General features: G+C 56.2%; 2 protein-coding genes across 4 annotated transcripts; both read left to right on the top strand.

Annotated features, from left to right (window-relative positions):
- The first annotated feature begins 6,865 nt into the window (after nucleotides 1-6,865).
- Nucleotides 6,866-41,157, top strand: LOC144740592 (uncharacterized). 3 transcript variants are annotated; one of them, XM_078623408.1, is made up of 5 exons: nucleotides 6,866-6,978; nucleotides 23,998-24,106; nucleotides 25,708-25,806; nucleotides 31,812-31,868; nucleotides 37,894-41,157. In XM_078623408.1, exons 2-5 carry the CDS (start codon nucleotides 24,077-24,079, stop codon nucleotides 38,374-38,376), a joined length of 669 nt encoding a protein of 222 aa, XP_078479534.1. In that variant the 5' UTR covers nucleotides 6,866-6,978; nucleotides 23,998-24,076; the 3' UTR covers nucleotides 38,377-41,157. The 3 variants fall into 3 exon arrangements, with proteins under 3 accessions (XP_078479534.1, XP_078479536.1, XP_078479535.1); XM_078623409.1 differs by lacking the exon at nucleotides 6,866-6,978 and adding an exon at nucleotides 21,762-21,953; XM_078623410.1 differs by lacking the exon at nucleotides 25,708-25,806.
- Nucleotides 38,372-41,157, top strand: LOC144740591 (uncharacterized). The gene is given in 2 exon segments (XM_078623407.1): nucleotides 38,372-38,755; nucleotides 38,757-41,157. Coding segments are annotated over 2 exon segments (975 nt in total). The 5' UTR covers nucleotides 38,372-38,689; the 3' UTR covers nucleotides 39,666-41,157.
- Nucleotides 41,158-67,940: the final 26,783 nt, after the last annotated feature.

Raw genomic sequence — 67,940 nt, forward strand, 5'->3', positions numbered from 1 at the left:
CCCCCCCCACTCATCCCCCCCCCACTCACCCCCCCCCACTCACCCCCCCACTCACCCTCCCTACTCACCCCCCCCACTCACCCCCCCCCTCTACTCACCCCCCCACTCTACTCACCCCCCCACTCTACTCACCCCCCCTACTCACCCACCCCCCTCTCCCCACTCACCCCTCTCCCCACTCACCCCCCCCCGCTACTCACTCCTCCACTCACAAACGACACAACATTCACATTGGACGAGATGTAGCTCCGGATCTTAACTCCCCCCACCACCCCTCCCCCTATTCCCCCCTGCCCCTCCCCCTCCCCCTCCCCCCCCCCTCCCACCACCACCACCTCCCCCCCCCCCCCGCTAGACGCGGCACCGCGGCGCGAACACTGCCTGGGCTGCGCGGTGCCCGTCGGTTCGCACCACCCCCGAGTGGTGGCCGCCGTGGGAGTGGCGCTGCGCAAGTTCAACAACCAGAGCCGCGTGGGGGGGGCCGGGGGGGGAGCGGTGGGAGCGGTGGGAGCGATGGCGAGGAGAGTCCCCTTCGTGCTGTATATCGTGAACCGTGCTAGCGAACAGGTGGGGCAACACGGGTGGTGGTGTGGTGGTGGTGCGGTGGTGGTGGTGCGGTGGTGGTGGTGTGGTGGTGGTGCGGGTGGTGGGTGGTGCGGTGGTAGTGGGTGGTGCGGTGGTGGTGGTGCGGTGGTGGTGCGGTGGTGGTGGTGGTGCGGTGGTGGTGGTGGGTGGTGGTGCAGTGGTGGTGGTGGTGCAGTGGTGGTGCGGTGGTGGTGGTGCGGTGGTGGTGGTGGTGGTGGTGCGGTAGTGGTGCGGTAGTGGTGGTGCGGTGGTGGTGCGGTGGTGGTGGTGTGGTGGTGGTGGTGGTGGTGTGGTGGTGGTGGTGCGTTGGTGGTGCAGTGGTGGTGGTGGTGGTGCGGGTGGTGGTGGTGCGGTGGTGGTGGTGGTGCGTTGGTGGTGCAGTGGTGGTGGTGGTGGTGGTGGTGCGGGTGGTGGTGCGGTGGTGGTGTGGCGGTGGTAGTGGTGGTGGTGGGGGTGGTGCGGTGGTGCGGTGGTGGTGGTGCGAGGGGCCGGTGACCCCCTCCACCTACAACTAATTACCAACAAACCACGGCTGAAAATGTAATTAATAAGCTTGTGCCGGAGGCCCCGGGGGGGCGGGTGTCTATGACGTCTCCTGGCCAAACCCCATTTGGCGGAGCCAGGAGACTGAATCTTCACCCTCTGGGCTCCTCCAGAAACAACTAAAAAGCCACTACGTGTGGCCACGTGGAATGTTCGAACGCTCACTGCGGAGGAGAGGCTGCCATTCCTCTGTCGGGAGCTGGACCGGTACCGCCTGGATCTCTGTGGCATTCAGGAGGTCCGGTGGAATAGTTTAGGCTCCTGCCAGTATTAGGGGTGGACAGTAGTCTACTCGGGGCAGGAAACTGCCAAACAACAGGGAGTGGCTCTTCTTGTGAACAAAAGAATGAAGGGAGCGTGGCGGTGAGGTGTGGGAAGCTGTAAGCCCCAGTCTACTTTGGACTCGCCTTCCCATCAACCAGAGGCGAGGAGTGGTGGTCGTGGTTACTTATGCCTCCACCGAAGACGAACATCTGTGGAGGGACGCAGGTAAGGCCGATGAGTCAGATGTCTTCTGTGACCTCTGTTGGCTAAAGTGGCCCCTCGGGATAGAGTCATCCTGTTGTGTGACTTTAATGCCCGAGTTGGTCATGATGCTGGCACCTGGTCTGGAGTGTTTGGAAGGCATGGGCCAGATGAGCTCAATAACAACAGTAGGAGGCTGCTAGACTTGTGTGCAGCTTATGGGCTTGTAATTACCAACATGCTGTTCTGGAATCGGCGCATCCACACAACATCATGGATGCACGCCGGGTCCAAGCAAGAACATCTGTTGGACTACAGAGTGACGGACCAGCGGATGCGGGCCCATGTCCTTGACACCAGGACCTACCGTGGGCTGATCTACCAACTGATCATAGAATTGTCATCTTTCAAATGCGCCTGCCATTCTTCCACTCCGTTGGTCAAACCCACAGTGGCCTGGTCTCAGCTTATGCAAGTTTCAAGTGAGAATTTCATCATCGCTTGCAGCTTGGGTTGGCATCGTCCCCCACTCCTCCTGATGTTGAGGGTAAATGGGCGAGGTTTAGGACTGTGGCTCATGCAGCTGCTTTGGGTACACGGTCCAAACCTCCCCAGATACCCTGGCTGACAGAGGAGGTGTTCAGGCTGGCTTAGAAAAAGCGACAGGCCCCACTCTCACCATCTCCAGCATCCCATGTCAGAGAATGAGGAGGCTTACCGCAGCCTTCGCTCAGTGGTTTGGAGAGCTGTGAGGCGCTGCAAGGATGGGTGGTGGTCGTGGGTTGCTGATGAGATAGAATCTGCCTCAGTGACCCGCGATCACAAATCACTGTTAAACTCCACCAAAGAAGTAATTTGCAATGCCAAACCTATCACCATCATTCAGGGAAAGAGCGGTGATCCAATCTTCGACCCCTAGGAACAGGTTTGCAGATTTGATGAACATTTTTGTAAGGTCTTGGGCGAGGGGAAATCTCTCAGCCTGGAAACATCATAAACATCATGGGGCAAATTGGCGATGACTCTGCTGAGGCTGCGGTGCCTCAAATATTGGAACTCACCCCCCGTGAGTGGCTGGCTGAGGTGCCATCTGCTGAGGAAGTAATGAGGGCGATCCAGAGTCTGAGACCAGGAAAGGTACCGGGCAGAGATGATCTCCCAAACGAAATGCTGACGGAGGGTGGCGTTTGTGCACAGACTGCCCTACATGACATCATAACAACAGTCTGGGCCACTGGACGGGGTACCGCATGATTGGAAGGATGCCCTGGTGGTCCCCCCTCTTTAAGAATGGGGACTGCACAGACTGTAACAACTACAGGGGCATCTCACTCCTCAGTGTGCCGGGAAAGGTCCTGGCAAGGATTATTCAACATCGCCTTGCCAGGCACGCTGAGGAGAGGCTTGCGGAGCCCCAATGTGGTTTCACAAAAGGGCGGACCTGCATAGATGCCATATTTTCTGTCCGTCTGCTACAGCAGAAGTGTAGGAAATTCCAAGAAGACCTACATCTCTGATTTAATGACGTGGTCAAGGCCTATGATACCATCAATAGGCCTTGGCTTTGGGTTGTTCTTCGTGCTTTCAGAATCCCTGACCCTCTGCTCACGCACATTAAGGACCTTCATGATGGTGAGTGGGCCCTGGTAAAACTACGTTGCCGGGAGTCAGTTCCATTCCCTGTTCACCTTGGGGTGCGACAGGGATGTCCTCTGGCTCCCACATTCTTTAACATCTATTTCGACAACGTAATTCATGAAGCCATCAATGGCTGTACTGGAGGAATTCCCTCTGGTACAGATACAATGGGAGGTTGGTCGATGCCCGGTTGCGGTCAAGGGATGGCTCCCTATTGGTCAACCACGTTATGGTATGCCGATTATCTGGTAATTTCTGCTCACTCAGAGGAGGAGTTGGAGACGCTGCTGCTGAAACTGGAGCGTGCCACTAAGAGTTGGAGCCTTACCATCAGCCGCACCAAAACTAAGCACCTGCCTGGGTATTTTGTACCAATTGACACTCCACCCCCACAACTTCCAATTTGTGATGGGGGCACTTGTGTAGAGAGAGGGAGAGTTTCCCCATATCTGGGGCAATGTGCTCATGACCGGCTCCAGTTTGACAGCAGAGGTCTCACTCCGAATCAGTCGGGCGGCATTATTTTTTCATCGGTTGCATAACGCTGTGTGGAAGCTACCTGGTCTATTGCTCCACACAAAGCCTCAGGTGTTCTCGGCCACAGTCATGCCCTCCCTTTTCTACACTTGCGAAACGTGGACCCCACTAATGGCACATCTTAGCAGGTTTTAAACATTTAGGCTGGCCTTCCTAATATCCATCCTGGGTTTAACCAGGCTGGATTGTGTGAGGAGCTCACAAATCCTTGAAAGATGTAGACAAAGTCCCATCGGTGAGCTCCTCCGGCAGGCAAGGCTGCGTTGGCTAGGTCATGTAGCCCGCATGCCCAGCCACCGCATACCTAAACAGCTTTTGTTCGGCCCGGATCGATAGGGCTAAACGGGGCGCAGCACGGGCTAGAGAAGAGATGGAGTGATGTGGTACAGGAGGACGTGGAACTGAGTGGACTTGCCGATGACTGGTACCAGCGGTGACAAGATCGGCCTCTGTGGAGGAGGCTCGTGAAGGCCGCTACTGGGCAGTTGGAGGCAGTCGCCCTCCAACAACAACGGAGGGCGGAGGAGCGACGCTCACAACAACGAGCGGAGCGCCGGGGTGCCTAAAGCACAACAAGTTGGCACAGTAGGGGGGCACAGGTGGTGCATCAGCCAGTCGTCACAGTCAGTCGACCTGTGGCATCTGGGTCTTCTCCGTGACCTCCTGCCAGCGGGCGTTCGACACTTTACGTGGCCTCAAGGTGCACATAGCCTGCACAAGCGTCGTGGTGATGTCACCGCCATTTCGTGGTGAATGGCGGTAGTTGTGGGTGGTTGGCGGTAGTTGTGGGTGTTTGGGTGTGTGGGTGGGTGAGTGAGTGGATGTGTGGGTGGGTAAGTGCGTGGCTAAGTGAGTGTGTGGGTGAATGAGTGGGGAAGTTAAAGGCTGAATGGGTGGGTGAGTAGGTGGCTGAGAGTGTGGATGGGTTAGTGGGGTGGTTGGCTGGGTGAATGTAGTGGGTGAGTGGGTGGGGAGATGGGTGGGTGGGTGGATGATTGGGTGAGTGGGTGATTGAATGGTGGCTTTAGTGGGTGGGGAGTGGGTGGGTGAGTGGGTGGGGAGATGGGTGGGTAAGTGGGTGAGTGGGTAGGTGAGTGGATGGGAAAATGGGTGGGTGAGTGGGTGAGTCGGTGAGTGGGTGGGCGAGATGGTGAGTGAGTGGGTGAGTGGGTGAACCGGTTGTTGAGTGTGTTATTGAGTGGGCCAGTGGGTGGGTGAGTGGGTGGGTAAGTGGGTGAGTGGGTAGGTGAGTGGGTGAGTGGGTAGGTGAGTGGATGGGAAAATGGGTGGGTGAGTGGGTGAGTCGGTGAGTGGGTGGGCGAGATGGTGAGTGAGTGGGTGAGTGGGTGAACCGGTTGTTGAGTGTGTTATTGAGTGGGCCAGTGGGTGCGTGAGTGGGTTTAGTGGGTGGCGAATGGGTGAGTGGGTGGGTGAGTGAGTGGGTGAGTGAGTGGGTGAGTGAGTGGGGTGAGCGGGTGGGTGGGTGATTAAATGAGTGGGTGAGTGGGTGAGTGAGTGAATGAATGGGTGGGTGAGTGGGTAGGTGAGTGGGTGGGTGAGTGGGTAGGTGGGTGAGTGGGTGGTGAGTGGGTGGGTGGACCAGTAGATGAGTAGATGAGTGGGTGTGTGAATGAGTGGGTGGTTGAGTGAGTGAGTGGGAAGGTGAGTTGGTGAGTGAGTGAGTGAGCGAGTTCGTGGGTGAGTGGGTGGGTGAGTGAGTAAATGGGCGATTGGGTGGGTGAGTGGGTCAGTGAGTGGGTGGATGGGTGGATGGGTGGGGTGGGTGAGTGGGGTGGGTGGGTGGGTGGGGTGGGTGAGTGGGTGGGTGGGTGAGTGGGTGAGTGAGTGGGTGAGTGGGTGGGTGGGTGGTGGGTGAGTGGGTGAGTGGGTGGGTGAGTGGGTGAGTGGGTTAGTGGGTGGGTGAGTGGGTGGGTGAGTGGGTGGGTGAGTGGATCAGTGAGTTGGTGGAGTGGGTGGGTGGGTGAGTGGGTGGGTGGGGTGAGTGGGTGGGTGAGTGGGGGTGGGTGAGTGGGTGGGTGAGTGGGTGAGTGGGTGGGTGAGTGGGTGGGTGAGTGAGTGGGTGGTGAGTGGTGGGTGGGTGAGTGGGTGAGTTGGTGGGTGAGTGGGTGGAGTGGGTGGGTGAGTGGGTGGGTGGGTGGGGTGAGTGGGTGAGGTGGGTGAGTGGGTGAGTGGGTGGGTAGGTGGGGTGGGTCAGTGAGTGGGTGAGTGGGGTGGGTGAGTGGTCAGGAGTGGTGGTGGGTGGGTGGTGGGTGAGTGGGTGAGTGGGTGGGTGAGTAGGTGGAGTGAGTGGGTGGGGGTGGGTGAGCGGGTGAGTGGGCGGGTGAGTGGGTGGGTGGGTGGGTGAGTGGGTGAGTGGGTGGGGTGAGTGGGTGGGTGAGTGGATGGTGGGTGGGTGAGTGGTGGGTGAGTGGGTGGGGTGAGGTGGGTGAGTGGGGTGGTGGAGTGGGTGAGTGGGTGGGTGAGTGGGTGAGTGGGTGGGGTGAGTGGGTGGGTGAGTGGGTGAGTGGTGGGTGAGTGGGTGGGGGTGAGTGGGTGGGTGAGTGGGTGAGTGGGTGGGTGAGTGGAGTGGGGTGTGTGGTGGTGGGTTGGTGGGTGAGGTGGGGAGTGGGTGTGTGAGTGGGTGGGTGGGTGAGTGGGTGAGTGGGTGAGAGTGGATGCCCCTCGGTGTCTCTCCAGGAGTTTGATGCATTCGGTTCAACAGTGGGGGGCTCGCGTTGATAAATACAAAATAAAGACATCGTAATAAGTAGGTCATCTCATTGTTGTTTGCTGTGAGCAAATATCTATACAACACCACAAGGAATGTATTTTGGGAAACACTGAAGTTTAACTCCCTCCCCTCCCTCCCCTCCCTCCCTCTCCCTTCCACTCCCTCCCCCTCCCTCGCCTCCCCCCCACCCCTCTCCTCCCCCTCCACTGTCCCCCCCCCTCCCTCTCCCTCGCCTCCTCACCCCACCCCTCCCCCCTCTCCTCTCCTCCCCCTCCACTCTCCTCCCCTCCCTCTCCCCCCCTCTCCCTCCCTCTCCCTCCCCCCTCCCTCTCCCTCGCCTCCTCCCCCCACCCCTCCTGAGTTTAGGGTGGTCGCTGGACTCAAATACGACCTGGAGTTCTCAGTGCTGGAGTCCAACTGCTCCTACGAGGGACATGGAGGCCAACCCCGCGTCTTGCGGCCCCACGGCCTACCCCAGCGTAAGTAGAGAGGGGAAAAGATGACGGGGAGCTCTGCATGCTGATATGAGCTACCCGTCGGAGGCCGTCGGACTGCGAGGGGGGGCTGCGTGCAGAACGAGAGAGAGCGAGCGAGGGGAGCAAGCGAGAGAGCGAGCGAGCGAGAGAGCGAGAGAGTGAGCGAGCGAGGGATCGAGAGAGCGAGCGAGCGAGCGAAGGATCGGGAGAGCGAGCGGAGCGAGGGATCGAGAAAGAGAGCGAGGGATCGAGAGAGCGAGCGAGCGAGGGATCGAGAGAGCGAGCGAGCGAGCGAGGGGATCGAGAGAGAGAGCGAGGGGATCGAGACAGCGAGCGAGGGATCGAGAGAGCGAGCGAGCGAGGGGATCGAGAGAGCGAGCGAGCGAGCGAGTGAGGGATCGAGAGAGAGAGCGAGCGAGGGATTGAGAAAGCGAGCGGGGGATCGAGAGAGCGAGCGAGGGATCGAGAGAGCGAGCGAGGGATCGAGAGAGGCGAGCGAGCGAGGGATCGAGGAGAGCGAGCGAGCAAGCGAGGGATCGAGAGAGCGAGCGAGCGAGCGAGGGATCGAGAGAGCGAGCGAGCAAGGGATCGAGAGAGCGAGCGAGCGAGCGAGGGGATCGAGAGAGCGAGCGAGCGAGCGAGGGATTGAGGAGAGCGAGCGAGCGAGCGAGGGATTGAGAGAGCGAGCGAGCGAGGGATTTGAGAGAGCGAGCGAGCGAGGGGATCGAGAGAGCGAGCGAGCAAGCGAGGGATCGAGAGAGCGAGCGAGGCGAGCGAGGGATTGAGAGAGCGAGGCGAGCGAGGGATCGAGAGAGCGAGCGAGCAAGGGATCGAGGAGAGCGAGGCGAGCGAGGGGATTCGAGCGAGCGAGCGAGGGATCGAGCGAGCGAGCGAGGGATCGAGAGAGCGAGCGAGGGATCGAGCGAGCGAGCGAGGGGATCGAGAGAGCGAGCGAGCGAGCGAGGGATCGAGAGAGCGAGCGAGCGAGGGATCGAGAGAGCGAGCGAGCGAGGGATCGAGAGAGCGAGCGAGCGAGGGATCGAGAGAGCGAAGGCGAGCGAGGGATCGAGGCGAGCGACGAGCGAGCGGGGATCGAGAGAGCGAGGCGAACGAGGGATCGAGAGAGCGAGCGAATGAGGGATCGAGAGAGCGAGCGAGGGATCGAGAAAGAGAGCGAGGGATCGAGCGAGCGAGCGAGGGATCGAGAGAGTGAGCGAGCGAGCGAGGGATCGAGAGAGTTAGCGAGCGAGGGATCGAGAGAGGCGAGCGAGGGATCGAGAAAGAGAGCGAGGGATCGAGCGAGCGAGCGAGGGATCGAGAGAGTGAGCGAGCGAGCGAGGGATCGAGGAGAGCGAGCGAGCGAGGGATCGAGAGAGTGAGCGAGCGAGCGAGGGATCGAGAGAGCGAGCGAGCGAGGGACGAGAGAGCGAGCGAGGGATCGATGAGAGAGCGAATGAGGGATCGAGAGAGCGAGCGAGGGATCGAGAAAGAGAGCGAGGGATTGAGAGAGCGAGCGAGGAGGGATCGAGAGAGCGAGCGAGCGAGCGAGGGATCGAGAGAGCGAGCGAGCGAGGGATCAGAGAGAGCGAGCGAGGGGATCGAGAGAGAGAGCGAGGGATCGAGAGAGCGAGCCAGCGAGGGATCGAGAGAGCGAGCGAGGGATCGAGAGAGCGAGCGAGCAAGCGAGGGATCGAGAGAGCGAGCGAGGATCGAGAGAGCGAGCGAGCAAGCGAGGATCGAGAGAGCGAGCGAGGGATCGAGAGAGCAAGCGAGGGATCGAGAGAGCGAGCGAGGATCGAGAGAGCGAGCGAGCGATCGAGAGAGCGAAGCGAGGGGATCGAGAGGAGAGCGAGCGAGGGGATCGAGAGAGCGAGCGAGGGATCGAGAGAGCGAGGGGCGAGCGAGCAAGCGAGGGATTGAGAGAGAGAGCGAGGGATCGAGAGAGCGAGCGAGCAAGCGAGGGATCGAGAGAGCGAGCGAGGGATCGAGAGAGCGAGCGAGGGATCGAGGAGAGCGAGCGAGGGATCGAGAGAGCGAGCGAGGGATCGAGGAGAGCGAGCGAGCGAGGGATCGAGAGAGCGAGCGAGCGAGGGATCGAGAGAGAGAGCGAGGGATCGAGAGAGCGAGCGAGGGATCGAGAGAGTGAGCGAGCAAGCGAGGGATCGAGGAGAACGAGCGAGCGAACGAGGGATCGAGAGAGAGCGAGCGAGACGAGGGATCGAGAGAGCGAGCGAGGGATCGAGAGAGCGAGCGAGGGATCGAGAGAGCGAGCGAACGAGGGATCGAGAGGAGCGAGCGAGGGATCGAGAGAGCGAGCGCCGAGCGAACGAGGGATCGAGAGAGCGAGCGAGCGAACGAGAGATCGAGAGAGCGAGGCGAGGGATCGAGAGAGCGAGCGAGGCGAACGAGGGATCGAGAGGAGCGAGCGAGCGAGGGATCGAGAGAGAGAGCGAGGGATCGAGAGAGCGAGCGAGGGGATCGAGAAAGAGAGCGAGGGATCGAGAAAGCGAAGCGAGCGAGGGATCGAGAGAGTGAGCGAGCGAGCGAGGGATCGAGAGAGCGAGGCGAGCGAGGGATCGAGAGAGCGAGCGAGGGATCGAGAGAGCGAGCGAGCGAGGGATGGAGAGAGCGAGCGAGCGAGGGATGGAGAGAGCGAGCGAGCGAGGGATTGAGAGAGCGAGCGAGTGAGGGATCGAGCGAGCGAGCGAGCGAGGGATCGAGAGAGCGAGCGAGCGAGGGATCAAGAGAGCGAGCGAGTGAGGGATCGAGAGAGAGAGCGAGGGATCGAGAGAGCGAGCGAGCGAGGGATCGAGAGAGCGAGCGAGGGATCGAGAGAGCGAGCGAGGGATCGAGAGAGCGAGCGAGGGATCGAGAGAGCGAGCGAGCAAGCAAGGGATCGAGAGAGCAAGCGAGGGATCGAGAGAGCGAGCGAAAGATCGAGAGAGCGAGCGAGGGATCGAGAGAGCGAGCGAGGGATCGAGAGAGCGAGCGAGCAAGCGAGGGATTGAGAGAGAGAGCGAGGGATCGAGAGAGTGAGCGAGCAAGCGAGGGATCGAGAGAGCGAGCGAGGGATCGAGAGAGAGCGAGCGAGGGATCGAAAGAGCGAGCGAGGGATCGAGAGAGCGAGCGAGGGATCGAGAAGAGCGAGCGAGGGATCGAGAGAGGTGAGCGAGCAAGCGAGGGATCGAGAGAGCGAGCGAGGGATCGAAAGAGCGAGCGAGGGATCGAGAGAGCGAGCGAGGGATCGAGAGAGCGAGTGAGGGATCGAGAGAGTGAGCGAGCAAGCGAGGGATCGAGAGAGCGAGCGAGGGATCGAGGAGAGCGAGCGAGGGATCGAGAGAGCGAGCGAGGGATCGAGAGAGCGAGCGAGGGATCGAGAGAGCGAGCAAGCGAGGGATCGAGAGAGAGAGCGAGCGAGGGATCAAGAGAGCGAGCGAGTGAGGGATCGAGAGAGAGAGCGAGGGATCGAGAGAGCGAGCGAGCGAGGGATCGAGAGAGCGAGCGAGGGATCGAGAGAGCGAGCGAGGGATCGAGAGAGCGAGCGAGGGATCGAGAGAGCGAGCGAGGGATCGAGAGAGAGCGAGCGAGGGATCGAGAGAGCGAGCGAGGGATCGAGAGAGCGAGCGAGGGATCGAGAGAGCGAGCGAGGGATCGAGAGAGCGAGCGAGCAAGCGAGGGATCGAGAGAGCAAGCGAGGGATCGAGAGAGCGAGCGAGGGATCGAGAGAGTGAGCGAAAGATCGAGAGAGCGAGCGAGGGATCGAGAGAGCGAGCGAGGGATCGAGAGAGCGAGCGAGCAAGCGAGGGATTGAGAGAGAGAGCGAGGGATCGAGAGAGCGAGCGAGGGATCGAGAGAGCGAGCGAGGGATCGAGAGAGCGAGCGAGGGATCGAGAGAGTGAGCGAGCAAGCGAGGGATTGAGAGAGCGAGCGAGGGATCGAAAGAGCGAGCGAGGGATCGAGAGAGCGAGCGAGGGATCGAGAGAGCGAGCGAGGGATCGAGAGAGCGAGCGAGCAAGCGAGGGATTGAGAGAGCGAGCGAGGGATCGAAAGAGCGAGCGAGGGATCGAGAGAGCGAGCGAGGGATCGAGAGAGCGAGCGAGGGATCGAGAGAGTGAGCGAGCAAGCGAGGGATCGAGAGAGCGAGCGAAAGATCGAGAGAGCGAGCGAGGGATCGAGAGAGCGAGCGAGGGGATCGAGAGAGCGAGCGAGCAAGCGAGGGATCGAGAGAGCGAGCGAGGGATCGAGAGAGCGAGCGAGGGATCGAGAGAGCGAGCGAGGGATCGAGAGAGCGAGCGAGGGATCGAAAGAGCGAGCGAGGGATCGAGAGAGCGAGCGAGGGATCGAGAGAGCGAGCGAGGGATCGAGAGAGTGAGCGAGCAAGCGAGGGATCGAGAGAGCGAGCGAGGGATTAAAAGAGCGAGCGAGGGATCGAGAGAGCGAGCGAGGGATCGAGAGAGCGAGCGAGGGATCGAGAGAGTGAGCGAGCAAGCGAGGGATCGAGAGAGCGAGCGAGGGATCGAGAGAGCGAGCGAGGGATCGAGAGAGCGAGCGAGGGATCGAGAGAGCGAGCGAGGGATCGAGAGAGCGAGCGAGGGATCGAGAGAGCGAGCGAGCAAGCGAGGGATTGAGAGAGAGAGCGAGGGATCGAGAGAGTGAGCGAGGGATCGAGAGAGCGAGCGAGGGATCGAGAGAGCGAGCGAGCAAGCGAGGGATTGAGAGAGAGAGCGAGGGATCGAGAGAGTGAGCGAGCAAGCGAGGGATCGAGAGAGCGAGCGAGGGATCGAGAGAGCGAGCGAGGGATCGAGAGAGCGAGCGAGCAAGCGAGGGATTGAGAGAGAGAGCGAGGGATCGAGAGAGTGAGCGAGCAAGCGAGGGATCGAGAGAGCGAGCGAGGGATCGAGAGAGCGAGCGAGGGATCGAGAGAGCGAGCGAGCAAGCGAGGGATTGAGAGAGAGAGCGAGGGATCGAGAGAGTGAGCGAGGGATCGAGAGAGCGAGCGAGGGATCGAGAGAGCGAGCGAGGGATCGAGAGAGCGAGCGAGGGATCGAGAGAGCGAGCGAGGGATCGAGAGAGGGAGCGAGCGAGGGATCGAAAGAGCGAGCGAGCGAACGAGGGATCGAGAGAGCGAGCGAACGAGGGATCGAGAGAGCGAGCGAACGAGGGATCGAGAGAGCGAGCGAGCGAACGAGGGATCGAGAGAGCGAGCGAGCGAACGAGGGATCGAGAGAGCGAGCGAGCGAGGGATCGAGAGAGCGAGCGAGGGATCGAGAGAGCGAGCGAGGGATCGAGAGAGCGAGCGAGGGATCGAGAGAGCGAGCGAGGGATCGAGAGAGCGAGCGAGGGATCGAGAGAGCGAGCGAGCCAACGAGGGATCGAGAGAGCGAGCGAGCGAACGAGGGATCGAGAGAGCGAGCGAGGGATCGAGAGAGCGAGCGAGGGATCGAGAGAGCGAGCGAGGGATCGAGAGAGCGAGCGAACGAGGGATCGAGAGAGCGAGCGAGCGAGGGATCTAGAGAGCGAGCGAGCGAGCAAGCGAGGGATCGAGAGAGCGAGCGAGCGAGGGATCGAGGGATCGAGAGAGCGAGCGAGGGATCGAGAGAGCGAGCGAGGGATCGAGAGAGCGAGCGAGGGATCGAGAGAGCGAGCGAGGGATCGAGAGAGCGAGCGAGCGAGGGATCGAGAGAGCGAGCGAGCGAGGGGAACGAGAGAGAGAGCGAGCGATCAAGAGAGCGAGCGAGCGAGGGATCGAGAGAGCGAGCGAGCGAGGGATCGAGGAGAGCGAGCGAGCGAGGGATCGAGAGAGCGAGCGAGCGAGGGATCGAGAGAGCGAGCGAGCGAGGGATCGAGAGAGCGAGCGAGCGAGGGATCGAGAGAGCGAGCGAGCGAGGGATCGAGAGAGCGAGCGAGCGAGGGATGGATCAAGAGAGCGAGCGAGCGAGGGATCGAGAGATCGAGAGAGCGATCGAGAGATCGAGAGAGCGAGCGAGGGATCGAGAGAGCGAGCGAGCGAGGGATCGAGAGATCGAAAGAGCGAGCGAGCGAGGGATCGAGAGAGCGAGCGAGCGAGGGATCGAGAGAGCGAGCGAGCTAGGGATCGAGGGAGCGAGGAGAGCGAGCGAGCGAGGGATCGAGAGAGCGAGCGAGGGATCGAGAGAGCGAGCGAGCGAGGGATCGAGAGAGCGAGCGAGGGATCGAGAGAGCGAGCGAGCGAGGGATCGAGAGAGCGAGCGAGCGAGGGATTGAGGGATCGAGAGAGCGAGCGAGCGAGCGAGGGATCGAGGGATCGAGAGAGCGAGCGAGCGAGGGATCGAGGGATCGAGAGAGCGAGCGAGCGAGGGATCGAGAGAGCGAGCGAGCGAGGGATCGAGAGAGCGAGCGAGTGAGGGATCGAGGAATCAAGAGAGCGAGCGATCGAGGGATCGAGAGAGCGAGCGACCGAGGGATCGAGAGAGCGAGCGAGCGAGGGATCGAGAGAGCGAGCGAGCGAGCGATGGATCAAGAGAGCGAGCGAGCGAGGGATCGAGAGATCGAGAGAGCGATCGAGAGATCGAGAGAGCGAGCGAGGGATCGAGAGAGCGAGCGAGCGAGGGATCGAGAGATCGAAAGAGCGAGCGAGCGAGCGAGGGATCGAGAGAGCGAGCGAGCGAGGGAGCGAGAGAGCGAGCGAGCGAGGGATCGAGAGAGCGAGCGAGCGAGGGAGCGAGAGAGCGAGGGATTGAGAGAGCGAGCGAGGGATCGAGAGAGCGAGCGAGCGAGCGATCGAGAGAGTGAGCGAGCGAGGGATCGAGAGAGCGAGCGAGCGAGGGATCGAGAGAGCGAGCGAGGGATCGAGAGAGCGAGCGAGCAAGCGAGGGATTGAGAGAGCGAGCGAGGGATCGAAAGAGCGAGCGAGGGATCGAGAGAGCGAGCGAGGGATCGAGAGAGCGAGCGAGGGATCGAGAGAGTGAGCGAGCAAGCGAGGGATCGAGAGAGCGAGCGAAAGATCGAGAGAGCGAGCGAGGGATCGAGAGAGGCGAGCGAGGGATCGAGAGAGCGAGCGAGCAAGCGAGGGATCGAGAGAGCGAGCGAGGGATCGAGAGAGCGAGCGAGGGATCGAAAGAGCGAGCGAGGGATCGAGAGAGCGAGCGAGGGATCGAGAGAGCGAGCGAGGGATCGAGAGAGTGAGCGAGCAAGCGAGGGATCGAGAGAGCGAGCGAGGGATCGAAAGAGCGAGCGAGGGATCGAGAGAGCGAGCGAGGGATCGAGAGAGCGAGCGAGGGATCGAGAGAGTGAGCGAGCAAGCGAGGGATCGAGAGAGCGAGCGAGGGGATCGAGAGAGCGAGCGAGGGATCGAGAGAGCGAGCGAGGGATCGAGAGAGCGAGCGAGGGATCGAGAGAGCGAGCGAGGGATCGAGAGAGCGAGCGAGCAAGCGAGGGATTGAGAGAGAGAGCGAGGGATCGAGAGAGTGAGCGAGGGATCGAGAGAGCGAGCGAGGGATCGAGAGAGCGAGCAAGCGAGGGATTGAGAGAGAGAGCGAGGGATCGAGAGAGTGAGCGAGCAAGCGAGGGATCGAGAGAGCGAGCGAGGGATCGAGAGAGCGAGCGAGGGATCGAGAGAGCGAGCGAGCAAGCGAGGGATTGAGAGAGAGAGCGAGGGATCGAGAGAGTGAGCGAGCAAGCGAGGGATCGAGAGAGCGAGCGAGGGATCGAGAGAGCGAGCGAGGGATCGAGAGAGCGAGCGAGCAAGCGAGGGATTGAGAGAGAGAGCGAGGGATCGAGAGAGTGAGCGAGGGATCGAGAGAGCGAGCGAGGGATCGAGAGAGCGAGCGAGGGATCGAGAGAGCGAGCGAGGGATCGAGAGAGGGAGCGAGCGAGGGATCGAAAGAGCGAGCGAGCGAACGAGGGATCGAGAGAGCGAGCGAACGAGGGATCGAGAGAGCGAGCGAACGAGGGATCGAGAGAGCGAGCGAGCGAACGAGGGATCGAGAGAGCGAGCGAGCGAACGAGGGATCGAGAGAGCGAGCGAGCGAGCGAGGGATCGAGAGAGCGAGCGAGGGATCGAGAGAGCGAGCGAGCCAACGAGGGATCGAGAGAGCGAGCGAGCCAACGAGGGATCGAGAGAGCGAGCGAGTGAACGAGGGATCGAGAGAGCGAGCGAGGGATCGAGAGAGCGAGCGAGGGATCGAGAGAGCGAGCGAACGAGGGATCGAGAGAGCGAGCGAGCGAGGGATCTAGAGAGCGAGCGAGCGAGCAAGCGAGGGATCGAGAGAGCGAGCGAGCGAGGGATCGAGGGATCGAGAGAGCGAGCGAGGGATCGAGAGAGCGAGCGAGGGATCGAGAGAGCGAGCGAGGGATCGAGAGAGCGAGCGAGGGATCGAGAGAGCGAGCGAGCGAGGGATCGAGAGAGCGAGCGAGCGAGGGAACGAGAGAGAGAGCGAGCGATCAAGAGAGCGAGCGAGCGAGGGATCGAGAGAGCGAGCGAGCGAGGGATCGAGAGAGCGAGCGAGCGAGGGATCGAGAGAGCGAGCGAGGGATCGAGAGAGCGAGCGAGCGATGGATCGAGAGAGCGAGCGAGCGAGGGATCGAGAGAGCGAGCGAGCGAGGGATGGATCAAGAGAGCGAGCGAGCGAGGGATGGATCAAGAGATCGAGAGAGCGATCGAGAGATCGAGAGAGCGAGCGAGGGATCGAGAGAGCGAGCGAGCGAGGGATCGAGAGATCGAAAGAGCGAGCGAGCGAGGGATCGAGAGAGCGAGCGAGCGAGGGATCGAGAGAGCGAGCGAGCAAGGGATCGAGGGGAGCGAGGAGAGCGAGCGAGCGAGGGATCGAGAGAGCGAGCGAGGGATCGAGAGAGCGAGCGAGCGAGGGATCGAGAGAGCGAGCGAGGGATCGAGAGAGCGAGCGAGCGAGGGATCGAGAGAGCGAGCGAGCGAGGGATTGAGGGATCGAGAGAGCGAGCGAGCGAGCGAGGGATCGAGGGATCGAGAGAGCGAGCGAGCGAGGGATCGAGAGAGCGAGCGAGGGATCGAGGGATCGAGAGAGCGAGGGATCGAGGGATCGAGAGAGCGAGCGAGCGAGGGATCGAGAGAGCGAGCGAGCGAGGGATCGAGGGATCAAGAGAGCGAGCGATCGAGGGATCGAGAGAGCGAGCGACCGAGGGATCGAGAGAGCGAGCGAGCGAGGGATCGAGAGAGCGAGCGAGGCGAGCGATGGATCAAGAGAGCGAGCGAGCGAGGGATCGAGAGATCGAGAGAGCGATCGAGAGATCGAGAGAGCGAGCGAGGGATCGAGAGAGCGAGCGAGCGAGGGATCGAGAGATCGAAAGAGCGAGCGAGCGAGCGAGGGATCGAGAGAGCGAGCGAGCGAGGGAGCGAGAGAGCGAGCGAGCGAGGGATCGAGAGAGCGAGCGAGCGAGGGAGCGAGAGAGCGAGGGATTGAGAGAGCGAGCGAGGGATTGAGAGAGCGAGCGAGGGATCGAGAGAGCGAGCGAGCGATCGAGAGAGTGAGCGAGCGAGGGATCGAGAGAGCGAGCGAGCGAGGGATCGAGAGAGCGAGCGAGCGAGGGATCGAGAGAGCGAGCGAGCGAGGGATCGAGGGATCGAGAGAGCGAGCGAGCGAGGGATCGAGGGATCGAGAGAGCGAGCGAGGGATCGAGAGAGCGAGCGAGGGATCGAGGGATCGAGAGAGCGAGCGAGGGATCGAGAGAGCGAGCGAGCGAGGGATCGAGGGATCGAGAGAGCGAGCGAGCGAGGGATCGAGAGAGCGAGCGAGCGAGGGATCGAGAGAGCGAGCGAGCGAGGGATCGAGAGAGCGAGCGAGCGAGGGATCGAGAGAGCGAGCGAGCGAGGGATCGAGAGAGCGAGCGAGCGAGGGATCGAGAGAGCGAGCGAGCGAGGGATCGAGAGAGCGAGCGAGCGAGGGATCGAGAGAGCGAGCAAGGGATCGAGAGAGCGAGCGAGCGTGGGATCGAGAGAGCGAGCGAGCGAGGGATCGAGAGAGCGAGCGAGCGAGGGATCGAGAGAGCGAGGGATCGAGGGATCGAGAGAGCGAGGGATCGAGAGAGCGAGAGAGCGAGCGAGCGAGGGATCGAGAGAGCGAGCGAGCGAGGGATCGAGAGAGCGAGCGAGCGAGGGATCGAGAGAGCGAGCGAGCGAGGGATCGATAGAGCGAGCGAGCGAGGGATCGAGAGAGCGAGGGATCGAGAGAGTGAGGGATCGAGGGATCGAGAGAGGCGAGCGAGCGAGGGATCGAGAGAGCGAGCGAGCGAGGGATCGAGAGAGCGAGCGAGCGAGGGATTGAGAGAGCGAGCGAGCGAGGGATTGAGAGAGCGAGGGATCGAGAGAGCGAGCGAGCGAGAGAGCGAGAGAGCGAGGGATCGAGAGAGCGAGCGACGGATCGAGGGATCGAGAGAGCGAGGGATCGAGAGAGCGAGGGATCGAGTTAGCGAGGGATCGAGAGAGTGAGCGAGCGAGGGATCGAGAGAGCGAGGGATCGAGCGAGCGAGGAATCGAGAGAGTGAGCGAGCGAGGGATCGAGAGAGCGAGGGATCGAGCGAGCGAGGGATCGAGAGAGCGAGCGAGCGAGCGAGAGATCGAGAGAGCGAGCGAGCGAGCAAGGGATCGAGAGAGCGAGGCGAGCGAGCGAGAGATCGAGAGAGTGAGCGAGCGAGCGAGGGATCGAGAGAGTGAGCGAGCGAGCGAGGGATCGAGCGAGCGAGCGAGGGATCGAGAGAGCGAGCGAGGGATCGAGAGATCGAGAGAGCGAGCGAGCGAGCGTGCGAGGGATCGAGAGATCGAGAGAGCGAGCGAGCGAGGGATCGAGCGAGTGATCGAGAGAGCGAGCGAGCGAGGGATCGAGAGAGCGAGCGAGGGATCGAGAGAGCGAGCGAGGGATCGAGAGAGCGAGCGAGGGATCGAGAGAGCGAGCGAGCGAGGGATCGAGAAAGCGAGGGATCGAGGGATCGAGAGAGCGAGGGATCGAGAGAGCGAGAGAGCGAGCGAGCGAGGGATCGAGAGAGCGAGCGAGCGAGGGATCGAGAGAGCGAGCGAGCGAGGGATCGAGAGAGCGAGCGAGCGAGGGATCGAGAGAGCGAGCGAGCGAGGGATCGAGAGAGCGAGCGAGCGAGGGATCGAGAGAGCGAGCGAGCGAGGGATCGAGAGAGCGAGCGAGCGAGGGATCGAGAGAGCGAGGGATCGAGAGAGTGAGGGATCGAGGGATCGAGCGAGCGAGCGAGGGATCGAGAGAGCGAGCGAGCGAGGGATCGAGAGAGCTAGCGAGCGAGGGATCGAGAGAGCGAGCGAGGGATTGAGAGAGCGAGGGATCGAGAGAGCGAGCGAGCGAGGAGAGCGAGAGAGCGAGGGATCGAGAGAGCGAGCGACGGATCGAGGGATCGAGAGAGCGAGGGATCGAGAGAGCGAGGGATCGAGTGAGCGAGGGATCGAGAGAGTGAGCGAGCGAGGGATCGAGAGAGCGAGGGATCGAGCGAGCGAGGGATCGAGAGAGTGAGCGAGCGAGGGATCGAGAGAGCGAGGGATCGAGCGAGCGAGGGATCGAGAGAGCGAGCGAGCGAGCGAGGGATCGAGAGAGCGAGCGAGCAAGGGATCGAGAGAGCGAGCGAGAGATCGAGAGAGTGAGCGAGCGAGCGAGGGATCGAGAGAGTGAGCGAGCGAGCGAGGGATCGAGCGAGCGAGGGATCGAGAGAGCGAGCGAGGGATCGAGAGATCGAGAGAGCGAGCGAGCGAGCGTGCGAGGGATCGAGAGATCGAGAGAGCGAGCGAGCGAGGGATCGAGAGAGCGAGGCGAGCGAGGAATCGAGAGAGCGAGCGAGCGAGGAATCGAGAGATCGAGCGAGCGAGGGATCGAGAGAGCGAGCGAGCGAGGGATCGAGAGAGCGAGGGATCGAGAGAGTGAAGGATCGAGGGATCGAGAGAGCGAGCGAGCGAGGGATCGAGAGAGCGAGCGAGCGAGGGATCGAGAGAGCGAGCGAGCGAGAGAGCGAGAGAGCGAGGGATCGAGAGAGCGAGGGATCGAGAGAGTGAGGGATCGAGGGATCGAGAGAGCGAGCGAGCGAGCGAGGGATCGAGAGAGCGAGCGAGCGAGGGATCGAGAGAGCGAGCGAGCGAGGGATCGAGAGAGCGAGGGATCGAGAGAGTGAGGGATCGAGGGATCGAGAGAGCGAGCGAGCGAGCGAGGGATCGAGAGAGCGAGCGAGCGAGGGATCGAGAGAGCGAGCGAGCGAGGGATCGAGAGAGCGAGCGAGGGATTGAGAGAGCGAGGGATCGAGAGAGCGAGCGAGCGAGAGAGCGAGAGAGCGAGGGATCGAGAGAGCGAGCGACGGATCGAGGGATCGAGAGAGCGAGGGATCGAGAGAGCGAGGGATCGAGTGAGCGAGGGATCGAGAGAGTGAGCGAGCGAGGGATCGAGAGAGCGAGGGATCGAGCGAGCGAGGGATCGAGAGAGTGAGCGAGCGAGGGATCGAGAGAGCGAGGGATCGAGCGAGCGAGGGATCGAGAGAGCGAGCGAGCGAGGGATCGAGAGAGCGAGCGAGCAAGGGATCGAGAGAGCGAGCGAGAGATCGAGAGAGTGAGCGAGCGAGCGAGGGATCGAGAGAGTGAGCGAGCGAGCGAGGGATCGAGCGAGCGAGCGAGGGATCGAGAGAGCGAGCGAGGGATCGAGAGATCGAGAGAGCGAGCGAGCGAGCGTGCGAGGGATCGAGAGATCGAGAGAGCGAGCGAGCGAGGGATCGAGAGAGCGAGCGAGCGAGGAATCGAGAGAGCGAGCGAGCGAGGAATCGAGAGATCGAGCGAGCGAGGGATCGAGAGAGCGAGCGAGCGAGGGATCGAGAGAGCGAGGGATCGAGAGAGTGAGGGATCGAGGGATCGAGAGAGCGAGCGAGCGAGGGATCGAGAGAGCGAGCGAGCGAGGGATCGAGAGAGCGAGCGAGCGAGGGATCGAGAGAGCGAGCGAGCGAGAGAGCGAGAGAGCGAGGGATCGAGGGATCGAGAGAGCGAGGGATCAAGTGAGCGAGGGATCGAGAGAGCGAGGGATCGAGCGAGCGAGGGATCGAGAGAGCGAGCGAGCGAGGGATCGAGAGAGCGAGCGAGGGATCGAGAGAGCGAGCGAGGGATCGAGAGAGCGAGCGAGGGATCGAGAGAGCGAGCGAGCGAGGGATCCAGAGAGCGAGCGAGCGAGGGATCGAGAGAGCGAGCGAGCGAGGGAACGAGAGAGAGAGCGAGCGATCGAGAGAGCGAGCGAGCGAGGGATCGAGAGAGCGAGCGAGCGAGGGATCGAGAGAGCGAGCGAGCGAGAGAGCGAGAGAGCGAGGGATCGAGAGAGCGAGCGACGGATCGAGGGATCGAGAGAGCGAGGGATCGAGAGAGCGAGGGATCGAGTGAGCGAGGGATCGAGAGAGCGAGGGATCGAGCGAGCGAGGGATCGAGGAGAGCGAGCGAGCGAGGGATCGAGAGAGCGAGGGATCGAGCGAGCGAGGGATCGAGAGAGCGAGCGAGGGATCGAGAGAGCGAGCGAGGGATCGAGAGAGCGAGCGAGCGAGCGAGAGATCGAGAGAGTGAGCGAGCGAGCGAGGGATCGAGAGAGTGAGCGAGCGAGCGAGGGATCGAGCGAGCGAGGGATCGAGAGAGCGAGCGAGGGATCGAGAGATCGAGAGAGCGAGCGAGCGAGCGTGCGAGGGATCGAGAGATCGAGAGAGCGAGCGAGCGAGGGATCGAGAGAGCGAGCGAGCGAGGGATCGAGAGAGCGAGCGAGCGAGGAATCGAGAGATCGAGCGAGCGAGGGATCGAGCGAGCGAGGGATCGAGCGAGCGAGGGATCGAGCGAGCGAGGGATCGAGCGAGCGAGGGATCGAGCGAGCGAGGGATCGAGCGAGCGAGCGAGCGAGGGATCGAGCGAGCGAGGGATCGAGCGAGCGAGCGAGCGAGGGATCGAGCGAGCGAGGGATCGAGGGATCGAGAGAGCGAGGGATCGAGAGAGCGAGCGAGGGATCGAGAGAGCGAGCGAGAGATCGAGAGAGCGAGCGAGCGAGCGAGGGATCGAGAGAGCGAGCGAGCGAGCGAGCGAGGGATCGAGAGAGCGAGCGAGAGAGCGAGCGAGCGAGGGATCGAGAGAGCGAGTGAGGGATCGAGGGATCGAGAGAGCGAGGGATCGAGAGAGCGAGCGAGCGAGAGAGCGAGCGAGCGAGGGATCGAGAGAGCGAGCGAGGGAGAGAGCGAGCGAGCGAGGGATCGAGCGAGCGAGCGAGGGAGCGAGCGAGGGATCGAGAGAGCGAGCGAGCGAGCGAGAGGTGGGGGTTTACATAAAGCAAAGAGAGGACACGCAAAGGCAAAAGTGCCCCCGTGTAGCCCACGCGGAATGTCGGGGCAAGTGCTGTTAGCGAGTTATGGCTGTGCCTGTGAATGCCGGCAGGGCACACGAGGGGCTGGGTGCGTGGCCGGCACCACGCACACCCGGCCGCCTTTGTCTCCCCAGTCGCGATGTTTACTATACTACCGCACCGGGAACTCATTTCAGGCTGAGTCGACCCTGACGCCACCCTGCCCAGGTGGTAACGAGATCGTTACCGGCTCACCCACTCACCCACTCACTCACTCACCCACTCACTCACCCACTCATTCACTCACTCACCCACTCACTCACTCACCCACTCATTCACTCAATCACTCACCCACTCACCCACTCAATCACTCACCCACTCATCCACCCACTCATCCACCCACTCACCCACCCACCTACCCACCCACCCACCCACTCACCCACTCACCCACCCACCTACCCACCCACTCACCCACCCACTCACCCAATAATCACCTTTGTAGATGAGTCAGGTCACCACTATCACCTTTGTGAGTGAGTGAGGTCACCACGCTCACCTTTGTGGGTGGTTGAGCCAGGTACACAAACTCACCTTTGGACCAGCGGGAGGTAAATCTCAGTGCAGCGCCGCTTGCAAAGCACGCAGGACCGTGAGTGCCTTCCGTATCGTACTGTGAGTACCTTATACATCGTATTCATATACATATAGATACGTACACAAAGACATACAAAGACAAAGATCCCCCGTGTAGCCTTAACAGACCGTTGGGGCAAGTGCTGTTAGCACACATACACAGACAGAGACAGATACGCACACACAGACACACATATACATACAGAGACACACACACAGACACGCACACACATGCACAGACAGACACATGCACAGACAGACACACACAAACAGACAAAGATACATACACACAGACACACACAAGACAAAGATACACACAGACACGCACACACATACACAGACAGATACAAGAGACACACACACAGACAGACACACATACACATACAGATACAGACACACACAGACAGACACACACATACACATACAGATACAGGCACACACAGACATACACATACACAGACAGAGACACACACACAGACACGCACACACATACACAGACACACACACACAGACAGACACAAACAGACAAGGATATATACAAACAGACACACACACACAAGACAAAGATACACACAGACACGCACACACACACACAGACATACACATACACAGACAGAGACACACACACAGACACACACAAACAGACAAAGATACATACACACAGACACACACAAGACAAAGATACACACACAGACACGCACACACGTACACAGACAGACACACACACACAGACACACGAAGGTCCCCAGTGTAGCCTTAACAGACTGTTGGGGGCAAGTGCTGTTAGCGAGCACCTATGAAGGCTACCGGCACTGTGGCACACGAGGGGGTGGTTGGCCAGCACCACGCCCGGCCGCCTTTGTCTCCCCAGTGACGATGTTTACTACAAACCGCACCAGGTACTCATTTGAGGCTGAGTCGACCTAGGGGAGGCCCAGCAGGGTCGATAAACGTCGCTGGCGTTGTTGATGGAACTCGACTTGATGGGGTCGCAGCGTAGTGTAGGACTGACCGCTACAAACCCCGTCTGCTAAGGCTACACGGGGGACCTTTGTCTTTGTGTGTGTGTCTGTGTGTGTGTATGTGTGTGTGCGGAGTGTGTATGTCTGTGTGTGTGACTGTGTGTGTGTGTGTGTCTGTGCGTGTGTGTGTCTGTGTGTGTGTATGTGTGCGTGTCTGTGTGTGTGTGTGTCTGTGTGTGTGTATGTGTGTGTGTCTGTGTGTGTGTGTGTGTCTGTGTATGTGTGTGTCTGTGTGTGTGTGTATGTGTGTGTGCGGTGTGTATATGTCTGTGTGTGTGTCTGTGTATGTGTCTGTGTATGTGTGTGTGTGACTGTGTATGTATGTCTGTATATGTGTGTGTGTCTGTGTGTATATGTCTGTGTGTGTGACTGTGTGTGTGTCTGTGTGTATATGTCTGTGGAGTGTGTATGTCTGTGTGTGTGTGTGTCTGTGTGTATATGTCTGTGTGTGTGCGGTGTGGTGTATGTCTGTGTCTGTGTATGTGTGTGTGTCTGTGTGTATATGTCTGTGTGTGTGTGTGTCTGTGTGTATATGTCTGTGTGTGTGCGGTGTGTGTATGTCTGTGTCTGTGTATGTGTGTGTGTCTGTGTGTATATGTCTGTGTGTGTGTGACTGTGTATGTGTGTGTGTGTGTCTGTGTATGTGTGTGTGTCTGTGTGTATATGTCTGTGTGTGTGACTGTGTATATGCGTGTTTCGTGTGTATATGTCTGTGTGTGTGTGTCTGTCTGTGTGTGTGTGTGTGTGCGGTGTGTATATGTATGTGTGTGTATGTGTGTGTGTGACTATGTATGGTGTGTGACTGTGTATGTGTGTGTGCGGTGTGTATATGTCTGTGTGTGTGTGTCTGTGTATGTCTGTATATGTGTGTGTGTCTGTGTGTATATGTATGTGTGTGTGACTGTGTATGTCTGTGTGTGTGACTGTGTCCTGGTTGTGTGCGGTGTGTATATGTCTGTGTGTCTCTGTGTCTGTGTGTGTGTGTCTCTGTGTCTGTGTGTGTCTCTGTGTGTGTGTCTCTGTGTCTGTGTGTGTGTCTGTGTGTGTGTCTGTGTGTGCAGGTGAGTGGCACCTGCTTCGCCTCTGTCTACTTTGTAACCCTGGCTGAAGAGAGTCGAGTCTGCTGTGTGCTGTAACCTGATGGAGGTGCCGCGCCAGGTTGGCGCTATGGTCAGAACCTTCACCCTGACCCCACCCTGACCCTACCCTGACACCAAACAGCCCACCCTGACCCCACCCTGACCCCCACCCTGACCCCAGCCTGACCCCACCCTGACCCCACCCTGACCCTACCCTGACCCCAGCCTGACCCCCAACACCCCACCCTGACCCCACCCTGACCCCAACACACCACCCCTGACCCCAACACCCCACACGGACCCCACCCGGACCCCACCCTGACCCCACCTTGACCTCACCCTGACCCCAACACACCAACCTGACCCCACCCTGACCCTACATTGACCCAACCCTGACTCCACTGACCCCACTCTGACCCCACCCTAACCCCAAGCTGACCCCAAGCTGACCCCACCACCACTCGACTTGAACACAGTTGCCACCAACGTAGCAGCAGCAGCAGCAGCAGAATAGTTGGGCAGCATTGCATTGAACGTCGCAGGAACGTGCTTGTTGGACCAAAGGGGGGGGGGGGGGTTGGGTGTGGGGTGTAAGGGGTGGGGGTGATGAGGCTCAGAGTCTCCTGGCATTGATGGTGGGGACAAAACGACGGACCTTGGACGGCGATAACGACAAGCGAGGGCTGATGGGGCAGTCCCCGGGGCGGTTGTAGATGCCTCGTGGTGACCTCCTCCGACTCCTCTTTATCTTATTGTAGGGGTGTTAGAGAGAGAGCCGTTATGCATGGCAGCTTATGGGAAACAAACACAGTGGGCGGGGCTACGTGAGTGCACGGGGGGGGGGGGTGCTCTCAACGACGTCCGCGCCAGGCAGCCCGGGGCCCCACCCCTCAGCGGGGGGTTGAGTATAAAGGGGGATGTGTCAGAGGGCTCGGGGCAGAATGTTAAAGCTAAACCAGTGAAGAGCGAAGATCGTCTAGCTAGAGCCCTGGACTCCCCTGGGACGCCGCCCTTGTCAGGGCCGCGCACGACCGAGCCAGCGGCGTGGTCCCGAGAACCAGAGCTAGTGCTCTGGGACTCCGGGTACCGTAGCCCGACTTACCAGTGTCGGGCCAGACAGCCTCCCCTAGCCCGTTAGTGGAGGACTAGGAGGTAGGTCAGAGATAGCTAGCAGTGTATTCCCAGCTAGCCGGGTGAGGGGGCCGATACCCCCTCCAGTGTTGTATGTCCGCGGTTGTGACAACTGTTGCGGAATAAATACGTGTGCCTCGACCCCGGCGTCCAAGAGTCCTCAACGGTATTACATTATCAGAAGAAACAGAAAGATGCTCGGTCTTTCGGCACTTTGCTTCGTTCATCATGTCGGGTTTTTTGCTTACACTGGTCAACACACTTTTTCTGGCATAAGGTATTCCCACGGTTTTAAGGTAATTTTGCGGGGTGCTGATTCCAAATCTGGCATTACCTCCCCTCCCTCTCCCCCCTCCCCCTCCCCTCGCTCCGCTCCCTCCCCTCCCTCCGTGTCTACCACCCCCGCGGGTCTCTCCATGACCCCCGTGGCACCCACCCCCACTCGCCCCCACTACCACCCCGTGCCCCCCCCCCCCGTGCCCCCCCCCCCGCGGCGTGCCCCTCCCCCGTGCCCCCCCCCCGGTGCCCCCCCCCCCCCCCCCCCGCGTGCCCCTTGTGTAGCCAATGAAGTGGCTATCAGGAATGGGGCCTTTAAATGACAGCCCTGATATCCCGCCTGGGAACGATTCCGTGGAACCTTCCCTGGTACAGGCTCCAGAGGTGGGGGTACTCACCACTCACTCACCACTCACTCACTACCCCAACTCACCACTCACTCACCACCCCAACTCACTCACCACTCACCACCACTCACTCACTCACCACTCACTCACTACCCCAACTCACCACTCACTCACCACCCCAACTCAACACTCACCACTCACTCACCACCCCAACTCACCACTCACTCACTACCCCAACTCACCACTCACTCACCACCCCAACTCACCACTCTCTCACCACCCCAACTCACCACTCACTCACTACCCCAACTCACCACTCACTCACCACCCCAACTCACCACTCACTCACCACTCACTCACCACCCCAACTCACCACTCACTCACTACCCCAACTCATCACTCACTCACCACCCCAACTCACCACTCACCACTCACTCACCACCCCAACTCACCACTCACTCACTCACTACTCACTCACTACCCGCCAACTTACCACTCACCACTCACACGATTAGCAAATACGCACTCACAGTCACGCAGAACCTTCCCTACTCAAGCACACTCAATCACCACCAGCAACCTCCAAACAACGAACTATACACATCACCTCACCCCAACTCACCACTCACTCGACTCACCACTCACTCACCTCACTCCCAACTCACCACTCACTCACCACCCCAACTCACTCACCACTCACCACCACTCACTCACCACTCACTCACTACCCCAACTCACCACTCACTCACCACCCCAACTCAACACTCACCACTCACTCACCACCCCAACTCACCACTCACTCACTACCCCAACTCACCACTCACTCACCACCCCAACTCACCACTCTCTCACCACCCCAACTCACCACTCACTCACTACCCCAACTCACCACTCACTCACCACCCCAACTCACCACTCACTCACCACTCACTCACCACCCCAACTCACCACTCACTCACTACCCCAACTCATCACTCACTCACCACCCCAACTCACCACTCACCACTCACTCACCACCCCAACTCACCACTCACTCACTCACTCACCACTCACTCACCACTCACTCACCACCCCAACTCACCACTTACTCACCACCCCAACTCACCACTCACTCACCACCCCAACTCACCACTTACTCACCACCCCAACTCACCACTCACTCACTACCCCAACTTACCACTCACCACTCACTCACCACCCCAACTCACCACTCACTCACCACTCACTCACCCCAACTCACCACTCACTCACCACCACAACTCACCACTCACTCACCACTCACTCACCACTCACTCACCACCCCAACTCACCACTCACTCACCACTCACTCACCACCCCAACTCACCACTCACTCACCACCCCAACTCACCACCCCAACTCACCACTCACTCACCACTCACTCACCACTCACTCACCACCCCAACTCACCACTCACTCACCACCCCAACTCACACTCACTCACCACTCACTCACCCCAACTCACCACTCACTCACCACCCCAACTCAACACTCACTCACCACTCACTCACCACTCACCACCCCAACTCACCACTCACTCACCACTCACTCACCACTCACCACTCACTCACCACCCCAACTCACTGCTCACCACTCACTCACTCACTCACCACTCACTCACCACCCCAACTCACCACTCACTCACCACCACAACTCACCACTCACTCACCACTCACTCACTCACCACCCACTCACCACCACTAACCACACCACTCACCACCACCACTCACTCACCACCCCCACTCACCACTCACTCACCACTCACTCACCACCACTCACCATCTACTCACCACCCACTCACCACCACTCACCACTCATCACTCACCACCCCCACTCACCACTCACTCACCACTCACCACCACTAACCACCCACTCACCACCCCCACTCACCACCACTCACCACCACTCACTCACAACCACTCACCACTCACTCACCACTCACTCACTACCCCCACTCACGATCACTCACCATCCACTCACCACCCACTCACCACCACTCACCACCCATACTCACCAATCACTCACCACCACTCACCACCCCAAGTCACCACTCACCCGAACTCAATACCCCCACTCACCATGACTCACCACCCCCACTCACCACTCGTCACCACTCCTCACCACTCATCAGAACTCCACACCACTCACCACCACTCCTCACCACTCACCACCATCCTCACCACCCCACTCACCACTCCCCACTCCTCACAAAGCCTCCCTACTCCTCACCACTCCTCACCATTCACCACTCCTTACCACCACTCATTCCTCACCCCTCACCACTACTCACCACCCCACTTAACACTCCTCACCACTCCTCACTACTCCTCACCACGACTCACCACTCCGCGGCTGTTACAAACACCGACGCCCCGAGTTCGATTCCCGCGCACGGACAACTTTTGTAACGATTAACCGAGACCCGGTCCTTGGCCTCCCTTAGGTCGACTCGGCCTCAAATGCGTACAAGGACTTCTTTACTTACGAACGCTCGACTAAACGAATATTCAGAGATACGAACAAACCTGGCACCGTACATCCAGTTGCCCGTTCGGACCGAGAGTCATAAGTTCAATAGATGCCGGTGGTGACATCTACATCTGCAGAACGTGAAGAACCCGTGGCAACTACATCTGCAGAACGTGAAGAACCAGTGGCATCTACATCTGAGGGCGTATAGAACCAGTGGCGTCTACATCTACAGAACGTGAAGAACCAGCGGCATCTACATCTGCAGAACATGAAGAACCAGTGACATCTACATCTGAGGGCGTATAGAACCAGTGGCGTCTACATCTACAGAACGTGAAGAACCAGCGGCATCTACATCTGCAGAACGTGAAGAACCAGTGGCATCTACATCTGCAGAACGTGAAGAACCAGTGGCATCTACATCTGCAGAACGTGAAGAACCAGTGGCATCTACATCTACAGAACGTGAAGAACCAGTGGCGTCTACATCTACAGAACGTGAATAACCAGTGGCATCTACATCTGAAGAACGTGAAGAACCAGCGGCATCTACATCTGCAGAACGTGAAGAACCAGTGGCATCTACATCTGCAGAACGTGAGGAACCAGTGGCATCTACATCTGTAGAACGTGAAGAACCAGTGGCATCTACATCTGCAGAACGTGAAGAACCAGTGGCATCTACATCTGTAGAACGTGAAGAACCAGTGGCATCTACATCTGCAGAACGTGAAGAACCAGTGGCATCTACATCTGCAGAACGTGAAGAACCAGTGGCATCTACATCTGCAGAACGTGAAGAACCAGTGGCATCTACATCTGCAGAACGTGAAGAACCAGTGGCATCTACATCTGCAGAACGTGAAGAACCAGTGGCATCTACATCTGTAGAACGTGAAGAACCAGTGGCATCTACATCTGCAGAACGTGAAGAACCAGTGGCATCTACATCTGCAGAACGTGAAGAACCAGTGGCATCTACATCTGCAGAACGTGAAGAACCAGTGGCATCTACATCTGCAGAACGTGAAGAACCAGTGGCATCTACATCTGCAGAACGTGAAGAACCAGTGGCATCTATATCTGCAGAACATAAAGAACCAGCGGCATCTACATGTTCAGAACATGAAGAACCAGTGGCATCTACATCTGCAGAACATGAAGAACCAGTGGCATCTACATCTGCAGAACGTGAAGAACCAGTGGCATCTACATCTGCAGAACATGAAGAACCAGTGGCATCTATATCTGCAGAACGTGAAGAACCAGTGGCATCTACATCTGCAGAACGTGAAGAACCAGTGGCATCTACATCTCTAAAACGTGAAGAACCAGTGGTATCTACATCTGCAGAACATGAAGAACCAGTGGCATCTACATCTGCAGAACGTGAAGAACGAGTGACATCTACATCTGCAGAACGTGAAGAACCAGTGGCATCTACATCTGCAGAACGTGAAGAACCAGTGGCATCTACATCTCTAGAACGTGAAGAACCAGTGGCATCTACATCTGCAGAACGTGATGAACCGGTGGCATCTATATCTGTAAAACATGAAGAACCAGTGGCATCTACATCTGTAGAAGGTGAAGAACCAGTGGCATCTACATCTGCAGAACGTGAAGAACCGGTGGTATCTACATCTGCAGAACGTGAAGAACCGGGGGCATCTACATCTGTAGAACATGAAGAACCAGTGGCATCTACATCTGTAGAAGGTGAAGAACCAGTGGCATCTACATCTGAATAACATGAAGAACCAGTGACATCTACATCTGCAGAACGTGAGGAACCAGCGGCATCTACATCTGCAGAACGTGAAGAACCAGTGGCATCTACATCTGCAGAACGCGAAGAACCAGCGGCATCTACATCTGCAGAACGTGAAGAACCAGTGGCATCTACATCTGCAGAACGTGAAGAACCAGTGACATCTACATATGCAGAACATGAAGAACCAGTGGCATCTACATCTCTAGAACCTGAAGAACCAGTGGCATCTACATCTGCAGACCGTGAAGAACCCGTGGCAACTACATCTGCAGAACGTGAAGAACCAGTGACATCTACATCTGCAGAACGTGAAGAAGCAATGGCAACTACATCTGCAGAACGTGAAGAACCAGTGACATCTACATGTGAGGGCGTGTAGAACCAGTGGCGTCTACATCTACAGAACGTGAAGAACCCGTGGCATCTACATCTGAAGAACGTTAAGAACCAGCGGCGTCTACATCTGCAGAACGTGAATAACCAGTGGCATCTATATCTGAAGAACGTGAAGAACCAGTAGCATCTACATCTGCAGAACGTGAAGAACCAGTGGCATCTACATCTGCAGAACATGAAGAACCAGTAACATCTACATCTGCAGAACGTGAATAACCAGTGGCATCTACATCTGAAGAACAAAAAGAAAGAGTGACATCTACATCTGCAGAACGTGAAGAACCAGTGGCATCTACATCTGCAGAACATGAAGAACCAGTGACATCTACATCTGAGGGCGTGTAGAACCAGTTGCATCTACATCTGAAGAACGTTAAGAACCAGCGGCATCTACATCTGCAGAACGTGAATAACCAGTGGCATCTACATCTGCAGAACGTGAAGAACCAGTAACATCTACATCTGCAGAACGTGAAGAACCAGTGGCATCTACATCTGCAGAACGTGAAGAACCAGTGGCATCTACATCTGCAGAACGTGAATAACCAGTGGCATCTATATCTGAAGAACGTGAAGAACCAGTGGCATCTACATCTGCAGAACGTGAAGAACCAGTGGCATCTACATCTGCAGAACGTGAAGAACCAGTGGTATCTACATCTGCAGAACGGGAAGAACCAGTGGCATCTACATCTGCAGAACGTGAAGAACCAGTGGCATCTACATCTGCAGAACGTGAATAACCAGTGGCATCTACATCTGCAGAACGTGAATAACCAGTGGCATCTACATCTGCAGAACGTTAAGAACCAGCGGCATCTACATCTGCAGAACGTTAAGAACCAGCGGCATCTACATCTGAAGAACATGAAGAACCAGTAGCATCTACATCTGCAGAACATGAAGAACCAGTGACATCTGCAGAACGTGAAGAACCAATGGCATCTTCATCTGAAGAATGTGAAGATCCAGTGGCATCTACATCTGAATAATATGAATAACCAGTGTCATCTACATCTGAAGAATATGAAGAACCGGTGGCATCTACATCACCAAGAGATGATAATACGTTTGAATCCATTCCACGTGTTTAGTGTACACACCGTACAACGTGTTCGTAATCGAGAGGAGTAAAGTTGGACTTCACAACAAATCGACTCAGGAACAGAACCTCTAGAAGGCCCGGAACTATGTGCAGTTGAGTGTAGTAATCAGCCATTAGGAGACAAAGGTGACCGGGCGTGGTGCTGGCCACCCACCCCCTCGTGTGCCACAGTGTCGGTAGCCTTCATAGGCGCTGCTGCTACTAGCTAACAGCACTTGCCCCTACAGTGTGTTATAAGCTAGCTGGGGATCTTTGTCTTTGTCATGTGTGTGTGTAGCTGCAGCTCAGGCGTCCGCCAGGATTTGGGCCTTTGCGCATGGAAAGGACCAATGAGGTGAGATGATCCACCTCACCCCACACTCACACTTACTCACTCACACTCACCCACTCTCACCCACTTACCCACTCACTCTCACCCACTCACCCACCCACTCACTCACTCACCCACCCACCAACTCACCCACCCAACCACTAACACTCACTCACTCACAATCACCCGCACTCACTCACACTCACCCGCACTCACTCACACTTACCCACTCACTCACCGACCCACTCACTCACTCACCCACCCACCCACCCACTCACTCACCCACCCACCCACTCACTCACCCACTAACACTCACTCACAATCACCCGCACTCACTCACACTCACCCACACTCACTCACAACAACAACCGCCATTTACCACTAAGTGGCGGTGACGTCACCACGACGCTTGTGCCAGGCTATGTGCACATTGAGGCCACGCGAAGTGTCGAACGCCCGCTGGCAGGAGGTCACGGGGCAGACCCAGGTGCCACGGGTCGACTGACTGAGATGACTGGCTGATGCACCACCTGTGCCCCTTACTATGCCAACTTGCTGTGCTTTAGCCACCCGGCACTCTTTTCATTGTTGTGAGCGTTGCTCCTCGACCCTCCGTTGTTGTTGGAGGGCGACTGCCTCCAACTGCCCAGTAGCGTTCTTCACGAGCCTCCTCCACAGAGGCCGATCTTGACACCGCTGGCACCAGTCATCGGCAAGTCCACTCAGCTCCACGCCCTTCTGTACCACATCACTCCATCTCTTCTCTAGCCCGTGCCGCGCCAGTTTAGCCCCCTCGATCCGGCCGAACAAAAGCTGTTTAGGCATGCGGTGGCTGGGCATGCGGGCTACATGACTCAGCCAACGCAGCCTTGCCTGCCGGAGGAGCTCACCGATGGGACTTTGCCCAGATCTTTCAAGGATTTGTGAGCTCCTCACACAATCCATCCTGGTTAAACCCAGGATTGATCATAGGCAGGCCAACCTAAATGTTTCCAACCGGCGAAGATGTTGCATTAGGGGGGTCCACGTTTCGCAAGCGTAGAGAAGGGAGGGAATGACCGTGGCCAAGAAGACCCGAAGTTTCGTGTGGAGCAACAGACCAGGTAGCTTCCACACAGCGTTATGCAACCGATGAAATGATATTGCCGCTCGACTGATTCGGAATGAGACCTCTGCTGTAAAACCAGAGCTGGTCATGAGCACACTGCCCAGGTGTGGGAAACTCTCCACTCTCTCCATGGTGGGGCTGATGGTAAGGCCCCAACTCCTCCTCTGAGTGAGCCACAATTACCAGGTACATAACGGGGTTGACCAATAGGGAGCCATCCCTTGACCGCACGCGGGCATTGATCAGCCTCCCATTGTATCTGTACCAGATGGAAATTCCTCCGGTACAGCTACTGAAGGCTTCACGAACTACGTGGTCGAAATAGATGTGAAATAATGTTTGAGGCAGAGGACATCCCTGTCGCACCCCAAGGTGAACAGGGAATGGCTCCGACTCCCGGCCACGTAGTTTTACCCAGGCCCGCTCACCATCATGAAGGTCCTTAATGATCGTGAGCAGCGGGTCAGGGACTCCGCAAGCACGAAGAACAACCCAGAGCCCAGGCCTACTGATGGTATCATAGGCATTGACCAGGTCAATAAAGCAGAGATGTAGGTCTTGTTGGAATTCCGTACACCTCTGCTGTAGCAGACGGACAGAAAATATGGCATCTGTGCAGGACCACCATTTCTTGAAACCACATTGGGGCTCCGCAAGCCTCTCCTCAGCGTTCCTGGCAAGGCGGTGTTGAATAATCCTTGCGAGAACCTTTCCCGGCACACTGAGGAGTGAGAAGCCCCTGTAGTTGTTACAGTCAGTGCGGTCTCCCTTCTTAAAGATGGGGACCACCAGGGCATCCTTCCAGTCCTGCGGAACCCGTCCAGTGGTCCAGACTGTTGATATGATGCCATGTAGGGTAGTCTGTGCACAAACGCCACCCTCCCTCAGCAGTTCGCTTGGGAGATCATCTCTGCCCGGTGCCTTTCCTGGTCCCAGACTCTGTATAGCCTTCAGTACTTCCTCAACAGCTGTCACCTCAGACAGCAACTCACAAGGGGTGACTTCCTCTTCCAGCCTCAGCAGGGTCATCCCCACTTTGTCTCACGATGTTTTCCATGTGGAGGGATTTCCCCTCCCCCAGGACTTCACAGAAATGCTCAGCAAATCTGCAAACCTGTTCCTGGGGGTCGGAGATTGGATCACCGTTTTTCCCCTAATGATGGTAATAGGTGTGGCGCTGCAGGTTACTTTTTTGATGGAATTAAATAGGGATTTGTGATCGTGGGCCATTGAGGCAGACTCCATCTCTTCAGCAACCCGCGACCACCACCCATCCTTGCAGCGCCTCACGGCTCTCCGAACCTCCGAGCGAAGGCTGCAGTAAGCCTCCTCATTCTCCGACAAGGGATGCTGTAGCCGATGAGAGTTGGCCTAGCGCTTTTTCTCAGCCAGCGTGAACACCTCCTTTGTCAGCCAGGGTCTCTGGGGGGGTTTGGAACGTGTACCCAATACAGCCATTGTAGCTGCATGAGCCACAGTCCTAAACCTCGACCATTTCTCCTCGACATCAGGAGAAGTCGGGAACGATGCCACCCCAGCTGCAAGCAATGATGAAATTCTCGCTTACAGCTTTCATCAGCTAGCTGAGCCCAGGTCACTATGGGTTTGAATGGGGTCCTGGGTGTGCACCCACCACCGGAGTGGAAGAATGGCAGGTACATCTTACAGATGACAAGCCATTGGTCAGTAGGCAGATCAACTCCACGGTAGGTTCTGGTGTCAAGGACATGGGCCTGCATCTGCTGTTCTGTCACTATGTAGTCCAGCAGATGTTTTTGCTTGGACCAGGCATGCATCCATGATGTTGTGTGGATTTTCCGATGCCGGAACAGCGTGTTGGTAATTACAAGCCCATTGGCTGCACAAAACTCTAGAAGACTCCTACTGTTGTTATTGAGCTTATTTGGCCCATGCCTTCCAATCACTCCAGACCAGGTGCCAGCATCATGACCAACTCCGGCATTAAAGTCACCCAACAAGATGACTCTATCCTGAGGGGCCATTTTAGCTAGCACCTGTGACAGGAGGTCATATAAGGCATCTGACTCATCGGCCTTGCCTGCATCCCTCCACGGATGTTCATCTTCGGTGGTGGCATAAGTAACCACGACCACCACTCCTGGTTGATGGAAAGCTGAGCCAAAGAAGCCTGGGGCTTACAGCTTCCCACACCTCACAGCCACGCTCCCACACCCTCTTCATTCTTTTGTTCAGAAGAAGAGCCACTCCCTGTTGTTTGGCAGTCTCCTGCCCCGAGTATAGGACTGTCCACCCCTCATGGTGGCAGGAGCCAGAGCCGGTCTACTCACTCACACTTAATTACTCACTCACACCCATCCACAATCACCCACTCTCACTCACTCACACTCACTCACTGACTCACCTACTCACACTCACTCCTTCCCCCCACACCTCTGATTAGCACGGTTAGCTACGTACGGTGCGAAAGAAGTTACAAATCCGTACAACAACACTGCGCCATAGACTCAACACTGCAACATAGACTCAACACTGCACCATAGACTCAACACTGCACCATAGACTCAACACTGCACCATAGACTCAACACTGCACCATAGACTCAACACTGCACCATAGACTCAACACTGCACCATAGACTCCACACTGCACCATAGACTCGACACTGCACCATAGACTCAACACTGCACCATAGACTCAACACTGCTCCATAGACTCAACACTGCACCATAGACTTAACACTACCCATAGACTCAAAACTGCACCATAGACTTAGCACTGCACCATAGACTCAGCACTGCACCATAGACTCAACACTGCACAATAGACTTAACACTATCCATAGACTCGACACTGCACCATAGACTCAACACTGCACCATAGACTCAACACTGCACCATAGACTCAACACTGCACCGTAGACTCAACACTGCACCATAGACTTAACACTGCACCATAAACTCAACACTGCACCATAGACTCAACACTGCACCATAGACTCAACACTGCACCATAGACTCAGCACCGCACCATAGACTCAACACTACCCATAGACTCAACACTGCACCATAAACTCAACACTGCCCCATAGACTCAACACTGCACCATAGACTCAACACTGCCCATAGACTCAAAACTGCACCATAGACTCAACACTGCCCCATAGACTCAACACTGCACCATTGACTCAACACTGCACCATAGACTCAACCCTGCACCATAGACTCAGCACTGCACCATAGACTCAACACTGCCTGTAGACTCAACACTGCCTGTAGACTCAACACTGCACCATAGACTCAACCCTGCACCGTAGACTCAGCACTGCACCATAGACTTAACACTACCCATAGACTCGACACTGCACCATAGACTCAACACTACCCAAAGAATCAACACTGCACCATAGACTCAATACTGCACCATAGACTCAACACTGCACCATAGACTCAACACTGCACCATAGACTCAACACTGCACCATAGACTCAACACTGCACCATAGACTTAACACTACCCATAGACTCAACACTGCACCATAGACTCAACACTGCACCATAGACTCAACCCTGCACCATAGACTCAGCACTGCACCATAGACTCAACACTGCCTGTAGGCTCAACACTGCACCATAGACTCAACACCGCACCATAGACTCAACACTGCACCATAGACTCAACACTACCGATAGACTCAACACTGCACCCTAGACTCAACACTGCCCCATAGACTCAGCACTGCACCATAGACTTAACACTACCCATAGACTCAACACTGCACCATAGACTCAACACTGCAACATAGGCTCAACACTGCACCATAGACTCAGCACCGCACCATAGACTCAACACTACCCATAGACTCACCACTGCACCATAGACTCAACACTGCAACATAGACTCAACACTACCCATAGACTCAACACTGCACCATAAACTCAACACTACCCATAGACTCAACCCTGCACCATAGACTCAACACTGCACCATAGACTCAACACTGCACCATAGACTCAACACTGCACCATAGACCAAGCACTGCACCATAGACTCAACACTGCACCATAGACTCAACACTACCCATAGACTCAACACTGCACCATAGACTCAACACTGCACCATAGACTCACCACTGCACCATAGACTCAACACTGCACCATAGACTCAACACTGCACCATAGACTCAACACTACCCATAGACTCAACACTGCACCATAGACTCAACACTGCACCAAAGACTCACCACTGCACCATAGACTCAACACTGCACCATAGACTCACCACTGCACCAAAGACTCAACACTGCACCATAGACTCACCACTGCACCATAGACTCAACATTACACCATAGACTCAATACTCCGCACATCCGATTAGCACCGTTGGGGACATACTTTGCGAAAGAAGTTTGACGGACACACATCCACACAAAGACCACGTGGAGGGAGGAATCGTCGTCAGTGTGCATCGTGCTGGCCACCCACACCCACCCACGTGATCCGCCTTCATATTTGCAGCTCGCCAACAGCACTTGCCCCAACCGTCTGTTACAGTAAAACATAATAAAATAATTCTATTATTTTATTATGCTTGCGTTGTGGCCAAAACGTCGTGAGATTTGTATATCATTATGTTTTATTTTTATTATTTTATTATTTCCATTCTACGTGACTTTACCGAAAAAACCAAGAAGTTGAATCCCTGCAGTCACGAAAGCTTTAGATCGAAATAAAATACAATTCTCACAATTGTATTTTATTATGTTTGAGAATTGTATTTTATCATGTTTCATTTTTGTATTTTATGATGTTTTATTATTTTATTATTTCCCTTCCACGTGACTTTACCGAAAGAACCAAGAAGATGAATCCCTGCAGTCACGAAAGCTTTAAATCGAAAAGTCTGTTACAGGCTTCACTGAGGAATCTATGTCTTTGTGCATCGTGTGTGTGTGTGTGCGTAGGGCCCACCTGACCCCACGGACGTCCCCGTTGACATCCCCGGTGACTCCCCTGCGGTGCCCACGGCCACCGCTCGCCCCCCGTGCCTGCGGCCCGCGTCCCTGGAGGGCCAGTGGCCGGTGAACGTGGACGGCCCGACGGAGGATCGTCCTGTCGGGAAGCCTTCGCACGAGCCCTCTCACAACAACCACCACCACCAACACCCCCACCACCACCACCCGCACGCCGGCAAACAACCTCACCACGGCCGCCACCACCACCACCACGGCCACGGCGGTCACGGCAAGAAGCCGCGTTTGCACGACGGAGAGGGCCTCCTTGGGGCGGGGGGCGCACCGGTGAAGGCCCCCCCCGCCGTGAAGCCCCCGGTGAAGGCTCCCATGAAGGCCACCGTGGGCCCCGGTGAGAAGCCGCCCGCGCCGAAAGAGTCGGGGGGCGACGGCGATGGCGGCGGATTCTCCGACCTCGACCTCCTGAAGAAATAGCGGCACCGCCGCGACCGCTATCAGCACCGCAGCCACCATCAACGCCACCAACACCACTGCCGCCACCACCTCCTTCATCGCCACCGCCACCATCAACGCCACCACCACCACTGCAGCCACCACCTCCTTCATCGCCACCGCCACCACTGCCGCCACCACCTCCTTCATTGCCACCGCCACCATCAATGCCACCACCACCACTGCAGCCACCACCACCATCAACGCCACCGCCACCACCACCAACACCGCCAACCACCACCATCAACGCCACCACTGCCGCCACCACCACCAACACCGCCAACCACCACCATCAATGCCACCACCACCACTGCAGCCACCACCACCATCAACGCCACCGCCACCACCACCAACACCGCCAACCACCACCATCAACGCCACCACCACCACTGCCGCCACCACCACCATCAACGCCACCACCACCACTGCAGCCACCACCACCATCAACGCCACCGCCACCACCACCACCAACACCGCCAACCACCACCATCAACGCCACCACCACCACTGCCGCCACCACCACCATCAACGCCACCACCACCACTGCCGCCACCACCACCATCATCGCCACCTCCACCATTAATGCCACCACCACCACTGCCGCCACCACCTCCATCATCGCCACCTCCACCATCAATGCCACCACCACCACTGCCGCCACCACCACTATCAACGCCACCGCCACCACCACCAACACCGCCAACCACCACCATCAACGCCACCACCACCACTGCCGCCACCACCACCATCAACGCCACCACCACCACTGCCGCCACCACCACCATCATCGCCACCTCCACCATCAATGCCACCACAACCACTGCCGCCACCACCTCCATCATCGCCACCTCCACCATCAATGCCACCACCACCACTGCCGCCACCACCACTATCAACGCCACCGCCACCACCACCAACACCGCCAACCACCACCATCAACGCCACCACCACCACCGCCGCCATCAGCTCCAATGTCACCGTCACCAATGCCGCCACCACCTCCATCATCGCCACCCGCCACCATCAGCGCCACCACCAGCACCGCCACCGCCACCATCGCGACCACCGCGACCACTGCTACCACCACCATGATCGCCAGCACCACCACCACCACCGCCGTCACCACCACCACTATCGGCACTGCCGGGGAGGCGGGTAGCCGTCGGAGTTCCCCTTACGGTGTCGATCGCCCTCCCCCAACGGCCGCCCCACCGATACCATTCCTGTACAAGCGGAGTAACTCCGCGTCCTCCGGTTTATTGTTACCTTGACGTGCATGTTATCGATTTAGACAATATACGTATATATATATCAAATAAGAATTAAAATTAAAACAAATCTTAAGAAGCACGGTCGTCGTTCTCACCTCCCCTTAGTTCCCGATCCCGATTCACCGTTACCACCCACACCCCATCGGGCACCCCTTGGGGTGACTGCCCCGGGCCCCACGCTTTGGGGGTTTTGGGAGAAGGGGGTCCCCCGTCTCGACAATTATCGAACGAACGGGGGGGAGACTCATGGGGGTTCAATCCGGTGGCCCTGGCTGGCGATGCCTGCTGTCGTACATGACGGAGTCTGCGTGATATCTCTCCTCTCGGGGTAACGGCGAATCGGGGTGACTGCCCCGGGCCCTGCCATTTGGGGGGGGGGGGGGTCTCCCGTCTCGATAATTATCAAACGAACGGGGGGGAGACTCATGGGAGTTCAATCCGGTGGCCCTGGCTGGCGATGCCTGCTGTCGTACATGACGGAGTCTGCGTGATATCTCTCCTCTCTCTCTCTATCGCTGTGCGTGTGTCTCTTCCACTTGGTTACTCCCCCCCCCCCCCCGTGTTTGCCTGTGATAAGACTGTTGGGGGGCAAGTACCTGTTGGAGAGTAGCAGCACTCACCTTCACACTCACCTTCACACTCACCTTCACACTCACACTCACCTTCACTCACGCTCACCCTCTAACACTCATCTTCACTCACCTTCACTCACCTTCACACTCACCTTCACACTCACACACTCACCTTCAGGCACCTTAACTCACGCTCACCCTCTCACGCTCACCTTCACACTCACCTTCACACTCACCTTCACTCACCTTCACCCTCACACTCACCTTCACACTCACACACTCACCTTCAGGCACCTTAACTCACGCTCACCCTCTCACGCTCACCTTCACACTCACCTTCACACTCACCTTCACACTCACCTTCACTCACACTCACCTTCACACTTACCTTCACACTCACCTTCACACTCACACTCACCTTCACACTCACCTTCAGGCACCTTTACTCACACTCACCCTCTCACGCTCACCTTCACACTCACCTTCACACTCACCTTCACTCACGCTCACCCTCTCACACTCACCTTCACACTCACCTTCAACATATGCTACAGGCCCCGTACTAGCTTCATCCGGCACTTGCTCTATTACTATAGTACTATACTGCCTTCAACTTTTATGAACGACTGGGTGTTTAAGGTTAGCGATTCGTCATTATCTAGCTGTATAGCCAATGAAAAAAATACAATTACTTTACTATGCAAGTTAAAAATGTGTGTTTTCATATTTACGTGTTTTTTAAAAAAAATTTTAGGGCCCCTTTATAACAACATATGCTATGGGTCCTGCACTAGCTTAATCCGGCACTTTCTCTATTACTATAGTACTATACCGCCTTCAATGTTTATGAATGACTGGGTGTTTAAGGTTAGCGATCTGTCGTATTATCCGGCTATGCAGCAAATAAAAAAATACAATCACTTTACTGTGCAAGTTCATTTTTTTGTTCAATATTCATGTTATTTGTTCATTTAGAGCCCCTTTGTAACAACACGTGCAACAGGCCCCGCACTAGCTTCATCCGGCAGTGCTCTGACCGGCAAGCCAATGAACACGCGGCGATTCCTCGTTCGCCGCGCTCCGGTGGAGTCAGAGTGTCGGCAACGGCCAACGTCCAACTGCCAACTGTCAACTGCCAACTGCCAACGTCCAACGGCGAACCAACGGCCAACTGCCAACTGTCAACTGCCAACGTCCAACTGTGAACCAACGGCCAACTGCCAATGGCCAACGTCCAACGGTGAACCAACGGCCAACTGCCAACGTCAAACGGTGAACCAACGGCCAACTGCCAACTGTCAACTGCCAACGGCCAACGGTGAACCAACGGCCAACTGCCAACTGCCAACTGTCAACTGCCAACGGTGAACCAACGGCCAAATGTCAACTGCCAACGGCCAACGTCCAACGGCAAACCAACTGCCAACGTCCAACGGTCAACCAACGGCCAACTGCCAACGGCCAACGTCCAACGGTGAATCAACGGCCAACTGCCAACTGCCAACGGTCAACGGTGAACCAACGGCCAACTGCCAACTGTCAACTGCCAACGGTGAACCAACGGCCAACTGCCAACTGCCAACGTCCAACGGTGAACCAACGGCCAACTGCCAATGGCCAACGTCCAACGGTGAACCAACGGCCAACTGCCAACTGCCAATGGCCAACGGCGAACCAACTCTCAACTGCCAACGGCCAATGTCCAACGGCAAACCAACTGCCAACGGCCAACGGTGAACCAACGGCCAACTGTCAACTGCCAATGGCCAACGTCCAACGGCGAACCATCGGCCAACTGCCAACTGTCAACTGCCAACATCCAACGGTGAACCAACGGCCAACTGCCAACTGCCAACGGCCAACGTCCAACGGTGAACCAACGGCCAACGGCCAACTGCCAACTGCCAACGGTGAAAGGGTCCACCATGCAGAAGTAGCAGTTGCTTGAGTGGTCAGTGGGTTCCCGCCAAATTCTAGGGCTAGCGAACTTCATGGCTCTCTTTTCCTCTCTGTACCATCCTACAAAAATATATTTATTTCACCCATGACTAATGTGGAAGAAGTTCTCGCAAACAGTTTTCATATATGATGTGTTTTTTCAATAACATTGCAAATTGTAAAACATTTGAAAATTAGAAACTTTTCCAATTTTTTTTATTTTGACAGATTTCATAACATAAAATTCCGAGCAACAATTGTCCATCCTACCTTCCAGAGTTTTTTGCATTGCTCGTAGGTGAAATGAGGTGCCCAGAGTTTGTCTTGATCCCCAACAGGCATGCCGACATATGCCTTGTAGGTCTCCATTACTTTTTTATTTTTTAAAAAGTCCGACGTGCAAACCTGCGCTTGTGAATCGAACCGCGAAACTATTTTGTTCAACGGAGTGATTCACCCCCAGCATCCCTGATGGCAGTGTTTACAAGTGTGTTTGTGTGTGTGTCAATGTGTGTCTGTGTATGGGGAGCGGTGGTGATACCGGTTAGCGCGCTGCATTACGAACCTGGCAACCCGCGTTCGATTCTCGCTAACGGCAAACACCACCAGTGACGATTATCTGAACCGGTCCTGGGCCTCCCCTAGCTCGACTCAGCCTCAAATGAGTACCTGGTGCGATGTGTAAACATCGCCGCTGGGGAATCAAAGGCGGCCGGGCGTGGTGTTGGCCACCCACCCCCTTGCGTGCCGTGCCGGCCTTTATAGGTGCTCGCTAACAGCACTTGCCCCTACAGTCTGTGAAGGCTATATGGGGGATCTTTGTCTGTGTGTGGGGGGAGCGGTGGTGGTATCGGTTAGCGCTACGAAAACCCAGCGACCCGAGTTCGATTCCCGCTCGCGGCCAATACCACCAGTGAAGATTATCTGAACCGGTCCTGGGCTTCCCCTAGTGCGGTGTGTAAACATTGCCACTGGGGAGACAAAGGCGGCCGGGCGTGGTGTTGGCCACCCACCCCCTTGCGTGCTGTGTCGGCCTCCATAGGTGCTCGCTAACAGCACTCGCCCCAACAGTCTGTTACAGGCTACACGGGGGATCTTTGTTTGTGTGCACAAGCCGAGGGTGGCACAGTCGGGTTTTTTTACAATCGGGTTTTATTGTCTTTTTATATTAAACCCGATCATCTTGCAATTGGGAGAAATCCGGTTTAATTGGTTCTAATTGCAGAACCGCACTTCGCCAACTTCTCAACGATGGGGCTTCATCCATTCCAAGCTAAGGAACTCACTGGCGCCCACGATTGTGGAGGAGAAGCTCCTCGTGTTCATCAAGACCAACCTGCCCGCCGCATTCTACGACTACCCCGTGCCCGACGGCCCAACCGAGTACGATAGCAGCACCGACGAGGAAACAGCCTAAGCCTTGGATCAGAGTTTCGTATTCATTAAACCAGGTTTTAATTCCCCGAAATCGGGTTTAATTGTATTAAAGAAAAAACCCGATGCCTGCCGCTGGAAAAATCGGGTTTTTTCCCTCCCATGGCACAAGCTGCTTCCGTTTGGCCGGATAGAGGGGGCTATATGGGCACGACACGGGCTGGAGAAGAGATGGAGCGATGTGGTACAGGAGGATGTGGAGCTGAGTGGACTTTCCGATGACCGGTACCAGCTGTGTCAAGATCGGCCTCTATGGAGGAGGAGGAGGCTCGTGAATGACGCTGCTACTGGGCAGTGCCAGGCTAGGTGCACATTGAGGCTACTGGGCAGTTGGAGGCGGTCGCCCTCCAGCAACAACGGAGGGCAGAGGAGCGATGCTCACAACAACGAGCGGAGCGCCGGGTGCCTAAAGCACAGCGAGTTGGCACAGTAGGCGGATACAGCTGGTGGCGCATCTACCGGTCATCTCAGTCAGCCAACCCGTGGCACCTGCTGTGTCTGTCCCGTGACCTCCTCCTGCACCTAGCCTGGCACAGTAGGGGGTACAGCTGGTGGTGCATCTACCGGTCATCTCAGTCAGCCAACCCACGGCACCTGCTGGGTCTGTCCCGTGACCTCCGCGTGCACCTAGCCTGGCACAGTAGGGGGGTTACAGTTGGTGGTGCATCTACCGGTCATCTCAGTCTGCCATCCCATGGCACCTGCTGTGTCTGTCCCGTGACCTCCTCGTGGACCTAGCCTGGCACAGTAGGGGGGTTACAGCTGGTGGTGCATCTACAGGTCATCTCAGTCAGCCAACCCGTGGCACCTGCTGTGTCTGTCCCGTGACCTCCTCCTACACCTAGCCTGGCACAGTAGGGGGGTAGAGCTGGTGGTGCATCTACAGGTCATCTCAGTCAGCCAACTCACGGTACCTGCTGGGTCTGTCCCGTGACCTCCGCGTGCACCTAGCCTGGCACAGTAGGGGGGTTACAGCTGGTGGTGCATCTACCGGTCATCTCAGTCAGCCAACCCACGACACCTGCTGTGTCTGTCCCGTGACCTCCTCCTGCACCTAGCCTGGCACAGTAGAGGGTTACAGCTGGTGGTGCATCTACCGGTCATCTCAGTCAGTCAACCCGTGGCACCTGCTGGGTCTGTCCCGTGACCTCCTCCTGCACCTAGCCTGGCACAGTAGGGGGTTACAGCTGGTGGTGCATCTACCGGTCATCTCAGTCAGTCAACCCGTGGCACCTGCTGGGTCTGTCCCGTGACCTTCTCCTGCACCTAGCCTGGCACAGTAGGGGGTTACAGCTGGTGGTGCATCTACCAGTCATCTCAGTCAGCCAACCCACGACACCTGCTGGGTCTGTCCCGAGACCTCCTCCTGCACCTAGCCTGGCACAGTAGGGGGGTTACAGCTGGTGGTGCATCTACAGGTCATCTCAGTCAGTCAACCCGTGGCACCTGATGTGTCTGTGACGTCACCGTCACTTTGTGGCGAATGGCGGGCATTAGTATTGCCGTGTGCGTGTCAACTCAGCCTCAAATGAGTACCTTGGTACTGTGCAGTAAACATCGCCACTGGGGAGACAAAGGCGGCCGGGCGTGGTGCTGGCCAACCACCCCCTCGTGTGCCGTGCCGGCCTTCATAGGTGCTCGCTAACAGCCCTTGCCCCAACAGTCTGTGAAGGCTATACGGGGGATCTTTGTCTTTGTTTGTGTGTGTGTGTCTGTACGTGTGTCTGTGTGTGTCTGTGCAATTGTGTGGACTCAATCCACCCGGCACCCGGTCTCAAGTTAAGTGGAAATAACACGGATTGTTGAATTTTCACGTAAATGTATATTACGTTTGATTTAATACACAGTTTTTTTTTATCACAGTATTGCAAAGGTAGAAGATTGATTATTTCCGAGTTTAACAATGCCTCACTTTTTGTTGTCGAATGAAAGCCACCGGTGTTCCGACTTACGAACACTTCGACTTACGAACGGCGTACGTTCGTAAGTCGGGGACGCACGCAGGCCGCCAGCCCTCGGGAAATTACGTCATCGCGAAAGAGAGACCGGACGTGACGCACCGCAAGTTTATCCCTTACGAAGATGGCAGCCCGTTTAAATTTCGAACGCATTAAACAAAACAAAATTAGACTACTTTTAAACGTCGTTTTACGAATACAAAGATCGCTTGCGGCTATTGTAGCTGGAGATGGTGGCGGTGAAAAATAACGTAAAATTTCTAGTCACGCAAAAAAAAAATATGTATGAATGAGAAAGCCACGCCCATCGACTTCCGCTACCGCCGGAAGTCGTTGGAAGGATTTCCCGCGCATATCGGGAGAGGCGGGTCACGCTGAGGAGGGGGGCGGGGCTTGAGGAGAAGGGGTGGAGTCTGCAACAAACTGGGCGGGGCTTGAGGGGAAGGGGCGGACTCTGCAACAACAAACTGGGCGGGGCTTGAGGGGATGGAGGTGGAGTCTGCAACAAACTGGGCGGGGCTTGAGGGAAAGGGGCGGAGTCTGCAACAAACTGGGCGGGGCTTGAGGGGAAGGGGCGGAGTCTGCAACAACCTGGGCGGGCTTGAGGGGAAGGGGTGGAGTCTGCAACAAACTGGGCGGGGCTTGAGGGAAAGGGGGTGGAGTCTATTTGTAGGGGCGGGGCTCTGATTGTGTTGAAGGCGGGGCTTGTGATGGAGTGGGTGGAGCTATCCTTGTAGGGGGTGGGGCTAGCGGGGGGGGGGCGAGGGGAGGGGCTGGTACCATAGATCAGGTGGATGCCGGCGAGAGGTGAGCGATGTGTGTGTGTCACTGTGTGTGTGTGTGCCACTGTGTGTGTGTAGCGGTGTGTGGTGTGTGTGGTGTGTGTCTGTGTGTCACTGTGTGTGGTGTGTGTGTCACTGTGTAGTGGTGTGTGTGTGTAGTGGTGTGTGTCACTGTGTGTGTCACTGTGTGCGTGTGTGTGTGTAGCGGTGTATGTAGCGGTGTGTGTGTCACTGTGTGTGTGTGGTGTGTGTGGTGTGTGTCTGTGTGTGTCACTGTGTGTGGTGTGTGTGTCACTGTGTAGTGGTGTGTGTGTGTAGTGGTGTGTGTCACTGTGTGTGTCACTGTGTGTGTGTCACTGTGTGTGTAGCGGTGTGTGTCGGGTTTGTGTGTCACTGTGTGTGTAGTGGTCTGCGTGTGTAGCGGTGTGAGTGTGTCGATGTGTGTGTGGTGTGTGTGGTGTGTGTCTGTGTGTCACTGTGTGTGGTGTGTGTGTCACTGTGTAGTGGTGTGTGTGTGTGTAGTGGTGTGTGTCACTGTAAGTGTCACTGTGTGCGTGTGTGTGTGTAGCGGTGTATGTAGCGGTGTGTGTGTCACTGTGTGTGTGTGGTGTGTGTGGTGTGTGTCTGTGTGTGTCACTGTGTGTGGTGTGTGTGTCACTGTGTAGTGGTGTGTGTGTGTAGCGGTGTGTGTCGGGTTTGTGTGTCACTGTGTGTGTAGTGGTCTGCGTGTGTAGCGGTGTGAGTGTGTCGATGTGTGTGTGTATAGCAGTATGTGTGTGTATAGCAGTATGTGTGTGTATAGCTGTGTGTGTGTGTAGCAGTGTGTGTGTACGGTATATGTAGGGTGTGTCTGGAATGTGTGTGTGTGTTTGTAGCGGGGTATTGGTTGTGTGTGTGTAGCCGTGTGGTGCAGTGTGTATAGCAGTGTGCGTGTGTGCTGTGTGTGCAGTGTGTGTGCTGTGTGTGTGTGCTGTGTGTGTGTGCTGTGTGTGCGTGCGTGCAGTGTGCGTGCAGTGTGCGTGTGCAGTGTGTGTGTGTGCTGTGTGCAGAGTGTGTGGTGCGTGTGTGTGTGGTGCGTGTGTGTGTGCCGTGTGTGTGTGTGGTGTGTGTGTGCTGTGTGCAGAGTGTGTGGTGCGTGTGTGTGTGGTGCGTGTGTGTGCCGTGTGTGTGTGTGGTGTGTGTGTGCCGTGTGTGTGTGTGCAGTGTGTGTGTGTACTGTGTGTGTGTGCGTGCAGTGTGCGTGCAGTGTGTGTGTGTGCTGTGTGTGTGCAGTGTGTCTATGCAGTGTGTGTGTGTGTGCAGTTTGTGTGTGTACTGTGTGTGCGTGCGTGCAGTGTGCGTGCAGTGTGTGTGTGTGCAGTGTGTGTGTGTGTGCTGTGTGTGTATGCAGAGTGTGTGCAGTGTGTGTGTGTGCAGTGTGTGTGTGTACTGTGTGTGTGTGTGCTGTGTGTGTATGCAGAGTGTGTGCCGTGTGTGCTGTGTGTAGTGTGTGTGCAGTGTGCGTGCAGTGTGTGTGTGCTGTGTGTGTGCAGTGTATGTGTGTGTGTTGTGTGTGTGCTGTGTGTGTGTGTAGTGTGTGTGTGCTGTGTGTGTGTAGTGTGTGTGCAGTGTGCGTGCAGTGTATGTGTGTGTGTTGTGTGTGTGCTGTGTGTGTGTGTAGTGTGTGTGCAGTGTGCGTGCAGTGTGTGTGTGTAGTGTGTGTGCAGTGTGTGTGTGCAGTGTATGTGTGTGTGTAGTGTGTGTGCTGTGTGTGTGTGTAGTGTGTGTGCAGTGTGCGTGCAGTGTGTGTGTGATGTGTGTGTGCAGTGTGTGTGTGTGCAGTGTATGTGTGTGTGTAGTGTGCGTGCAGTGTGCGTGCAGTGTGTGCAGTGTGTGTGTGTGCAGTGTGTGTGTGCAGTGTATGTGTGTGTGCAGTGTGCGTGCAGTGTGCGTGCAGTGTGTGTGTAGTGTGTGTGCAGTGTATGTGTGTGTGCAGTGTGTGTGCAGTGTGCGTGCAGTGTGTGTGTGTAGTGTGTGTGTGTTGTGTGTGTGCTGTGTGTCTATGCAGTGTGTGTGTGTAGTGTGTGTGCTGTGTGTGTGTGTAGTGTGTGTGCAGTGTGCGTGCAGTGTGTGTGTGCTGTGTGTGTGCAGTGTGTGTATGTGCAGTGTATGTGTGTGTGTAGTGTGTGCAGTGTGTGTGTGTGCAGTGTATGTGTGTGTGTAGTGTGCGTGCTGTGTGTCTATGCAGTGTGTGTGTGTAGTGTGTGTGCAGTGTGCGTGCTGTGTGTGTGTAGTGTGTGTGCAGTGTGCGTGCAGTGTGTGTGTGTAGTGTGTGTGCAGTGTGTGTGTGTAGTGTGTGTGTAGTGTGTGTGCAGTGTGCGTGCAGTGTGTGTGTGTAGTGTGTGTGCAGTGTGTGTGTGTGCTGTGTGTCTATGCAGTGTGTGTGTGTAGTGTGTGTGTGCAGTGTATGTGTGTGTGTAGTGTGTGTGCTGTGTGTCTATGCAGTGTGTGTGTGTGCAGTGTGTCTATACTGTGTGTTGGAGACTATGCGTAGCGGTGAGCGCGCGATCCGTGTTCGATTGCCGTTCACAGCAGCGATTATCTTAACCGGTCCTGGGCCTCCCCTAGGTCGACTCAGCCTCAAAACCGGTGTGTAAGCAACATCAGCGCTGGGAAGACAAAGGCGGCCGGGCATGGGGCTGACCACCCACCCCCTCGTGTGCCACAGTGCCGGTAGCCTTCATAGGTGCTGCTACTCGCTAACAGCACTTGCCCCTACAGCCTGTTAGAGGCTACACGGGGGACCTTTGTTTCTGTGGCCTCGGCGATTCCGAGCTCACGGTGACGAATATCAGAACTCGTGTCGGGCCTCCCCTAGGTCGACTCGGCCTCAAATGTGTACCGGCCTCTCTATTCACGTGCCATGAAGTAGGGTAATTGCCCGAAATGTCGGACTGTTTCTACTTCGTCTCGACTCACACAGCAGCAACCATCACCACCCCTACTACTGACAGGCTGATGCACAGAGACAGCTGCCCCTGGGGGTGCCCCTAGGCGAGACTCACACAGCAGCAACCATCGCCACCCCTACTACTGACAGGCTGATGCACAGAGACAGCTGCCACTGGGGGTGCCCCTAGGCTAGACCCACACAGCAGCAACCATCGTCACCCCTACTACTGACAGGCTGATGCACAGAGACAGCTGCCGGTGGGGGTGCCCCTAGGCAAGACTCACACAGCAGCAACCATCGCCACCCCTACTACTGACAGACTGATGCACAGAGACAGCTGCCACTGGGGGTGCCCCTAGGCTAGACCCACACAGCAGCAACCATCGCCACCCCTACTACTGACAGGCTGATGCACAGAGACAGCTGCCCCTGGGGGTGCCCCTAGGCTAGACCCACACAGCAGCAACCATCGTCACCCCTACTACTGACAGGCTGATGCACAGAGACAGCTGCCGGTAGGGGTGCCCCTAGGCAAGACTCACACAGCAGCAACCATCGCCACCCCTACTACTGACAGGCTGATGCACAGAGACAGCTGCCCCTGGGGGTGCCCCTAGGCGAGACTCACACAGCAGCAACCATCACCACCCCTACTACTGACAGGCTGATGCACAGAGACAGCTGCCGGTGGGGGTGCCCCTAGGCAAGACTCACACAGCAGCAACCATCGCCACCCCTACTACTGACAGGCTGATGCACAGAGACAGCTGCCCCTGGGGGTGCCCCTAGGCGAGACTCACACAGCAGCAACCATCACCACCCCTACTACTGACAGGCTGATGCACAGAGACAGCTGCCCCTGGGGGTGCCCCTAGGCGAGACTCACACAGCAGCAACCATCGCCACCCCTACTACTGACAGGCTGATGCACAGAGACAGCTGCCACTGGGGGTGCCCCTAGGCTAGACCCACACAGCAGCAACCATCGTCACCCCTACTACTGACAGGCTGATGCACAGAGACAGCTGCCGGTGGGGGTGCCCCTAGGCAAGACTCACACAGCAGCAACCACCACCCCTACTACTGACAGGCTGATGCACAGAGACAGCTGCCACTGGGGGTGCCCCTAGGCTAGACTCACACAGCAGCAACCATCGCCACCCCTACTACTGACAGACTGATGCACAGAGACAGCTGCCACTGGGGGTGCCCCTAGGCTAGACCCACACAGCAGCAACCATCGCCACCCCTACTACTGACAGGCTGATGCACAGAGACAGCTGCCCCTGGGGGTGCCCCTAGGCGAGACTCACACAGCAGCAACCATCACCACCCCTACTACTGACAGGCTGATGCACAGAGGCAGCTGCCGGTGGGGGTGCCCCTAGGCTAGACCCACACAGCAGCAACCATCACCACCCCTACTACTGACAGGCTGATGCACAGAGACAGCTGCCGGTAGGGGTGCCCCTAGGCTAGACCACGTGTTTGACTCTCTCCTGGGTTAAATAAAGGCATCGTCATACAATATCCGAGCACCACGATTTTTTGACGATTTTTATTCCTTACAAAGTGCATCTTTTTCTTTTATCTTTTTTTATTATATTATTATTTTATTTTTTATTAATTTTAATTGCATTTTTTTTATCTACGTGACCGTAGTATATACTGCCATAGACAAACCCAACATTAAATTATATACTGTATTGCTATAATAATTTAATGTTGGGTTTGTCTATGGCAGTATATAGTACGGTGTAGACTCGTGTGATGTAAGACAATAAAGTTTAGATGGAAGCATATTATATTTTTTACTGTTAGTAACTCAGCTTATTGTAGAGTATATTTAGTATACTTTAGTTGTTTACGTGGTGGTTTTAGTTACTGCAGCTACATACTATTAACACTTATTCCCTTTATTAATGCTACCCCTATCCCCTCCCTGTGATGCTGCTAATCCTGCATAATGCACGGGCAAAGTAGCACTAATCACATACCTGCATTTCCCATATCCCCTCCCTTGGATGCTGCTAATCCTGCATAATGCACATGCATAAGTAGTACTAATTACATACCTGCATTTCCCATAAATATGCTAAATTCCTCTTGATATGCAAATTCTTTTGTCAAGGCGCCCTTTCCCCCCCCTTCCAACCCAGCTTATATATATGCTCCAAGCACGTGTGCTGTTTCATTCAGACGCTGTCGCCTCGACAGACCTGGTTTCACCTGAGGACGGCTGCTTGCGTTGTGGCCGAAACGTCGTGAGAATTATTTTATTATGTTTTATTTTTATTATTTTATTACTTCCCTTCTACGTGACTTTACCGAAAGAACCAAGAAGATGGATCCCTGCAGTCACGAAAGCTTTAAATCGAAAAAAGTGCATACATTATCAGAGTTATGTTTTTTGTTTGCATTCCGACTGCAGGTATTGTGGTCTATGCAAACATGACTCCTCGTAAAAAAAGGTGTCAGTTTTGTTGCCAGATAAAAGTGTATAAAAACCAATTAACTCTATCATTTTTCATTGCTGGAGGGGTCGCCCCCCCCACCCCACCACCACCACCTTAAAATCCTGGCTCCGCCATCGCTCGCGTGTTTATTAACGGACGCGGATGAGCGAGAGAGACGAGACGAAATGGAAAGTTGAATCGCCGCGTCGCGGTGCGAAACGCGCGAGAGAGGAGAGATTAGCGGGTGTCCGGCTCCATCTCCAAGCCGCGCGACCTTCAGATCCCCAAGGGCGGCCGGACTGCGCGGGGCGATGCTCCAGGGGAGCGGAACCATCGCACGGCTCGCCAAATCCACGCCAGCGTCACGATAACGTTGCCCGTAGACTAACACTGCCCATAGACTCAACACTCCACCATAGACTCAACACTGCACCATAGACTCAACACTGCACCATAGACTCAACACTGCCCCATAGACTCAACACTGCTCATAGACTCAACACTACACCATAGACTCAACACTGCACCATAGACTCAACACCGCACCATAGACTCAACACTGCACCATAGACTCAACACTGCACCATAGACTCAACACTGCACCATAGACTCAACACTGCACCATAGACTCAACACTGCCCCATAGACTCAACACTGCACCATAGACTCAACACTGCACCATAGACTAACACTGCACCATAGACTCAACACTGCACCATAGACTCAACACTGCACCATAGACTCAACACTGCCCCATAGACTCAACACTGCACCATAGACTCAACATTGCACCATAGACTCAACACTATCCATAGACTCAACACTGCACCATAGACTAACACTGCCCCATAGACTCAACACTGCACCATAGACTCAACACTATCCATAGACTCAACACTGCCCCATAGACTCAACACTGCACCATAGACTCAACACTGCACCATAGACTCAACATTGCACCATAGACTCAACACTATCCATAGACTCAACACTGCACCATAGACTAACACTGCCCCATAGACTCAACACTGCACCATAGACTCAACACTATCCATAGACTCAACACTGCCCCATAGACTCAACACTCCACCATAGACTCAACACTGCACCATAGACTCAACACTGCCCCATAGACTCAACACTGCACCATAGACTCAACACTGCCCCATAGACTCAACACTGCACCATAGACTCAACACTGCACCATAGACTCAACACTGCACCATAGACTCAACACTGCCCCAAAGACTCAACACTGCACCATAGACTCAACACTGCACCATAGACTCAACACTGCACCATAGACTCAACACTGCACCATAGACTCAACACTGCCCCATAGACTCAACACTCCACCATAGACTCAACATTGCACCATAGACTCAACACTGCCCCATAGACTCAACACTCCACCATAGACTCAACACTGCACCATAGACTCAACACTGCCCCATAGACTCAACACTCCACCATAGACTCAACACTGCACCATAGACTCAACACTATCCATAGACTCAACACTGCCCCATAGACTCAACACTCCACCATAGACTCAACATTGCACCATAGACTCAACACTATCCATAGACTCAACACTGCACCATAGACTAACACTGCACCATAGACTCAACACTGCACCATAGACTCAACACTGCACCATAGACTCAACACTGCCCCATAGACTCAACACTGCCCATAGACTAACACTGCACCATAGACTCAACACTACCCATAGACTCAACACTATCCATAGACTCAACACTGCCCGTAGACTAACATTGCCCATAGACTCAACACTGCACCATAGACTCAACACTGCCCATAGACTCAACACCGCACCATAGACTCAACACTGCACCAGACTCAACACTGCACCATAGACTCAACACTGCACCATAGACTCAACACTGCACCATAGACTCAACACTACACCATAGACTCAACACTGCCCATAGACTCAAGACTGCACCATAGACTAACACTGCACCATAGACTCAACACTGCACCATAGACTCAACACTGCACCATAGACTCAACACTGCACCATAGACTCAACACTGCCCCATAGACTCAACACTGCCCATAGACTAACACTGCACCATAGACTCAACACTACCCATAGACTCAACACTATCCATAGACTCAACACTGCCCGTAGACTAACATTGCCCATAGACTCAACACTGCACCATAGACTCAACACTGCACCAGACTCAACACTGCACCATAGACTCAACACTGCACCATAGACTCAACACTGCACCATAGACTCAACACTGCACCATAGACTCAACACTGCACCATAGACTCAACACTGCCCATAGACTCAACACTGCACCATAGACTAACACTGCACCATAGACTCAACACTGCACCATAGACTCAACACTATCCATAGACTCAACACTGCCCCATAGACTCAACACTCCACCATAGACTCAACATTGCACCATAGACTCAACACTATCCATAGACTCAACACTGCACCATAGACTAACACTGCACCATAGACTCAACACTGCACCATAGACTCAACACTGCACCATAGACTCAACACTGCACCATAGACTCAACACTGCACCACAGACTCAACACTGCACCATAGACTCAACACTGCACCATAGACTCAACACCGCACCGTAGACTCAACACTGCACCACAGACTCAACGCTGCACCACAGACTCAACACTGCCCATAGACTCAACACTGCACCACAGACTCAACACTGCACCATAGACTCAACACTGCACCTTAGACTCAACACCGCACCGTAGACTCAACACTGCCCATAGACTCAACACTGCACCATAGACTCAACACTGCACCACAGACCAGGGATTGTCAAACTCAATCGGGCAGCGGTGCCGGTTTCGACTCAAGCGTACATCCCGCGGTGCCACGCAGTCGGGAGGAGGTGGGGGTTGGGGGGTCAGAGGTTGGTAGGGGGGCTTCGAAAATTGAACGGACATCCACTGCACGGGCATGGGCTCCGCGTGATGATCACGTGATGATCACGTGATGATCGCGCCCAGACAATCCGCCGCGTGGCGTCGTTGATACCGCGCCGGTGAAATGAAAAACGAAACGCCACGGATTCTCGCTGCTCCCCGCTTCGCGTTTTCCCCACCAGCCTCTCCGGCGTCGCCCGGCAGCATTGGGGGAGACAAAGGCGGCCGGGCGGGACACCGTGTTGAGGCTATACCGGGGGATCTTTGTCTTTGTGTACAGGTGGTGCATCTGCCAGTCATCTCAATCGGTCAACCCATGGCACCTGCTGGGTCTGTCCCGTGACTTCCTGCACCAAACCTGGCACAGCAGTCAACCCATGGCACCTGCTGGGTCTGTCCCGTGACCTCTACCCAGCCTGGCACAGCAGTCAACCCATGGCACCTGCCGGGTCTGTTCGGTGACCTCCTGCACCAAGCCTGGCACAGCAGTCAACCCATGGCACCTGCTGGGTCTGTCCCGTGACCTCCTGCACCAGGCCTGGCACAGCAGTCAACCCATGGCATCTGCTGGGTCTGTCCCATGACCTGCACCAAGCCTGGCACGGCAGTCAACCCATGGCACCCGCGTCTGCCCCGTGACCTCCTGCCTTCAACACTTCACGTGGCCTCAAGGTACACCTAGCCTGGCACAATTGCCGCGGTGACGTCGCCTCCGCTGTTGTTGCTGTTGCGTGTGTGGTGCCGGCCACCCATACCCTCGTGTGCCCACAGTTACCGGCCTTCACTGCAGCAGTGTATAGCAGTGTATAGTAGTATAGTGTAGTGTATAGTGTAGTGTATAGTCGTATATAGTTTAGTGTATAGTAGTGTATAGCCTAGTGCCAGGGGTCGGCAACCAAAATAACAAGAAGAGCCATTTCTTTCCAATTCGGTACAAAATTCAGTATTTCAAGAGCCGCAATGCATCTGAGTACATACTCACGTACATATTGTCAAGAAGCAGCCCGCAAAGAGCCGCATGCGGCTCCGGAGCCGTAGGTTGCCGACCCCTGGCCTAGTGTATAGTGCATAGAAGGGTATAGTATATTGTCTAGTGTAATGTATATTAGTGTATAGTGTAGTGTATAATGTAGTGTATAGTGTAGTGTATAGTGTAGTAGTGTATAGTGTTTAGTGTAGTGTATAGCAGTGTATAGTGTAGTGTATAGCAGTGTATAGTAGTGTATAGTGTAGTGTTTCGTGCAGTCTATAGTGTATTGTATAGTAGTGTATAGTGTAGTGTATAGCAGTGTATTGTGTAGTGCATAGTGTAGTGTATAGTAGTGTATGGTAGTGCATAGTAGTGTATAGTGTAGTGTATAGTAGTATATAGTGTAGTGTATAGTGCATAGAAGTGTATAGTGTAGTGTATAGTGTAGTGTATAACAGTGTATAGTGTAGTGTATAGTTGTGTATAGTGTAGTGTATAGTGTAGTGTATAGTAGTGTATATAGTGTAGTAGTGTATAGTAGTGTATAGTGTAGTGTATAGTGCAGTGTATAGTGTAGTGTATAGTAGTGTATAGTGTAGTGTATAGTAGTGTATAGTAGTGTATAGTGTAGTGTATAGTTGTGTATAGTGTAGTGTATAGTGTAGTGTATAGTAGTGTATATAGTGTAGTAGTGTATAGTGTAGTGTATAGTTGTGTATAGTGTAGTGTATAGTGTAGTGTATAGTAGTGTATAGTGTAGTGTATAGTGTAGTGTATAGTAGTGTATAGTGTAGTGTATAGTAGTATATAGTGTAGTGTATAGTGCATAGAAGTGTATAGTGTAGTGTATAACAGTGTATAGTGTAGTGTATAGTAGTGTATAGTGTAGTGTATAGTGTAGTGTATAGTGTAGTGCATAAATAATAGAAAACTGCTAATTAAGCACGGGACAACATGAAGTTACAACAATTTGTCTCATCAAGTTGGCGAGGTCATGGCGCTTGTTAGCCAGGCAAGGCACCCCATATACGAAGCTGCTGCTGTTGTAGAAGGGCACCCCCAGTTTCCTGAAGATGTCCCCCAAAAGGCGGAACATTGGGTTTGAGCCGCTGGCAGCGTAAGTACCGGTGGGGCAGATCCTCCCTGGCACCGCAGGAAATGCACAAGTCTGTTACCCCTGGCGAAATTCGGCGCGCTCTGGTCGGAGCCAGGGTTTGTGGGCTGGAGTTCCGCCATTGCCCGGCTGACCCACGCCGTGCCGGCCTTCAAGGAGCAGTGGGCGATGGAGGAGACCGTGTGCTCGGTGGCAGATGACGGGGAGCTCTGCGTGGAGTTGTGAGCTACCCGTCGGAGGCCGTAGGACTGCGAGAAGGGCTGCGTGCAGAACGAGAGAGAGAGCGAGAGAGAGAGCGAGGGAGTGAGCGAGGGGGGTGAGCGAGAGATTGAGCGAGGGAGTGAGCGAGGGGGTGAGCGAGGGAGTGAGCGAGGGAGTGAGCGAGAGAGTGAGCGAGAGAGTGAGCGAGAGAGTGAGCGAGGGAGTGAGCGAGGGAGTGAGCGAGAGAGTGAGCGAGAGAGTGAGCGAGGGAGTGAGCGAGAGAGTGAGCGAGAGAGTGAGCGAGGGAGTGAGCGAGGGAGTGAGCGAGGGAGTGAGCGACAGAGTGAGCGAGAGAGTGAGCGAGGGAGTGAGCGAGAGAGTGAGCGAGAGAGTGAGCGAGGGAGTGAGCGAGGGAGTGAGCGAGAGAGTGAGCGAGAGAGTGAGCGACAGAGTGAGCGAGAGAGTGAGCGAGAGAGTGAGCGAGGGAGTGAGCGAGAGAGTGAGCGAGGGGGTGAGCGAGAGAGTGAGCGAGGGAGTGAGCGAGAGAGTGAGCGAGGGAGTGAGCGAGGGAGTGAGCGAGGGAGTGAGCGAGAGAGTGAGCGAGGGGGTGAGCGAGGGGGTGAGCGAGAGAGTGAGCGAGGGAGTGAGCGAGGGAGTGAGCGAGGGAGTGAGCGAGGGAGTGAGCGAGGGGGTGAGCGAGAGATTGAGCGAGGGAGTGAGCGAGGGAGTGAGCGAGGGAGTGAGCGAGGGGGTGAGCGAGAGAGTGAGCGAGGGAGTGAGCGAGGGAGTGAGCGAGGGAGTGAGCGAGAGTGAGCGAGGGAGTGAGCGAGGGGGTGAGCGAGAGTGAGCGAGGGAGTGAGCGAGGGGGTGAGCGAGAGAGTGAGCGAGAGAGTGACCGAGGGAGTGAGCGAGAGAGTGAGCGAGAGTGAGCGAGAGAGTGACCGAGGGAGTGAGCGAGGGAGTGAGCGAGGGAGTGAGCGAGAGTGAGCGAGAGAGTGACCGAGGGAGTGAGCGAGAGAGTGAGCGAGGGAGTGAGCGAGGGAGTGAGCGAGAGAGTGAGCGAGAGATTGAGCGAGGGGGTGAGCGAGGGGGTGAGCGAGAGGGTGAGCGAGGGGGTGAGCGAGGGGGTGAGCGAGGGGGTGAGCGAGAGGGTGAGCGAGGGGGTGAGCGAGGGAGTGAGCGAGAGAGTGAGCGAGAGATTGAGCGAGGGGGTAAGCGAGGGGGTGAGCGAGAGGGTGAGCGAGGGGGTGAGCGAGGGGGTGAGCGAGGGGGTGAGCGAGAGGGTGAGCGAGGGGGGTGAGCGAGGGGGTGAGCGAGGGGGTGAGCGAGAGGGTGAGCGAGGGGGTGAGCGAGGGGGTGAGCGAGGGGGTGAGCGAGAGATTGAGCGAGGGGGTGAGCGAGGGGGTGAGCGAGAGGGTGAGCGAGGGGTTGAGCGAGGGGGTGAGCGAGGGGGGTGAGCGAGGGGGTGAGCGAGGGGGTGAGCGAGGGGTTGAGCGAGGGGGTGAGCGAGGGGGTGAGCGAGGGGGTGAGCGAGGGAGTGAGCGAGAGAGAGCAACATGGAGTAAGGAGAGCAGATCGTGAAATCTTTTGTGAAATCTTTCATTTAAAAAGTGTGTGTGGGGGGGGGGGGAGTTTACATAAAGCAAAGCATAAAAAAAATGATGAACGAAGCAAAGTGCCGACTACACCGAGCATCTTCTTGTTTCCTCTGATCGTGAAAATTCCTTTGTCAAGGCGCCCTTCCTCCTCTAACCCCTACTTAAATATACGCTGCCAAGCCTGGTGGTGCTCATTCGGACGCTGTCTTTCCGACAGACCTGTTCTTCACCTGAGGACGGCTGCTTGCGTTGTGGCCGAAACGTCGTGAGAATTGTATTTTATTATGTTTTATTTTTTTAATTTTATTATTTCCCTTCTACGTGACTTTGCCGAAAGAACCAAGACGCGACACGGCCATTAGGTCGAGGGTTTGTCACGTGGACAAAACGCGGTGCCAAATGGTAAATAGTAAAGCACTCATCGGCGGTGCGTTGCAGAGTAAACCCACGACATTTACAACATCCACAATGTCCAGAGTAAACCCACAACATTCACAACATTTACAATCTGCAGAGTAAACCCACAAACCCACGACATTTACAACATCCACAGTGTCCAGAGTAAACCCACAACATTCACAACATTTACAATCTGCAGAGTAAACCCACAACATTCACGACATTCACGATCTGCAGAGTAAACCCACAACATTCACAACATTCACAATCTGCAGAGTAAACCCACAACATTCACAATCTGCAGAGTAAACCCACAACATCCACAACATTCACAATCTGCAGAGTAAACCCACAACATTCACAATCTGCAGAGTAAACCCACAACATTCACAACATTCACAATCTGCAGAGTAAACCCACAACATTCACGACATTCACAATCTGCAGAGTAAACCCACAACAATCACAACATTCACAATCTGCAGAGTAAACCCATAACATTCACAACATTCACAATCTGCAGAGTAAACCCACAACATCCACAACATTCACAATCTGCAGAGTAAACCCACAACATTCACAACATTTACAATCTGCAGAGTAAACCCACAACATTCACAACATTCACAATCTGCAGAGTAAACCCACAACATTCACAACATTTACAATCTGCAGAGTAAACCCACAACATTCACAACATTTACAATCTGCAGAGTAAACCCACAACATTCACAATCTGCAGAGTAAACCCACAACATTCACAACATTTACAATCTGCAGAGTAAACCCACAACATTCACAACATTTACAGTCTGCAGAGTAAACCCACAACATTCACAATCTGCAGAGTAAACCCACAACATTCACAACATTTACAATCTGCAGAGTAAACCCACAACATTCACAACATTCACAATCTGCAGAGTAAACCCACAACATTCACAACATTCACAATCTGCAGAGTAAACCCACGACATTCACAATATTCACAATCTGCAGAGTAAACCCACAACATTTACAACATTCACAGTGTTACAGAGTAAACCCACGACATTTACAACATTCACAATCTGCAGAGTAAACCCACAACATTCACAACATTCACAATCTGCAGAGTAAACCCACAACATCCACAACATTCACAATCTGCAGAGTAAACCCACAACATTCACAATGTCCAGAGTAAACCCACAACATCCACAACATTCACAATCTGCAGAGTAAACCCACAACACCCACAACATTCACAATGTGCAGAGTAAACCCACAACATTCACAACATTCACAATCTGCAGAGTAAACCCACAACATTCACAACATTCACAATGTGCAGAGTAAACCCACAACATTCACAACATTCACAATCTGCAGAGTAAGCCCACAACATTCACATCATTCACAATGTCCAGAGTAAACCCACGACATTCACAATCTGCAGAGTAAACCCACAACATTCACAACATTCACAATCTGCAGAGTAAACCCACAACATTCACAACATTCACAATGTGCAGAGTAAACCCACAACATTCACAACATTCACAATCTGCAGAGTAAGCCCACAACATTCACATCATTCACAATGTCCAGAGTAAACCCACGACATTCACAACATTCACAATCTGCAGAGTAAGCCCACAACATTCACATCATTCACAATGTCCAGAGTAAACCCACAACACCCACAACATTCACAATCTGCAGAGTAAACCCACAACATTCACATCATTCACAATGTCCAGAGTAAGCCCACAACATTCACATCATTCACAATGTCCAGAGTAAACCCACACATTTACAACATTTACAATTTGAGAGTAAACCCACAACATTCACAATTTGAGAGTAAACCCACAACATTCACAACAATCACAATGTGGAGGGTGGCGGTGATGATCGCTGCAGCTGGCACTGCCACTGCTATAAATTGGTGTTTGGTCAGATGTTAACTACCTCGCCTGGTGTGCAGGAGGTCGTGGGTTCAATCCCGACCCTGACACCTGCTGTATATTTGTAGTCTGGGTCTCTCATCATCATCATCATCGCAGTGGTCAGATGTTAACTACCTCGCCTGGTGTGCAGGAGGTCGTGGGTTCAATCCCGAACCTGACACCTGTTGTATATTTGTAGTCTGCGTCTCTCTCTCTCTCAACATCATCATCGCAGTGGCGAGATGTTAACTACCTCGCCTGGTGTGCAGGAGGTCGTGGGTTCGATCCCGACCCTGACGACGCCTGCTGCTGCTGTATATTTGGAGTCTGCGTCTCTCTCTCTCTCATCATCATCACGGTGGCTAGGAGATGTTAACTACCTCGCCTGGTATACAGGAGGTCGTGGGTTCGATCCAGATGCCTGCTGCTGCTGTATAAGTGGAGTCTGCGTCTCTCTCTTATCATCACGGTGGCTAGGAGATGTTAACTACCTCGCCCGGTCTACAGGAGGTCGTGGGTTCGATCCAGATGCAGACGATGCCTGCTGTTGTATATGTGGAGTCTGCGTCTCTCTTATCATCATCACGGTGGCTAGGAGATGTTAACTACCTCGCCCGGTCTACAGGAGGTCGTGGGTTCGATCCAGATGCTGACGATGCCTGCTGCTGCATATTTGGAGTCTGCGTCTCTCTCTTATCATCATCACGGTGGCTAGGAGATGTTAACCACCTCGCCTGGTCTACAGGATGTCGTGGGTTCGATCCCGATGCTGACGATGCCTGCTGCTACTGTATATTTGGAGTCTGCGTGAAGGATGCAGAGAGAAGCGGAGAGAAGCGGAGAGAAGCGGAGAGAAGCGGAGAGAAGCACTTTGAAGCGCAGAGAGGGAGCGGAGTGGAAGCAAGGGGCAATGACGGGTCAAGGCGGGTAGGGTGGGAGGGGATGGAGACATGGATTCAGATCATTTATTAATGCGTCCTCTGACTTTCGCAGGGGAGAGAGACAGAGAGAGTGGGACACAGCGGGAGAGATAGCGAGAGAGAGTGGGAGACGTCGAGAGAGAGTTGGAGAGAGAGTGGGGAAAATTTGATAGTAATATTACATATATTACATAGAAAACATAGGGAGAACATAGATATGGAGTAGGGAGAGAGGGGGGTAGAGAGAGAGAGGGGGTAGAGAGAGAGGGGGTAGAGAGAGGGGGTCGAGAGAGAGGGGGGGGGGGGTAGAGAGAGATGGGGTAGAGAGAGGGGGGGTAGAGAGAGGGGGTAGAGGGGGGGGGGTAGAGGGGGGGGGGTAGAAAGAGAGAGGGTAGAGAGAGAGGGGGTAGAGATAGGGGATAGAGAGAGAGGGGGTAGAGAGAGAGGGGGGGGGGGTAGAGAGAGATGGGGTAGAGAGAGAGGGGGTAGAGAGAGGGGGGTAGAGGGGGGGGGGTAGAGAGAGAGGGTGGAGAGAGAGGGGGTAGAGTGAAAGGGCGTAGAGAGAGGGGGTAGAGAGAGAGGGGGGTAGAGAGAGGGGGTAGAGAGAGAGAGGGTAGAGAGAGAGGGTAGAGAGAGAGGGTAGAGAGAGAGGGTAGAGAGAGAGGAGGTAGGGAGAGGGGGGGTAGAGAGAGGGGGTAGAGAGAGGGGGGGTAGAGAGAGAGGGGGTAGAGAGAGGGGGGTAGGGGGGGGGTAGAGAGAGGGGGGTAGAGAGAGGGGGGGTAGAGAGAGAGGGGGTAGAGAGAGGGGGTAGAGAGAGAGGGGGGTAGAGAGAGGGGGGTAGAGAGAGAGGGGGTAGATAGAGAGGGGGTAGAGAGAAGGGGGGTAGAGAGAGGGGGTAGAGATAGAGGGGGTGGAGAGAGAGGGGGGTAGGGGGGGGTAGAGAGAGAGGGGGTGGTAGAGAGAGGGGGTAGAGAGAGAGAGGGGTAGAGAGAGGGGGTAGAGAGAGAGGGGGTAGAGAGAGAGAGAGAGAGGGGGGTAGGGGGGGGGTAGAGAGAGAGGGGGTAGAGAGAGAGGGGGGTAGGGGGGGGTAGAGAGAGAGGGGTAGAGAGAAGGGGGGTAGAGAGAGAGAGGGGGTAAAGAGAGAGGGGGTAGGGAGAGAGAGGGGGGTAGAGAGAGAGAGGGGTAGAGAGAGAGGGGGTAGAGAGAAGGGGGTAGAGAGAGGGGGTAGAGATAGAGGGGGTGGAGAGAGAGGGGGGGTAGGGGGGGGTAGAGAGAGAGGGGGTGGAGAGAGGGGGTGGTAGAGAGAGGGGGTAGAGAGAGAGGGGGGTAGGGGGGGTAGAGAGAGAGGGGGTAGAGAGAGGGGGTAGAGAGAGAGGGGGTAGAGAGAGAGGGGGGTAGGGGGGGGTAGAGAGAGAGGGGGTAGAGAGAGAGGGGGGTAGGGGGGGGGTAGAGAGAAGGGGGGTAGAGAGAGAGGGGTAGAGAGAGGGGGGTAGAGAGAGAGGGGGTAGAGAGAGAGGGGGGTAGGGGGGGGGTAGAGAGAGAGGGGGGTAGAGAGAGAGGGGGTAGAGAGAGAGGAAGGTAGGGGGGGGTAGAGAGAAGGGGGGGTAGGAGAGAGAGAGGGGGGTAAAGAGAGAGGGGGTAGGGAGAGAGGGGGGTAGGGAGAGAGGGGGTAGAGAGAGAGAGGGGGTAAAGAGAGAGGGGGTAGGGAGAGGGGGTAGAGAGAGAGAGGGGTAGAGAGAAGGGGGGTAGAGAGAGAGAGGGTAGAGAGAGAGGGGGTAGAGAGAGAGGGGGGGGGGGTAGAGAGAGATGGGGTAGAGAGAGATGGGGGTAGAGAGAGAGGGGGTAGAGAGAGGGGGTAGAGGGGGGGGGGGTAGAGGGGGGGGGGGGTAGAGGGGGGGGGGTAGAAAGAGAGGGGGTAGAGAGAGGGGGTAGAGAGAGGGGGTAGAGAGAGGGGATAGAGAGAGAGGGGGTAGAGAGAAAGGGGGTAGAGAGAGAGGGTGGAGAGAGAGGGGGTAGAGTGAAAGGGCGTAGAGAGAGGGGGTAGAGAGAGAGGGGGGGTAGAGAGAGGGGTAGAGAGAGAGAGGGTAGAGAGAGGGGGGTAGAGAGAGAGGGGGGTAGAGAGAGGGGGTAGAGAGAGAGGGGGTGGGAGAGAGGGGGGTAGGGGGGGGTAGAGAGAGGGGGTAGAGAGAGAGAGGGGGTGGAGAGAGAGGGGGGTAGGGGGGGGTAGAGAGAGGGGGGGGTAGGGGGGGGTAGAGAGAGGGGGGTAGAGAGAGGGGGGGTAGGGGGGGGGTAGAGAGAGGGGGGGGTAGAGAGAGAGGGGGTAGAGAGAGGGGGTAGAGAGAGAGGGGGGTAGAGAGAGGGGGTAGAGAGAGAGGGGGGGGTAAAGAGAGGGGGTAGACAGAGAGAGGGGTAGAGAGAGGGGGTAGAGAGAGAGGGGGGTAGAGAGAGAAGGGGTAGAGAGAAGGGGGGTAGAGAGAGGGGGTAGAGATAGAGGGGGTGGAGAGAGAGGGGGGTAGGGGGGGGGTAGAGAGAGGGGGGTAGAGAGAGGGGGGTAGAGAGAGAGAGGGGTAGAGAGAGAGGGGGTAGAGAGAAGGGGGTAGAGAGAGGGGGTAGAGAGAGAGGGGGTGTAGAGAGAGGGGGGTAGGGGGGGTAGAGAGAGGGGGTAGAGAGAGGGGGTAGAGAGAGAGAGGGGGTGGAGAGAGAGGGGGGTAGGGGGGGGGTAGAGAGAGGGGGTAGAGAGAGGGGGGGTAGAGAGAGAGGGGGTAGAGAGAGAGGGGGTAGAGAGAGGGGGTAGAGAGAGAGGGGGGTAGAGAGAGGGGGTAGAGAGAGAGGGGGTAGAGATAGAGGGGGTGGAGAGAGAGGGGGGGGGTAAAAAGAGGGGGTAGACAGAGAGAGGGGTAGAGAGAGGGGGTAGAGAGAGAGGGGGTAGAGAGAGAGGGGGTAGAGAGAAGGGGGGGTAGAGAGAGGGGGTAGAGATAGAGGGGGTGGAGAGAGAGGGGGGTAGGGGGGGGTAGAGAGAGAGGGGTAGAGAGAGAGGGGGGTGGGGGGGGGGTAGAGAGGGGGTAGAGAGAAGGGGGGTAGAGAGAGAGAGGGGGTAGGGAGAGAGGGGGGTAGAGAGAGAGAGGGGGTAGAGAGAGAGGGTGAAGAGAGAGGGGGGTAGAGAGAGGGGGTAGAGAGAGAGGGGGTAGAGAGAGAGGGGGGTAGAGAGAGGGGGTAGGAGAGGGGGTAGAGAGAGAGGGGGGTAGAGAGAGAGGGGGGTAGAGAGAGAGGGGGGTAGAGAGAAGGGGGTAGAGAGAGAGGGGGGTAGAGATAGAGGGGGTGGAGAGAGGGGGTAGGGGGGGGGTAGAGGAGAGGGGGTGGAGAGAGAGGGGGGTAGAGGAGAGAGGGGGGGTAGAGAGAGAGGGGGGAGAGAGAGGGGGGTGAGAGAGAGGGGGTAGAGAGGGGGGTGGTAGAGAGAGAGGGGGTAGAGAGAGAGGGGGGGTAGGAGAGGGGTTGAGAGAGGGGGGGAGAAGGGGGTAGAGAGAGGGGGGTAGAGAGAGGGGGTAGAGATAGAGGGGGGGGAGAGGAGGGGGGTAGGGGGGGGGAGAGAGGGGGTGGTAGAGAGGGGGGTAGAGTAGAGGGGGGGTAGAGAGGGGGGGTAGAGAGAGGGGGGTAGAGGGTAGAGAGGGGGGTAGGAGAGAGGGGGGTAGGGGGGGGTAGAGAGAGGGGGTAGGGGGGGGTAGAGAGAGAGGGGGTAGAGAGAGGGGGTAGGGAGGGGGTAGAGAGAGAGGGGGGTAGAGAGAGGGGGGTAGAGAGAGGAGGGGTAGGAGAGGGGGAGAGGGGGGGGTAGAGAGGAGGGGGTGGAGAGAGAGAGGGTGGAGAGAGGGGGTAAGAGAGAGAGGGGGGTAGAGAGAGAGGGGGGTAGAGAGAGGAGGGGTAGAGAGAGAGGGGGTAGAGAGAGAGGTGAGAGAGAGGGGGGTAGAGAGAGAGGGGGGTAGAGAGAGAGGGGGTAGGAGAGAGGGGGGTAGAGAGAAGGGGGTAGAGAGAAGGGGTAGAGAGAGAGAGGGGTGGAGAGAGAGGGGTAGTGAGAGGGGGTAGAGAGAGGGGGTAGAGAGAGAGGGGGTAGAGAGAGAGGGGGTAGAGAGAGGGGTAGAGAGAGGGGTTAGAGAGAGGGGGTAGGAGAGAGGGGGTAGAGAGAGAGGGGGGTAGAGAGAAGGGGGGTGGTAGAGGGGTAGAGAGAGGGGGTGGAGAGAGAGGGGGGTAGGGGGGGGTAGAGTAGAGGGGGTGGAGAGGGGGTAGAGAGAGGGGGTGGAGAGAGAGGGGGGTAGGGGGGTAGAGAGAGGGGGTAGAGAGAGGGGGTAGAGAGAGAGGGGGTAGAGAGAGAGGGGGGTAGGGGGGGGGGGTAGAGAGAGAGGGGGTAGAGAGAGAGGGGGTAGAGAGAGAGAGGGGGTAGAGAGAAGGGGGGTAGAGAGAGAGGGGTAGAGAGGGGGGGTAGAGGAGAGGGGGTAGAGAGGGGGGAGGGGGGGTAGAGAGAGGGGGTAGAGGAGTAGGGGGGGAGGGGGGGTAGAGAGAGGGGTGGTAGAGAGAGGGGGTAGAGAGAGGGGGTAGGAGAGAGGGGGTAGGGAGAGAGGGGGTAGGGAGAGAGGGGGTAGGAGAGAGGGGGTAGAGGGAGAGAGGGGGTAGAGAGAGGGGGGTAGAGAGAGAGAGGGGTAGAGAGAGAGGGGGTAGAGAGAAGGGGTAGAGAGAGGGGGTAGAGAGAGGGCGTAGAGAGAGGGGTAGAGAGAGGGGGTAGAGAGAGAGGGGGGTAGAGAGAGAGGGGGTAGAGAGAGAGGGGGTAGGGAGAGAGGGGGTAGAGAGAGGGGAGAGAGGGGGTAGAGAGAGAGGGGGTAGAGAGAGAGGGGGGTAGAGAGAAGGGGAGGTAGAGAGGGGGTGGAGATAGAGGGGGTGGAGAGAGAGGGGGGGTAGAGAGAGGGGGTAGAGAGAGAGGGGGTAGAGAGAGAGGGGGGTAGAGAGAGAGGGGGGGTAGAGGGGGGTAGATAGAGGGGTAGAGTGAGAGGGCGTAGAGAGAGGGGGGTAGAGAGCTTGCTTCTTCGTGTTGGTGTTTGTGTCTACGACGAACGTGGCACAGCTTGATTTTGTTACACAATGCTAAAACATTTTTCGATGTAAAGCTTTCGTGACTGCAGGGATTCATCTTCTTGGTTCTTTCGGTAAAGATCATCCGTACAAGGGAAATAATAAGATAATAAAAATAAACATAATAAAATAATTCTCACGACGTTTCGGCCACAACGCAAGCAGCCGTCCACAGGTGAAGAACAGGTCTGTCGGAAAGACAGCGTCTGAAAGAACAGGTCTGTCGGAAAGACAGCGTCTGAATGAACAGGTCTGTCGGAAAGACAGCGTCCGAATCCGACAGACCTGTTCTTCACCTGAGGACGGCTGCTTGCGTTGTGGCCGAAACGTCGTGAGAATTATTTTATTATGTTTTATTTTTATTATTTTATTATTTTCCTTCTACGTGACTTTACCGAAAGAACCAATAAAATGCTAAAAAACGTGAAAATATTTCATTTAAAAAGGGGGAGGAGGGGGGGAGCACATAAAGCAAAGCGATGAAAAAAAACTAAATAAACAAAATGATGAGCGAAGCAAAGTGCCGACCTATACCGAGCATCTTCTTGTTTCCACTGATCGTAAAAAAAGAGAGAGAGGGGGAGAGGGTGGGAGGGGATGGAGACATGGATTCAGATCATTTATTAATGCGCCCTCTGACTTTCGCAGGGCAGAGGGAGAGACAGAGAGAGTGGGACACAGCGAGAGGGATAGGGAGCAAGAGAGAGCAAGCAGGAGAGTTGGAGACGGTGCGGGAGAGAGAGTGGGACAGAGAGAGAGAGTGAGCGAGGAGAGCGAGCGAGAGAGTGAGCGAGGGAGCAAGCGAGAGATTGAGCGAGAGAGCGAGCGAGAGAGTGAGCGAGAGAGCGAGCGAGAGAGAGAGCGAGGGAGCAAGCGAGAGATTGAGCGAGAGAGCGAGCGAGAGAGTGAGCGAGGGAGCGAGCGAGAGATTGAGCGAGGGAGTGAGCGAGAGAGTGAGCGAGAGAGCGAGAGAGTGAGCGAGAGAGTGAGCGAGAGAGTGAGCGAG

This window comes from Lampetra planeri, unplaced genomic scaffold, assembly GCF_965212315.1.
Source record: "Lampetra planeri unplaced genomic scaffold, kcLamPlan1.2.h2 scaffold_237, whole genome shotgun sequence".
Taxonomy (NCBI): Eukaryota; Metazoa; Chordata; class Hyperoartia; order Petromyzontiformes; family Petromyzontidae; genus Lampetra; species Lampetra planeri.

Coding starts and splice junctions, on each gene's coding strand:
- LOC144740592 (XM_078623408.1), top strand. CDS start 24,077: ATGGAGGTGCCGCGCCAGGTTGGCGCTATG. Junction 24,107..25,707: donor CGCGCCAGGTTGGCGCTATG/GTCAGAACCTTC, acceptor CCCCTTGTGTAG/CCAATGAAGTGGCTATCAGG. Junction 25,807..31,811: donor CCCTGGTACAGGCTCCAGAG/GTGGGGGTACTC, acceptor GTGTGTGTGTAG/CTGCAGCTCAGGCGTCCGCC.